Here is a 71,646-nt window from a genome sequence, read left to right as displayed (position 1 = left end):
TCATCCTCCACCCGATCCAACCTCTCATGGATAGATTCTAATTCTACCCTCATCATCCGCTGCATCTCCCCCATCAATGCTTGTAATTGCAGGTTCGGAAGTGGCTTAGCCCCCTCATTTGCTCCATCCTCCTGGTTGTTGGACATGACTGCAAAATGAAAGAAAACCTCACAAACACTCAACTTACGTTTGGGTGGTAGCTCTCAATTGATGATATCTCTCAGTTCTTGATCAAACTCTAGAACAAATCAGAATATCACGTAGCAATTCAAAAGATACCACCAAAACTTATGATGGCAGAATTTTAAGAGAAAATGAAAGAGTAGAAGTTTTAGAATAAGGAAACAAGAAAAGAATTGTTGAAGATAATTTACTTCGATCCACACAAGCAGCTTTTTTTTCCTGCGCTTTCTTCTTCTTCTTTTTTGTCTTTTCGTCACGCTCTTTTTTTCCCTATGATTTTTTTTTTTTACTTTTGGCTGAACAATAAGTAAAGATAGATTTGCACTTGCCTTTGAACCGAAGCTCTGATACCAGATGATACAAACCCCACCAACAAATGTGATGGAACCCGAGATAAAGGTGAATAGGACCCCAAGAACTAAATGACAAGAGTGTGAGTCTTGACCCGTAACCTAGAACTGGCACGAACCAAGCCTGCGAAAGAAAGAAACGCCACACCGGGGTGATAAGTTTCGATGGGATGAACGCCACGAGAATAAACTCGATAAGTTCAGAAAGTCCTTTCAAGAACTAAGAGAGCATACAATCTCACCAAAAACTAAGTTGCTTCATACTAAGATGCCCCTCCCTTATATAATGGGAGTGAACAAGGAAAAATACAAGATAAGTGCATTCACAATTAGAGTCCCAATGTTGCATGTCTCATGCAAGCAATCTAGGAACCCAAAACAAAATAAATGCATGCACAATTAGAGTCCCAAGTCGCATGCTTCATTAAACAATCTAAAATACTTAAGTCTTTGTTGGTTAGTCTTAGGAAAAACGTACGGGTTCCACTGTACAAAATTTTGTATAAGTGTTGAACCTTTCCTTAAATAACCTATTGTGTTCTTTAGAAGTTAAATCAGGAATCGCAGACGAAACTTAACATTATTGATTCCAAATTTAACTTATCTGTTCTTAATGGTTTAGATTTGAATCGCAAGCGAAACTTAACGCTATTGATTCAAATCCATCTATGTTATTAATTCCATTAAATATTAATTTCTAAAATTGGCTTCCAGGACTGTATGGCGAGGTACATGACCTTCTTGGATATGGGAGCAACCACCACCGCCTAGACAAAGCCTTTTAAGGAAAGCTAATATTTAATTTCCTTAAATAACTCTAGGTTAACCAAAAAAGAACAATCGAATCACAAATTCGAAAACAAAGAAAACACAAACTCGAAAACTAATTTGAAAAACTAGATCTAATGCCTCTTGTGTTTGGAATTCATACAAAGAAAAATAAACTAGCATGATGTGGAAAATAAATACTAGTAATACCTTTTTTTGTGAACTTTAATGATCTCTTGATCTTCTACCGTATTCCTCTTCTAACCTCGGACGTTGTGTGGACAACGATCTTCCGAGATGAGAACCACCATGCACCTTCTTCTTCCTTCTAGGTTCAGCCACCAAGAGTCCTTCTTGATGGATAGGTTCGACCACCACCAATGCTCCAAGGGATGCTAGAGACTAGGCTTCCTTTCTCTCCTTCTTCTCCTTGCTTGATCCGACCACCAAGAGAACTCCACCAATGAAGAAGTTTCGGCCACAATAAGGAGAGGAGAGAAAAAGAGGGGCCAGCCACACCACCAAGGAAGAGAGGGAGGAAGAAAAAGAATAGAGTTGTTCGCCATGAAGACACCTCTACCCCCTCTTTTATATTCCTTGGTCTTGGCAAATAAGGAAATTTTAATAAAAACTTCCTTAATTCCTTTGCCATGAAAAAGAAAATTTATTTTAATTAAAAATAATTTTCTTTTCTTAATTATAATGGCCGGCCACTTTTAATCCCCAATCAAGGAAAGTTTAATTCACACAAGAATTAAAACTTCCTAATTTGTTTCCGGAAATTTATAAAAAATTTCTCTAATAATTTTTCCCTTCATGGTGGTTTGTAAAAAGGAAATTTTATAAATTAAAATCTTTCTTTTAAACATGTGGATGATTTCCAAAAAGGGAAGTTATCTCTAAAAATTAAAATCTTCTTTCAATCTACAAATAAGGAAAGATATCAAATCTTTTCTTAATCTTTTGTAGAAACTAATAAAAGAAAATATTTAATTTTTAAACTCTCTTTTAAATCATGAACATGGTTAAAAAGGAAAGTTTTCTCAAAATTAAAATCTACCTTTCAATCTACAAATAAGGAAAGATTTCAAATCTTTTCTTAATCTTTTGTAGAAAGCTATAAAAGGAAAGATTTAAATTTTAAACTCTCTTTTAAAACCATAGAATCCACATAAGAAAAATTTTAAAAATAAAATTCCTTTTTATTTTAATAGGGTCGGCCACCTAAGCTTGGGTTCAAGCTAGGGCCGGCCACCTCATGAACCCATGAACCATGCCTTTGGCCGACCCTAGCTTGAACTCCAAGCTAGCTTGGCCGACCCCTATAGGATGGGTAAAAAGGTGGGTATAGGTGGGTATAGTACTCTATAATTAAGAGGCTACGATAGGGACCAAGAGGAGGAATTAGTTTTGGTCTCCCGATGAAATTAAGCATCCCGTGTTAGCCCCGAACACATAACTTAATTTCATCAATAATAATTCATTCCACTAAAGAACTATTATTGAACTACCGCACCAATCCCAAATTATATTTTGGGCTCCTTCTTATTATGAGTGTGTTAGTCTCTCTGTGTTTAAGATAATGAATGTCTACTAATTAAATGAGTTACTGACAACTCACTTAATTAATATCTTAGTCCAAGAGTAGTACCACTCAACCTTATCGTCATGTCGGACTAAGTCCACCTGCAGGGTTTAACATGACAATCCTCATGAGCTCCTCTTAGGGTCATTCTCAACCTAGATTACTAGGACATAGTTTCCTTTTATAATCAACAACACACACTATAAGTAATATCATTTTTCAACTTATCGGGCTTATTGATTTATCGAGCTAAATCTCACCCATTGATAAGTCAAAGAAATAAATAATAAATATATGTGTTTGTTATTATATTAGGATTAAGAGCACACACAGTAAAATACCGAAAAGGCAGATAATAATAAGGGAATTTTATGAAATTTTTAGAAATTTTTCAGGAATTTTTCAGAGCTCGTATGGACGAGTTAACGGAGATAAAAATGGGGTCCGGAAAAGCCTGTTTAGGCTACCCCATTTTAACGAGGAAAAGTTTTCTTTTCCTTTTTATTTTTTTCTTTTCTTTATTTGCTTTTCTCCTCCCCCGTGCGCGTGGTCGACGCCGTTCCCCGACGGTTTTCTTCTTCTCCACTTCTCATCTTCTCCACCCTCCCCTGCCGGCCGAGCCGCCCTCCTGATTCTTCCTCCTCAGCCGAGCAATCCTATGCCCTAGGTGCCGACGCCGCTCGACGCCGCACCCCTCTTCCTCTTCTCTCCCGAGCCGCACACTGCCGGCCACCTGCCCTCAGCAAAGGAGCGCCGACCGCCGCCTTGGTCCTTGCTTGAGTAGCCGACGATTGCCGGGATCCTCCTCACCCATGCTGTGCAGGCCATCTTGAGGTATCCCCTGCTTCAAGCTTCATCTTTCTCCCTTTCTTCCTCTGCCCTAACCCTAGTCCCGGATCACCGCCGAGCCCCCTATTGATTCGGCCAGCCGAACCTTAGGTCTGGTCCTTGGGCACTAGCCGAAGCTTCCCTTCCTCCTCGTGCCTCTGATCTGGTGCGATTGCTGCCTTGTTTCTGCCCTAGCGCCAGCAACCCAAGATCCCTCCAGTCGGAGTCGTCTGACCTGTGCCCTGATATCGAACCGTGAATCTCAGTTTTGCCGATCTCAACAACTGCTTGTTGTGGTTTTGGACTGGAAGGAAACTACCGACAAAAGGATTGGGTAAGGCATTTTGATTTTTATTCTAAGTTTGTAGAGGTTTGGATGCGATGTTGGAATAGGAGGATGCGTTAACTGTGTCTTTGCTTCTGGCAGTGATTTTTGTTAACTTCGGACAACAATTCCGGCAATTATTTTCTTTGTGGCCGCGAGTCACCAAAGAGGGAGCTATGAGTCAGATCTGAGGTAAGTTATATTTCCAAACTAGGGTGGAATGGACCTAATTACTTCATTAGGTGGAATGGGATCTGAATTTATCCTTATCCAGGACTCAGTGTAAGTTGCCATTAATATGATTTTTCCCTTTGATTAATATTGTAGATGATCTACGTTGAAAGAGGATCCTGTGAGTTGTTGATTCATGTCTTGGATTAAAAAGAAGAAAATGTCAAGGAATGATATAGTTCTGATTGAGGTTCGGTTGAGGATGTTGGGGATCTTTTGAGGTGAGTGATATTCCGCTTGTTAGGTTAAATCTGTATGCTAGAATGATTGGGATTTTTCCCTGATTAGGCATGAGTATTTTATTTAGTTGTTTAATTCATATGAGTTTGGATAAATAAAATATATGTATTGATTTATACAGGATTCAGATTCGGGACGAGCACTTCGACATAGAGGTTGATTAGCTCGATCTATTTGAGGCGGGTACCTCTTGACTTATCTTTTATGATATTGTCAATTGGATATGCATAGTATTTTATAGCTACAAGCAATGATCATGTTTGCTTTTGGTATGTCACTGTTTGTTACCCGTAGCATGTTCTGTTGGGCGTTTGTTATGTATCCATGTCTACGTTTCGTGATTATTGCCATGAGTATCTTAGTTCCTAGAGTAAGTGACATACCATGCTTTACTGAGTTTAGGACTAGATTCTGGATTTTTATTATCTGACATGTGTATCTATATTTTTATATCATACCTGATCTGTGTATCTAGACCTTTTACTTTGATCCATGTACATTGTTGGTACATATTTTATGGAGGTGGATATGTTCAGGACCTAGGTTGTTATACCATAGAGGACCTGTATACCATAGATCTGTGGATTTGACTTACTTGTACTAGGGTACACATTTTGATATATATATATATGTGAATTTGGTTCAGGATATTGTCATGCTTAGTTTCATGCAACATTCGCATGATTGCATGCTGCATGATAGGTTGCTCCATTATTGTAGAGCATATCGCCAGTTTCATCACTGTTCGGTACTCCGTTGGTCCGCTCATGGGTAGTGTGACGCAGCGTGGTAGCATGTCAGTTTTGCTCTGTTCGATGCTTCGTTGGTCCGCTCATGGGTAGTGTGACGCAGCGTGGTAGCACGTCAGGGATCCCTCCCCGTCATGGTGTACCGAGAGATGAGAGCATTGCGCTCCCCCTTTTATGATTTGGGGTAGGAGTATGTGTGTACTCCGACAGTATCCCGTCCATTCGGTCACTCATCAGGAGCAGTGACGTCAGAGTGCACGGTTGTCACAGTCCTACCCGCTCAGTCTCACCATTGTATGTGAGATGACTGACTGGCGTCAGGGGTGACCATGTCATTGGCATCATATGCATTTATTGCATTTATTTGCTTGTATTTGCTACACTTATATGCTGCATTTTGGTGGATGCATTTGTTTGATATGCATACAGGAGGCGTATTGTGTATCTGGTTTAACGACCCTTTTGTTCTGGATAGGAGTTCCTGGTGAGTACAGCTTCCTCAGTTACCTTTCAATTTTGCATATTTCCTATATATGATTAGGAAGTTGTATTTCATGTTTATTGCTGTTAGATATATCTTACTAGGCATGTCTATTGGTATTCGCTGAGTTGTTGAACTCACCCCGTGGACACTATCTTTTTCAGGTACCAGGTTATTTATGATGTCGCTTGGAGTATCCTGTCTGCTGGTCCCCACGTCACCTCAGAAGATCTATCGGTTTAATTTATGTTTTGTTTATTTTATGTGTCAGTGTGTTTAGTTTGTGCTCGGGTTTTGTTCTGGAGTGTTGAAGTTGTTATGTGATATTTTGTATTGGTTGTTGGTTGTGTAAGCCTAGCCGGCTAGCAGTTTTGTGTTTGGTTTGTATTTAGTTTCTGTCATTTTCCGTGTTGTTTTGGTTTTGGTACAGCCGAGTCGGCTGCTTTACATATAACTGCGTGGTTGTATTTTTTATTGTATCAGCCGAGTAGACTGTATCATATAACTGCGTGGTTGTGTGTATATTCCAGCCGCCTGTGGCTGATGTATATTGTGCATGTAGAAATGATTCAGATTGTCAGCCGTACAGGGGAGGTGCTGCCGAAATTTCTTCGAACAGGGACTTCCCCGGGGCATGACAATTTAGTGGTATCAGAGCCAAGTTTACGATACTTGCTATGTGTTCTGGATTTTCGAGATTTATCTGATACCAATTTATTTGGTATCAGAGCTCGGCTTACGAGTCTTATTTTCCCTGTGTTTCGGATTTCGTATTTTGGTCTTCTCGATGTGACTTTTCGAGTTTTGGGACCTGGCAGTAGCAGGACATCTCCAAGCTATAGGAGGTATGTTGGTATACTGTTATCCTACTATTTTGTTAGTGGATGCATTGTTGACTATGATAGTTATGACATGTAATAGCACTTTGTATCTGGTATCTATCTGATGTTGTAGCCATATTACATGTGATGGGTTAGCCACTGATGATGATCGACTGTAATGTAACGCCCGCCCTTCCAGGTACCCCTAAGGCTACCCTAGAGGGACGGACGTCACTTAACATAGACATCATTTACTAATGCATATGGATTCATGGCAGCGGAAGACTTATATATATATATATATATATATATATATATATATATATATATATATATATATATTTTTGACATCTACCATATGCATCTAATTCACTTAACATGGCATGTGAAATCAAACATACCAACATAACATGAGTAGGATATCATACTAGCTGAACATTATCATAAGCATATGTCCAACATTGTTCACATGCATAACTTAGATAACCCAAAAGCATAAATAGATCTATCCACCAGCACTTCCACACACATCTTCATCGCCTTTCCTGCTGCTCCCCTTAACTGATCCATTCCTTGCCTTTATCTGCAGTACAAGGAAAACGTGTAGCTATAAGCCAAAGGGCTTAGTGAGCTCCTTTCCTACTCATAAATCCGAATCACAATAATACATAAAGTGACACATGAAATCAAACATATCATATCATCAAATGGTATGGAAGAACATAACATAATCATCTCCTATCATATAAGGAACATAACATAGCATGGCATAAAATGTGTCATAGCTTGTAAGTACACATCATAACATATCATATCATATAAGCATGTCTCATGAAAATCTATCATGTCATGTGAATTCATATCATGAAACGTATCATAGAAACACCTATCAAAACATATATCATGTCAGGTGAGCATATCATACCTCCTTTTTATTTTCATGTAAGGATTTCATATCATGTGAACATGTAGATGCAAGATGTAGAATGATTTTCAAAACATGCATCATGGAATGAACGTTTGCATCATGCTTCTTGTAAAACATATCGTATACATATACTTGAACATAATATCATCAACATGAGAAGGGCCCCGGCTTGTACCACATGTAAACATAAATGCGCGCAATCCCTAGGACAGGGTAGCTAGCCCCGAACCTACTAGGGATCTAGGTCCGTTCATAGTCCGTCGACCTAGGGGCGTACTAAGGAGCCCATCCCTTAACGAGATCCGTTCATAGTCCGTCGACCCCGGGGCGCTTATGGAGCCCACCCTTGGTACAAGCCTTACAAAGTAAAATATCATGCATGTCATATCATATCATACTTGTTATAATTCTTGTCATATCATGAAGAGAGCTCTTGATCCCAACTTAAGGGAAGCATCTCTTTACCATAGCATGTAGAGTGCTCTTGATCCCAACTTAAGGGAAGCAGCTCTTTTTCATAACATGAAAAGTGCTCTTGGTCCCAACTTAAGGGAAGCAACTCTTTTTCATAACATGAAGAGTGCTCTTGGTCCCAACTTAAGGGAAGCAACTCTTTAGGCTTTTCCTCTTACATAAGCCATTCATACATGCATTATGAAACATAACATGGTCCTATCATAACATAAAGTATAATATGTTATTTTCAAATCATCAAACATGGCATATCATCTCATGAACTTGGCATATATATCATGAACATGGCATATCATATCATGAGTCTAGCATATCATATCATTAACATGGCACATCATGTCATAAGTCTATCATATCATAAGACATAGCAATGCAACATATCATAAGACATATTTTCATCATATCATGAAGCATGAAAGCTTAATCTACTCATATATCAAAGGCTACATATCATGAGAATACATAAGCATGTTTAGTTAGGTTTAAACTCTTTCCTAACCCAATTAATCCATCTTGTCCGAACCACATCAGTAGGTTTCCACATTATTTTATTCCATATGAAGCATAAAAACTCAAACACATAACATGCAAATTTGTTCCAAGCACATACAAGACATTATTTTTCATGAATACGTATGTTTGAGTTCAAAAACTCTAACCCTAACCCATTTATCTTAATTTGACCGAAACCTATCAGTAGGGTTCTCATATCATTTTGTTCCATATGAATCATAAAACTTAACCACATAACATGCAAACTTGATCTAAGCATATACAAGACATTATACTTTATGAATAGGCCTATTTGGGTTCAAAACTCTAACCCTAACCTATTTTTCTCAATTTGGCCGAAACATATCAGTAGAGTTTCATATCATTTTATTTCATATGAAGCATAAAACTTAAACATATAACATGCAAATTTAATCTAAGTACATACAAGGCATTGTACAAGCACATACAAGTCACCATACTTCATGAATAAGACTATTTGAATTAAAAATTCTAACCCTAACTTATTTATCTCAATTGGCCGAAACATATCAGTAGGGTTTCATATAATTTTATTCCATATGAAGCATAAAACTTAAACATATAACATGCAAACTTGATCTAAGCACATACAAGGCATTATACTTCATGAATAAGCATGATTGAGTTCAAAACTCTAACCCTAAACCATTTATTTTGTTTAGGCCGAAACATATCAGTAGGGTCTTCATGGTTTTCATTTCATATAAAACATAAAAGCTTAGGTTATCAACATGTAAAAATTTTATACATCATGAAGGAGTACAACTACCATGATTTCTATCCAAAATTCTTAACTTAAGGCCTAAAAATCATTTTGGCCGAATCATATGGTAAGTATGTCCCCTTTTTTTTTTCACAACATGAATTATGAAACTAAGCCATCAACATATAAAATCCACACCTCATGGAAGCCTAAAATCAAGTATGTTCTCATAAGAAAATTTAATCTCACCCTTCTTGTGTCCTAGGCCGAAACATGGTAAGTAGGGCTTTAGTTTTCTTTTTTTCTTTTTTTTTTCTATCATGCCCTAAGTGACTACCCATATTTACCTTGACTGAAATTTACAAAAGAGACATCTTTAAAATTTCAAAAGAAAACGTTTACGATTGAAACCGATCGAAGCTACTTGTACTGCAGTGAGGGGATACTCACATCCTTCACTAAATTCTCTAAGGAGGGAACCTTGCTTGTGAATCCTTCCTAGAGGAGAGCTTCCTTGCTCCTTGGTCTCGGCAAGAAGAGGAGAGGGAGGGAGAGTCACGGTGAAAGAGAGAGTAGGAGAGAATGAGAGCAAAATGCCAACTCATTTTTTCATTTCTCCCTTTTATTCATCATGAGAGGAGGAGGAAAAACTATATTTTTCTTCCTCCTTTCCTTTACTCTCTTCTTAATGAAAAAATTGTCTAGATGCATCCCTTCTTAGAGAGCAAGAAAAGAATATTCTAGAGCATCTCTTCATTAGAGAGGAAGAAGACAATTCTAACTTCTCTTCCCAAGAGAAGAGCTTTTACCTCTTTACCTTTAACTATAGTTTCCCTTTCTTTTCAACCACAATTACTCTTGGTCTAATGGTTATCTTATTCATGCATCTAGTGGGAGGTCTAGAGTTCAAATCCTAGACCTTATATATTTTTTTATTTCTATTTTGTTTGTTTAAGTGTTCGGCTAGGAGCAAAAATTTAACTAAGGCATATTTTTATTCATGATAAAAATTATTCTAAAATTTTTGCTAAGAACCCTATGGGTGTTACAGTCTCCCATACCTCATAAAAGTTCATCCTCGAACTTAAAATAGCTCGGGGTATTTCTGTCTCATATCGTCTTCACGTTCCCAAGTGGCTTCTTCAAACCGTTGATTTTGCCATAAAACCTTTACTAAAGGTATTTCCTTGTTCCTTAGCCTTTTAATATCTCGGTCTAATATCTGAATCGGTCGACTCGCATAGCTCAGGTCCTCTTGAACTTGAACTATCTGTGGCTCGATCACTTGATCCGTGCTACCCATGTACTTCTTGAGCATTGAGACATGGAACACGTTGTGAATAGCCGACATCTCTGGTGGTAGCTCTAGTTCATAAGCCACATTGCCAACTCTTTTCAAAATTTGATATGGTCCTACATATCGAGGCATTAGTTTTCCCTTCTTTCCGAATCTCATCACTCCTTTCATAGGAGTTACTTTGAGGAATACTGAATCCCTAACGCTGAATTCCAGCGGCCTATGTCGCTTATCTGCATAATTCTTCTGCCGACTCTGAGCAGTCTCTATTCTTTGGCGGATGTTCTGTATTGCACGGGTGGTGCTGTCGATAAGATCGGTTCGAAATCCCATCTCCTTCTTTTCACCGCCTTCATACCAGCATATAGGGGATCTACATTTTCTCCCGTACAATGCTTCGTACGGTGCCATACCAATGGTAGTTTGATAGCTATTGTTATAGGCGAATTCCGCTAAGCATAGATATCGGCACCAGCTCCCTTTGAAGTCCAGAGCGCAAGCTCGTAACATATCTTCCAATACTTGATTCACCCTTTCTGTTTGCCCGTCAGTCTGAGGGTGAAAGGCAGTGCTGAACAATAATTTCGTACCCAGGGCCTTCTGAACACATTCCCAAAAATGTGAAACAAAACGACCATCTCTATCAGAGATGATGGTCTTAGGGATCCCATGCAGTCTGATAATCTCCTTGACATATAATTGGGCTAGCTGTTCGATCGAGTAGGTCATCTTGATTGCCAGAAAATGGGCCGATTTTGTCAACCTGTCCACGATCACCCATATTGCATCGTAACCATTCGTCGTTTTGGGGAGTCCCGAAATGAAGTCCATGGAAATATCCTCCCATTTCCATTCTGGAATCTGAATTGGCTGCAGTACACCTCCAGGTCTCTGGTGTTCTGCTTTAACTCTTTGGCAGGTCAGGCAAGTACTGACGTGCTGAGCCACATCCCTCTTCATACCAAACCACCAGAATTTCTTCTTCAGGTCTTGGTACATTTTGGTGGTTCCAGGATGCATTGCGTATGGTGTCGCATGCGTCTCCTCTAATATCTTTTTCCGCATCTCTGAATCGTCGGGAATACATAGGCGATCCTTGAAGTACAGTATTCCACTGTCAGCGATACGAAATCCGTTATCCTTCCCTTCTAAGACTTCTTGCTTGATCCTTTGGATACTGGGGTCACGGGTTTGTTTCTCCAATATATTGTCGAATAATGTTGTTGCTAGGGTCAGGGTAGAGAGTTGCCCGGTCACATTCTCGATCCCCTGACCGGTAATGTTTCTCGGCTTCCCGATAAATTCATACTTCGGTTCGCATTTAGGATTTGATAACATATTTGCATAATGACCAATAATAGGTATCTGACCTGTAATGACCGTCGAAGCACTCGTCCCATCTTCTCTGGTGAGTGAGTGGATCCTGGCATTCGTCATAGCTGGTGGGGCTTCCAGTCTTCCTTGGCTTATCTGAGGGCCTTCTAATGCAGCTTGCATCAGGTGTATCTGTGGAGGAGTACCTCTGTTCGGGACATTCTGTGGTTGAGGTGTCTGAATCTGAGTAGGACAGTTTCTGGCCATATGTCCTTCTAATCCACAGCTATAGCATACATTTGTGCCTATACGACATTTTCCGGGATGCTTCTTTCCGCACGTGTTGCACTGAGGAAACATGATCTGCTTGCTCGCTGGACCTCCCTGAGAGTTGTCCCATTGCTTCCTCTTGCCACTGTGGTTCCCCTTCCAACCAGTTCTGGTATTCTACGATTTTTGTCCTCCGGGTTGGGCTTGATTCTTGCCACCGTTCATTGCCTTCAGATAGTGTTATGTAATCAGGGCACTGCTGATTAACTCTTCAGCGGTCTGCGGTCTATTGACTCCGCTGGCCACATTCAGAGCTATCTCGGGTCGGAGCATTTTCAGCATAAGTCTGACCCTTTCTCTTTCAGTGTTGACCAATTCTGGGCATAAGCGTGCTAGGCGGTTGAATTTCTTGACAGCTTCGTTAACCGATAGATCACCTTGTCGGAACTCGGTGAACTCGTCATAGTGCTTGTTGGTCACCCGCATATGGAAAAATTCTTCGAAGAATTCAGTCGCGAAGTCCATCCATCTCATCTGATTTATTTGTCTCCTTGCTTTCACTCTGTCCCACCACATCCTGGCATCTCCGTAACTCCACTATGCTCTCCACAGTTTTGAACCATGCTTGAGCGTCCCATGGCTCACAATATCCAGAGAAAGCTTCTGGCTTAAGTCTCTGCCACTGAATCAGATATGCCTCTGTCGAACCACTGGAACTGGAACTACCGGTGGTACCGGTGCCGGAGGTACTGGTACAGCTGTAGGTATAATGGGTATCGCATTCAGGTTCCCTGGTGGGGTAGCAGGATTCCCTTGCTGATTCATCAATGCAGCGATCGTTTGTTGCTGTTCCGTAACCTGACGCTGGAGCTCGGTAACCACATGCATCAGATCAGGTGGAGGTACCGTCTCATCTGCTCTGGTATTTCGTGTTCTAACCATGCTTTATGTTCATAAATCACAACAAGCTAGTATAAGTTATTGTTATTCAAAACCAGGCTACCTTAAGATTATTGTTGTTCCTAGTCTACCATCATGTATACCTAAACTAAAAATGGGATAACTAAATAAATAAAGATAACAAGCATGCATATTATCAAACATCATAAAAAAATGGATTAAGCATAAATATCATATCAAAATAAAATTTAAGCATAAAATTCTTACTTGGAGCGACATGATGAAGGCTTGATGTGTGTGTAGTGGAAAGGCAAACCTCGCTCTGATACCAAACTGTAACGCACGCCCTTCCAGGTACCCCTAAGGCAACCCTAGAGGGACGGACGTCACTTAACATAGACATCATTTACTAATGCATATGGATTCGTGGCAGCGGAAGACTTATATATATATATTTTTTTTGACATCTACCATATGCATCTAATTCACTTAACATGGCATGTGAAATCAAACGTACCAACATAACATGAGTAGGATATCATACTAGCTGAACATTATCATAAGCATAGGTCCAACATTGTTCACATGCATAACTTAGATAACCCAAAAGCATAAATAGATCTATCCACCAGCACTTCCACACACATCTTCATCGCCTTTCCTGCTGCTCCCCTTAACTGATCCATTCCTTGCCTTTATCTGCAGTACAAGGAAAACGTGTAGCTATAAGCCAAAGGGCTTAGTGAGCTCCTTTCCTACTCATAAATCTGAATCACAATAATACATAAAGTGACACATGAAATCAAACATATCATATCATCAAATGGTATGGAAGAACATAACATAATCGTCTCCGATCATATAAGGAACATAACATAGCATGGCATAAAATGTGTCATAGCTTGTAAGTACACATCATAACATATCATATCATATAAGCATGTCTCATGAAAATCTATCATGTCATGTGAATTCATATCATGAAACGTATCATAGAAACACCTATCAAAACATATATCATGTCAGGTGAGCATATCATACCTCCTTTTTATTTTCATGTAAGGATTTCATATCATGTGAACATGTAGATGCAAGATGTAGAATGATTTTCAAAACATGCATCATGGAATGAACGTTTGCATCATGCTTCTTGTAAAACATATCGTATACATATACTTGAACATAATATCATCAACATGAGAAGGGCCCCGGCTTGTACCACATGTAAACATAAATGCGCGCAATCCCTAGGACAGGGTAGCTAGCCCCGAACCTACTAGGGATCTAGGTCCGTTCATAGTCCGTCGACCTAGGGGCGTACTAAGGAGCCCATCCCTTAACGAGATCCGTTCATAGTCCGTCGACCCCGGGGCGCTTATGGAGCCCACCCTTGGTACAAGCCTTACAAAGTAAAATATCATGCATGTCATAGCATATCATACTTGTCATAATTCTTGTCATATCATGAAGAGAGCTCTTGATCCCAACTTAAGGGAAGCATCTCTTTACCATAGCATGTAGAGTGCTCTTGATCCCAACTTAAGGGAAGCAGCTCTTTTTCATAACATGAAGAGTGCTCTGGGTCCCAACTTAAGGGAAGCAACTCTTTTTCATAACATGAACAGTGCTCTTGGTCCCAACTTAATGGAAGCAACTCTTTTTCATAACATGAAGAGTGCTCTTGGTCCCAACTTAAGGGAAGCAACTCTTTAGGCTTTTCCTCTTACATAAGCCATTCATACATGCATTATGAAACATAACATGGTCCTATCATAACATAAAGTATAACATGTTATTTTCAAATCATCAAACATGGCATATCATCTCATGAACTTGACATACATATCATGAACATGGCATATCATATCATGAGTCTAGCATATCATATCATTAACATGGCACATCATGTCATAAGTCTATCATATCATAAGACATAGCAATGCAACATATCATAAGACATATTTTCATCATATCATGAAGCATGAAAGCTTAATCTACTCATATATCAAAGGCTACATATCATGAGAATACATAAGCATGTTTAGTTAGGTTTAAACTCTTTCCTAACCCAATTAATCCATCTTGGCCGAACCACATCAGTAGGTTTCCACATTATTTTATTCCATATGAAGCATAAAAACTCAAACACATAACATGCAAATTTGTTCCAAGCACATACAAGACATTATTTTTCATGAATACGCATGTTTGAGTTCCAAAACTCTAACCTTAACCCATTTATCTTAATTTGACCGAAACCTATCAGTAGGGTTCTCATATCATTTTGTTCCATATGAATCATAAAACTTAACCACATAACATGCAAACTTGATCTAAGCATATACAAGGCATTATACTTCATGAATAAGCCTATTTGGGTTCAAAACTCTAACCCTAACCTATTTTTCTCAATTTGGCCGAAACATATCAGTAGAGTTTCATATCATTTTATTCCATATGAAGCATAAAACTTAAACATATAACATGTAAATTTAATCTAAGTACATACAAGGCATTGTACAAGCACATACAAGTCACCATACTTCATGAATAAGACTATTTGAATTCAAAATTCTAACCCTAACTTATTTATCTCAATTTGGCCGAAACATATCAGTAGGGTTTCATATAATTTTATTCCATATGAAGCATAAAACTTAAACATATAACATGCAAACTTGATCTAAGCACATACAAGACATTATACTTCATGAATAAGCATGATTGAGTTCAAAACTCTAACCCTAAACCATTTATTTTGTTTAGGCCGAAACATATCAGTAGGGTCTTCATGGTTTTCATTTCATATAAAACATAAAAGCTTAGGTTATCAACATGTAAAAATTTTATACATCATGAAGGAGTACAACTACCATGATTTCTATCCAAAATTCTTAACTTAAGGCCTAAAAATTATTTTGGCCGAATCATAGGGTAAGTATGTCCCTTTTTTTTTTTTTACAACACGAATTATGAAACTAAGCCATCAACATATAAAATCCACACCTCATGGAAGCCTAAAATCAAGTATGTTCTCACAAGAAAATTTAATCTCACCCTTCTTGTGTCCTAGGCCGAAACATGGTAAGTAGGGCCTTAGTTTTTTTTTTTTCCTATCATGCCCTAAGTGACTACCCATATTTACCTTGACTGAAATTTACAAGAGAGACATCTTTAAAATTTCAAAAGAAAACGTTTACGATTGAAACCGATCGAAGCTACTTGTACTACAGTGAGGGGATACTCACATCCTTCACTAAATTCTCTAAGGAGGGAACCTTGCTTGTGAATCCTTCCTAGAGGAGAGCTTCCTTGCTCCTTGGTCTCGGCAAGAAGAGGAGAGGGAGGGAGAGTCACGGTGAAAGAGAGAGTAGGAGAGAATGAGAGCAAAATGCCAACTCATTTTTTCATTTCTCCCTTTTATTCATCATGAGAGGAGGAGGAAAAACTATATTTTTCTTCCTCCTTTCCTTTACTCTCTTCTTAATGAAAACATTGTCTAGATGCATCCCTTCTTAGAGAGCAAGAAAAGTATATTCTAGAGCATCTCTTCATTAGAGAGGAAGAAGACAATTCTAACTTCTCTTCCCAAGAGAAGAGCTTTTACCTCTTTACCTTTAACTATAGTTTCCCTTTCTTTTCAACCACAATTACTCTTGGTCTAATGGTTATCTTATTCATGCATCTAGTGGGAGGTCTAGAGTTCAAATCCTAGACCTTATATATATTTTTATTTTTATTTTGTTTGTTTAAGTGTTTGGCTAGGAGCAAAAATTTAACTAAGGCATATTTTTATTCATGATAAAAATTATTCTAAAATTTTTGCTAAGAACCCTATGGGTGTTACATGTAATAGAGATTAAGGGTTACAGTTTCTGGTGATTTTTCATATCATACACGAGTAGTTTTTAGCTTCTAGTACTACTAGTAGGAGATGGAGACACAGACCTACCTCTGCTATTATTAGCTGTGTATTGGATAGTATCTACCTATTTATGTTGACCTAGCCAAGTATACCATGTTATCTTAGTTAATTTTCATCAGTAAATATTGGTTTACTCTTGTTAGATCGGTCAGTAGGAGTCTGATTTACACTTGTTGATTTGGGTAGTCGTATATTGATATATCTTAATTGCTTGTGGATGATTAAGGTATTATTGATTATTTAGTAGATGACTGATTTAGTTTTGTTGGTTTGATCAGTAGAGGACAGTCATACTCTATTTTTAGAAGTTCGAATCTTTTGATTATTTGTGCTTAGTTAGGTATCTAGAGTACATTTGAGTACATGACTCGTACTGACGTGGAAAAGACTGAATTAGCCGTATACCATTGTCAGCTTGGTTAGTCTATTGAGGATCGATGTATTCTATTCCATGTGGACTTTAATTTTAGACTGTATGTTCCTAGTTGGATTGTCTATGATTACATTTTCCTGTATGATCTTTATGTTTGATTTTATTTAGTTATACCCCTAAACATGAGAGTAGATAGCATAGGGTTTGTGTGGTAGATTGGATTAAATATGTTGATTATACATACCTGTGTAGTTTATACACTTGATTATTATGTGTTGTAGGAGTTCTATGATAGACGGTCAAAATTGCATGTAGTGAGTGTATATTTGTCCAGATGATGATTATTGTGGGTTTCTAGTAGATTATACCCGAGTGGTCTGGTTGGTTTATTGGAGGTATTTTGTCGATTAAATCTATGTTGTGAAATGTACACATGTGTTTGAGTATTTTATTGGAGGTATCTTATCGACCTAATCTAAGTTGTGATATGGGCAGATGTATTTAGTGTAATATTTGAGGTATCTTGTTTATTATATGATTGTTCTGAGTGTATACTTGTGTCGATTATGATTTATTGGAAGTATTACGTTGATTATACTCTTGGCATATGTGTATATATGTCATGTGAGTGTTGTTTGAGGTGTATTGTTGATTATACCTATGTTGATATATGCACACGGGTTCGGTATGCATTGTTGGAGGTATTACGATGAATTATACCTATGTTGTGAGTATGTGTGGTGTGTACAAATTGGAGGATTATGTCGATCATACATATGTTGTGTGAGCATGTGTGCCAGGTGTATTGTTGGCAGCAGCATGATGGTTCTATTTATGTTGAATGCAGGATGTGGAGTGTCTGCATTATGTCGTTTGTTGGATTATCCTGTCAACCCATTTTCTTATCAGTGGGTGACTCACTATGATGTTGATAGATTGACGATGAGTTTGATTTGATTGCTGGATTGTTATACCTTTGGCTGCCACAGTGATATGTGGTTGAGTGATCTCGTGCAGGCTCTAGTTGGATAGTTAGGTGCCTTGGACACTTATGGATCGTTTGTGGTGGAGCGGAGCTCCCACATATTATTGTTGGTTTGTGGTAGAGCGTTGCTCTTACATATTTTGGATTGTTGTGGTAGAGCGTTGCTCCCACATATTACAGATTGTTTGTGGTGGAGCGTTGCTCCCACATATGTGGTATTTCTTGTGATGGAGCGTTGCTCTCACACTGGAGGTTTTATTCTTTGGTGATTTATGTTGTTGGTGATCAGATTTTCGACTTATTATCGGAGATCTTATGGTTAGGAATGTCTGTGATACGAACATTATGTATTTTGGTTTTACCATTAGGGCTTGCAGAGCCTTAGATGTTTTCAGGGACTCGATGAATTTGGTATTCCTATGGTGTTTGGATCGGTTTCCATTGTCTTTGTTGACGATGTTGTGATCTATTTCAGATCCAAGGTGGGTCACGTACACCATCTTCGCATAGTTCTAGAGATGTTTCGACAGAAACGTCTATATGTGAAGATCAGTAGTGCGTATTTTGGTTGTCTTCTGTGAGATGTTTGAGACACATGGTCACCAGTAGGGGTATACCGTTGATCCACAGGAGATAGAGGTTGTTACCAGTTGGGAGTTGTCATAGTCTATACATGAGACTCGTAACTCCCTTTGTCGAGCTAGTTATTTCCGGAGATACGTTGAGGGTTTCTCTTGGATTGCTATGCCACTTACACGCCTGACCAAAAAAGGCGTGAAGTTCACTTGGACTGAGGATTGCGAGACCAACTTCCAGGAGCTGAAGCGGAGATTAGTGTCGGCTCCGATTTTGGTTTTACCTTCTGGAGAGGACGGATTCGTGCTCTATACCGACGCATCTCTACAGGGTTTGGGCGCTGTTTTGATGCAGCATGGCAGGGTAGTCTTCTACTTCTCGGCAGTTGAAGGAGCTTGAGGAGAACTACCCAGTACATGACTTGTGGCCGACCGCCATTATTTTTACCTTGAAGATTTGGCAGCATTATCTGTACGGTGTTACATTTGAGATTCTCACTAACCATAAGAGTCTCAAATATCTATTCACTTAGGAAGAAACTTAATCTCCGACTGAGGAGATGGATGGAATTCCTGAAGGATTATGACTGTACCATTAGCTACTACCCGGGAAAAGCTAATGTGGTTGCCGATGCACTCAGCCGGAAGTCCAGAGGGACTTTAGCTTGCCATCGAGTAGTGGTTACAGATTTGATTCAGGGTTTCTCCGAGATAGGCCTTGAGGAGCAGGGACGGACAGAGCAGGGTATTCTGGTTACCATGGTTGCTCAATCCTCGATCAGGATGAGGATTCAGGAGGCCCAGATCGGAGATCAGCATTTACAGTCCATTGGCAGCCGGATAGCTTCCGAGCAGTAGGCCACGTTTAACCGAGATGAAGTAGGTATTATTTATTTCCGAGGCTGATTATGTGTACCTCCTCACCCGGTCAGGCAGGAGCTACTTCAAGAGGCTCATCGCTCTCGATTTGCGATCCACCCAGGCGTGTACGATGTATTCCACGTATCTATGCTGAGGAGATACATACCTGATCCGACACATGTGCTGACAGATATCTCTGTTTCCGTTCAGCCTGATGTCACTTATGAGGAGGTTCCGGTACAGATTCTGGACCAGAAGGAGCGTCAGTTGCGGAACAAGATTATCCGACTGGCTAAAGTCGGATGACAACATCATTCGCACGAGGAGGCTATCTGAGAGCTTGAGGATACTAACCGAGCTCGATACCCCCATCTTTTCACTTGAGATATGTAATTTTATTTACCGTTCAGCATTTATATTCTTTACCCATTGTTAGTATTTGCTGATGGTAGATAACGAAATTTGGGGACCAAATTTTTATTAGTAGGGGAGAATGTAAAATACCGAAAAATGGTAGATAATAATAAGGGAATTTTTCAGAATTTTTAGAAATTTTCCGGGAATTTTTCGGAGCTCATATGGACGAGTTAACGGGGATAAAAATGGGGCCCGGAAAAGTCTGTTTAGGTGATCCCATTTTAATGAGGAAAAGTTTTCTTTTCCTTTTTATTTTTTTCTTTTCTTTATTTGCTTTTCTCCTCCCCCGTGCGCGTGGCCGACGTCGTTCCCCGACGGTTTTCTTCTTCTCCACTTCTCATCTTCTCCACCCTCCCCTATCGGCCGAGCCGCCCTCTTGATTCTTCCTCCTCAGCCGAGCGATCCTATGCCCTAGGTGCAGACGCCGCTCGACGCCGCACCCCTCTTCCTCTTCTCTCCCGAGCCGTACACCGCCGGCCACCTGTCCTCAGCAAAGGAGCGCCGACCGCCGCCTTGGTCCTTGCTTGAGCAGCCAACGATTGCTGGGATCCTCCTCACCCATGCTGTGCAGGCCATCTTGAGGTATCCCCTGCTTCAAGCTTCATCTTTCTCCCTTTCTTCCTCTGCACTAGCCCTAGTCCCGGATCATCGCCGAGCCCCCTATTGATTCGGCCAGCCGAACCTTAGGTCTGGTCCTTGGGCACTGGCCGAAGCTTCCCTTCCTCCTTGTGCCTCTGATCTGGTGCGATTGCTGCCTTGTTTCTGCCCTAGTGCCAGCAACCCAAGATCCCTCCAGTCGAAGTCGTCTGACCTGTGCCCTGATATCGAACCGTGAATCTCAGTTTTGCCGATCTCAACAACTGCTTGCTATGGTTTTGGACTGGAAGGGAACTACCGGCACAAGGATTGGGTAAGGCATTGTTGGAACCCCAAGGTGTTTTGATGTGATCAAACAAGCTAAGTTAGGTCCTGCGTTTGTTTAACCCTTGTGTCTAAGTGTGCAGGAGCTTAGGAACACAGGAAGTCGAGCGGAAGACGCAGCTAGCAAGAAGGACGGCACGGGAGAGAGCCGACGGGCTCGGTGCGTCCGAGGGACGAGGTGACCGCGGAAGAGTACACCGGTGGACGAGAAGAACGTGCGCGGCGTTCGAGGGACGAGAAACCGAGAAGGAAGGCTGCTCGAGGAGAAGGCCGGAACATGGGTTCGGGTGAGCCCTATTCCGGATGGCCGAGATCACCCAAGCTAGTGGAGCTGGAACAGAAGACCCGGACCGAGACGAGCTGAACCGAAGCGGAGCGACCGGACGGAAAAAGTCAACCAGAGTTGACTTTTGGGGTCCGGGGCACCCGGAACCATCCGGGGCGCCCGGAACGAGGTTTTTAACCAGATCGAGTCAAACTCGATCTGAACGTTGAGGGATAAAGTTTTATCCCCCCAGGGCGCCCGGAACCCCTCCGGGGCGCCCCGACCAGTGATATAAATATAGCACTGGTTTGCACAGATCAGAATAACAAAACTTGTAATCAATTCCTTCTGTGCTTTCAATTCTGTTCTTTTCATTTGTGCTGTCAACGTTGTAAAGAGGCTACTCCGCCCAGAGGAGAATCAGATAGTGCGCTTACATTCCTTGGATTAGCAATCCCCTGATTGCAAACCAAGTAAAACTCTGGTGTCTGCTTTTCTTTACTTAGTCTCTTTTATTTATTTATTACAAGTGTTCATTATATAGTTGAAATCCGAGAAAGGTTCGAGTTTTATTTTGTAGGGCAATTCACCCCCTCCCCTCTTGCCGGCCTCCAAAGGGACCAACAAGTGGTATCAGAGCCAAGGCGCTTCAGGAGGACTAACCGCCGATCGAAGCAACAAAGATGGCCGGACCAAGTATCGTCCCACCAAAATTCGAGGGGAACTTCGCAGACTGGAAGCGTCGTATGGAGGTATTCCTAAAAACAGATTTTGAAATTCGGTTTATTATGAAATATGGTTTTATAGCTCCAATAGATAAAGATGGAAAAGAAAAAGAAGAGAGCGATTGGACAAAGAAGGAGCAGAATGAGTCGGTAGCAAACAGCCGTGCGGAACATCACCTGCTGAGCGTGTTACCGCCTCAAGAGGTCAACCGCATCGGAAACTACTTATCTGCTAAAGAACTTTGGGAGAAGTTCTTGGAACTCCACGAAGGCACGTCCGAAGCAAAGCTCGCTAGAAGGGACATCCTCTGCAACAAACTGATGAACATCCGTCTGGAGAAAGGTGAAAAAGTAGCCGGTTTACATGCAAAGGTAAAAGAACTAGTTACTGGTCTCGAAAATCTTGGTGAAACGGTAACAAACCGGGATACTATTCGCTACGCGCTCAATGCGTTTCCAAGAACTCCGGAATGGACATCAATCGTCGATGCTTACTACATCTCAAAAGACCTGGAGGTAAGTACTTTAGAAGAGTTGTTTTCTACCCTTGAATTACACGAAACTAGATATGCAAAGATATCAAAGGACACAACCCAAACTATGGCGCTGAACGCAACCAACAAGGATGAACCCGAGTCAGACTCCGAAGACGATCAAGAAGCGTACATGGTAAAAAACTTTAAAAAGTTTTTTAGATCTAATAAATTTAAAATGCAGAATAAAAAGAATTAAAAAGGTAGAAGAAAGGTACGGTGCTACCAGTGTCAGAAGGAGGGACACCTAAGGGAAGACTGCCCAGAACTCAAGAAGGCTAAAATGAAGACACCCAAGAAACACAACCTAAAAGCAACTTGGGATGACACTTCTTCATCTGAATTAGAAGCTCAAGAATATGCGGGGATTGCACTGATGGCAAGCCACGAAGGACAAAGTACATCAGCACCCAGCATCGATGAAGGGGGAGCGACCTCAGATGGAAGTAGCGAAGCAGAGGGAGATTCAGGCTTCAAGTCTGATATGGCAAGTGAGGTATGCCTCTTACCCCCTGATGAACTTTACTTTGGTATCAAAGCTATGACTAAATCCATGTATAAATTAGAAAATAAAAATGCTAAATTAGAAAATGAAATTTTAGAAACAAAGAGAATTTTGGCAAAATCATGTCTTATAGAGGATTTTAAAAAATTGAAAATTGAAAATGAAAAACTAAAAGAAGAAATAGAAAGATTGAAAAAATCTAATGGTTCAAATATTTCTACTTTTAGAAATTATGGAGGTTTAAATTGATATTATAGATTTCATCAAAATCAAATTAGAAATATATCAAAAATCTATATACCTAGGAAATACTTGGTTAATCCTGTAGGTAGGAACCTCTATTGGGTTCCAAAAACCTATTTAATTTAAAATTAAAAATTAGACTTAGCATTTTCAGCAAGGAAATTAAACAACTAATTTCTTTATGAGGCTTTGTCTAAGGAAGTGGTTGTTGCTCCAAAACCAAGAAGGCCTAGTGCCTCGCCACGACCTGGAAGCCAAGTATCGAAATGAAAAGTTTAATTGACTAACTGAAAAAGCATTAATTTAAATTACTTGATGCTTTAAAAGAGTTATTCAATTTGTGTTAGAAAATATTTTATTTTCTTAATTTTTTTTTATTATCTTAGAAATTTTTATGAAAATTGACTTAGAAATTTTTTTTAAGTTATCTTAGAATTTTTTTTATGATAATATTGTCTTATAATTTTTTTTTAAAAAAAAATTGACTTAGAATTGTTTCTTATGAATATTAACTTAGAATTTTTTCAATTAATTAGAAAAAATTTTTTTGGGGATGCTGAGATAAGTTTCAAACTTAAATTTTTTTTTATGACTGTTTTATCTGAAAAATATTTTACTTAAATGTTTTTTTTCGAAAGAAAAATTCTGAAGAGTGTCTTTAAATTGAATTTTACTTAGACATTATTAAATATTTTACACTTAAAGCTTTTGTTTGAATTTACCTTAGACTTATTTATAACCTCAATTTTTATGTGATCAAAGGGGGAGAAGTATGTTAAGTCTAGGGGGAGGTACTATAATTTTTCAATTGAAAAATATTTAGCCTTATTGAAATATAAATCATTTTTTATTGCATATGGTTACCCTAACTTAACTTGAGTTGCTCACATAAAAAAAGGGGAGATTGTTGGAACCCCAAGGTGTTTTGATGTGATCAAACAAGCTAAGTTAGGTCCTGCGTTTGTTTAACCCTTGTGTCTAAGTGTGCAGGAGCTTAGGAACACAGGAAGTCGAGCGGAAGACGCGGCTAGCGAGAAGGACAGCACGGGAGAGAGCCGACGGGCTCGGTGCATCCGAGGGACGAGGTGACCGCGGAAGAGTACACCGGTGGACGAGAAGAACGTGCGCGGCGTTCGAGAGACGAGAAACCGGGAAGGAAGGCTGCTCGAGGAGAAGGCCGGAACATGGGTTCGGGTGAGCCCTATTCCGGATGGCCGAGATCACCCAAGCTAGTGGAGATGGAACAGAAGACCCGGACCGAGACGAGCTGAACCGAAGCGGAGCGACCGGACGGAAAAAGTCAACCAGAGTTGACTTTTGGGGTCCGGGGCACCCGGAACCATCCGGGGCGCCCGGACCCCTCCGGGGTGCCCGGAACGAGGTTTTTGACCAGATCGAGTCAAACTCGATCTGAACGTTGGGGGATAAAGTTTTATCCCCCCAGGGCGCCCGGAACCCCTCCGGGGTGCCCCGACCAGTGCTATAAATATAGCACTGGTTTGCACAGATCAGAATAACAAAACTTGTAATCAATTCCTTCTGTGCTTTCAATTCTGTTCTTTTCATTTGTGCTGTCAACGTTGTAAAGAGGCTACTCCGCCCAGAGGAGAATCAGATAGTGCGCTTACATTCCTTGGATTAGCAATCCCCTGATTGCAAACCAAGTAAAACTCTGGTGTCTGCTTTTCTTTACTTAGTCTCTTTTATTTATTTATTACAAGTGTTCATTATATAGTTGAAATCTGAGAAAGGTTCAAGTTTTATTTTGTAGGGCAATTCACCCCTCCCCTCTTGCCGGCCTCCAAAGGGACCAACAGGCATTTTGATTTTTATTCTAAGTGTGTAGAGGTTTGGATGCGATGTTGGAATAGGAGGATGCGTTAACTGTGTCTTTGCTTCTGGCAGTGATTTTTGTTAACTTCGGACAGCAATTCCGACAACTATTTTCTTTGTGGCCGCGAGTCACCAAAGAGGGAGCTATGAGTCAGATCTGAGGTAAGTTATATTTCCAAACTAGGGTGGAATGAACCTAATTACTTCATTAGGTGGAATAGGATCTGAATTTATCCTTATCCAGGACTTAGTGTAAGTTGCCATTAATATGATTTTTCCCTTTGATTAATATTGTAGATGATCTACGTTGAAAGAGGATCCTGTGAGTTGTTGATTCATGTCTTGGATTAAAAAGAAGAAAATGTGAAGGAATGATATAGTTCTAATTGAGGTTCGGTTGAGGATGTTGGGGATCTTTTGAGGTGAGTGATATTCCGTTTGTTAGGTTAAATCTGTATGCTAGAATGATTGGGATTTTTCCCTAATTAGGCATGAGTATTTTATTTAGCTGTTTAATTCATATGAGTTTGGATAAATAAAATATATGTATTGATTTATACAGGATTCGGATTCGGGATGAGCACTTCGGCATAGAGGTTGATTAGCTCGATCTATTTGAGGCGGGTACCTCTTGACTTATCTTTTATGATATTGTCAATTGGATATGCATAGTATTTTATAGATACAAGCAATGATCATGTTTGCTTTTGGTATGTCACTGTTTGTTACCCGTAGCATGTTCTGTTGGGCGTTTGTTATGTATCCATGTTTACGTTTTGTGATTATTACCATGAGTACCTTAGTTCCTAGAGTAAGTGGCATACCATGCTTTACTGAGTTTAGGACTAGATTCTGGATTTTTATTATCTGACATGTGTATCTATATTTTTATATCATACCTGATCTGTGTATCTAGACCTTTTGCTTTGATCTATGTACATTGTTGGTACATATTTTATGGAGGTGGATATGTTCAGGACCTAGGTTGTTATACCATAGAGGATCTGTATACCCTAGATCTGTGGATTTGATTTACTTGTACTAGGGTACATATTTATATATATATATATATGTGGATTTGGTTCAGGATATTGTCATGCTTAGTTTCATGCATCATTCGCATGATTGCATGCTGCATGATAGGTTGCTCCATTATTGTAGAGCATATTGCCAGTTTCATCACTGTTCGGTGCTCCGTTGGTCCACTCATGGGTAGCGTGACGCAGCGTGGTAGCACGTCAGTTTTGCTCTATTCGGTGCTTCGTTGGTCCGCTCATGGGTAGTGTGACGTAGCATGGTAGCACGTCAGGGATCCCTCCCCGTCATGGTGTACCGGGAGATGAGAGCATTGCGCTCCCCCATTATGATTTGGGGTAGGAGTATGTGTGTACTCCGACAGCATCCCGTCCATTCGGTCACTTATCAGGAGCAGTGACGTCAGAGTGCACGGTTGTCACAGTCCTATCCACTCAGTCTCACCATTGTGTGTGAGATGACTGACTGGCGTCAGGGGTGACCATGTCATTGGCATCATATGCATTTATTGCATTTATTTGCTTGTATTTGCTGCACTTATATGCTGCATTTTGGTGGATGCATTTGTTTGACATGCATACAGGAGATATATTGTGTATTTGGTTTGACGACCCTTTTGTTCTGGATAGGAGTCCTGGTGAGTACAGCTTTCTCAGTTACCTTCCAGTTTTGCATATTTCCTGTATATGATTAGAAAGCTGTATTCCATGTTTATTGCTGTTAGATATATCTTACTAGGCATGTCTATTGGTATTCACTGAGTTGTTGAACACACTCCCGTGAACACTATCTTTTTCAAGTACCAGGTTGTTTATGATGTCGCTTGGAGTATCTTGTCTGCTGGTCCCCACGTCACCTCAGAAGATCTATCGGTTTCATTTATGTTTTGTTTGTTTTATGTGTCAGTGTGTTTAGTTTGTGCTCGGGTTTTGTTCTGGAGTGTTGAAGTTGTTATGTGATATTTTGTATTGGTTGTTGGTTGTGTAAGCCTTGCCGGCTAGCAGTTTTGTGTTTGGTTTGTATTTGGTTTCTGTCATTTTTCGTTGTGTTTTGGTTTTGGTACAGCCAAGTGGGCTGCTTTACATATAACTGCGTGGTTGTGTTTTTTATTGTATCAGCCGAGTAGGTTGTATCATATAATTGCGTGGTTGTGTGTATATTCCAGCCACCTGTGGCTGATGTATATTGTACATGTAGAAATGATTCAGATTGTCAGCCGTACAGGGGAGGTGCTGCCGAAATTTCTTCCGACAGGGACTTTCCCGGGGCGTGACACACACTTCCATAATAATTAAGGTTTAGTTCTTTTATAAAGTCAGTAAAAAAAGAACTTACCTAAAATGGTCCTATTCAATACACTTGGAGTGTATCAGTATAATTTATTAGTTAAGATAAACTAATACTTAATTACACTACGACTACTTCAACGGTTTGTTCCTTTCCATTTTAGTCGCGAGCAACTATTTATAATTTATAAAGAACCGACAACATGATCTTCTGTGTGTGACACCACATACCATGTTGTCTACTATATAAATTAATTGAACAAATTACATTTAACAAATATATGTAGATATTTGACCATTGTGATTCTTTATAAATGTTTATACAAAATCTAGGCTTTTAGTATACACTATAACAATCTCCCACTTATACTGAAAGACTATGCTGCCATAAATGCTACCATACATCTGATTCCCAACCCTTCAACATGCCCATCAAAAGCTCTTGCCTTAAGGACCTTAGTGAAAGGATCTATAGGCCATCACCTGATGCAATCTAGGCGACAACAACTTCTCCTCGTTTATACGATTTCTCGTATTGGGTGGTACTTGCGCTCTATTGTGTTTACTTGCCTTATGGACTCATAGTTTCTTCGAGTTTGTTACTGCACCACTATTATTACAATAAATTATAATAATCTTTGGACAAACCATAAATCATATCTAAGTCCATCTTGAGGTTACTGAGTTATTTAGCTTCTATGACTGCCTCTGAGGCTGTCACATACTCAACTTCCATAGTGGAGTCTGAAAAGCACCTATGCTTAACACTCTTCCATTGTTATGGTTTTACCTCCTAAAGTAAACACAAAACCCCGAGGTCGACTTATTATTGTTCCTATCTGATTGGAGGTCAAAAATCCGTGTAACCCACAGGGATCAAATCATCTGCTTAGTAATCTAGCATATAATCTCAGGTACTTCAATATATGTTTTACGGCAGTCTAGTGTCCCGGTCCTGAGTTACTTCAATATCTGCTAACTATGCACTGGGCAAAACAGATATCCGATCTCGTGCATAACATACATTAGGCTTTCCAACAACCGAAACATAAGGAACTTGCTTTCATGTCCTTTATCTGCTTTGATGTCTTTGGAGACATCTCTTTTAAATAAATTTACTCCATGCTGAAAAGGTAAGAAACCTTTCTTGGAGTTTTGCATGCTTAAAACGAGCAAGGATTGTTTCGATATATGAAGCTTGGGATAAGTAAAATATATTCTTTTCTTGCGATCCCTTTGATCCCAAGAATATATACATTCTCCCAAGTCCTTCATATCGAGTTGTTTGGACAACCATACCCTTACTTCTGACAACATTTTGATATTGTTTCCAACCACCAAAAATGTTATCTACGTATAGTAAAAGAAATACCATCACGTTTCCATCACACTTCTTGTATACACAAAACTCATTCGGTTATAAAATAAATCCATAGGTCTGGATTACTTTATTAAACCGGATGTATCAAGACCTTGAAGCTTTTCTTCAGTCCATAGACTGATTGAGCTTACACACAAGATGCTCTTTGCTCTTTGCAATGAACCCTTCTAGTTGCTTTATATGGATGTTTTCTTCAAGACTTCCATTAAGGAAAGCTGTTTTGACATCCACTTGCTAAATCTCATAGATAAAAGAATCCGGATAGACTTAAGCATGACTATCGGTAAAAAAAATTTCCTTTTTCAACAAGCCTTGCTTTGGAAGTTTCTACCTTCCTGTCTATCCCTCTTTTCCTATTGTAGACTTATTTTCACCCAATTACTTTTACACCATTTGGTGATTTTATAAGCTCCCAGACTCTATTAGAATACATATATTCTAATTCTGTATTTTTCCAAAGATGCTGCATCTTTATCTTGAAGTGTTTCGTCATATGTCCGGAGATCAGGTTCATGTCTACCAGGGATCGAGTTCAAAGACTCTCCCAAAATATGAATCTTTTAGGTTGCCTAACAACCCTCCCACTACGACGAGGCACTTTCTGCAATTGTGTATCATTTGTGATACGTGTTGCAGTTTCTTGTGATATTTCATCTTGTACAGTTGGTACTAGGTTAGACGTGCCCTTTAATTTCCTTAAGAACAATTTTTTACTCATAGGCTTGTGGTTCATAGTATAGTCCTTTTCTAAAATCGGGCATTGGTGCTAACAATGACCTTCCGATTTTAAGGACTATAAACCTCTTTTCGTTTTTCTAGGATAACTCACGAACAAGTGAACTCGTGTCCAACTTATCAGTGTCTCTCACGTGCTAGACCACCCAAATTCGAATATGCTTCAGACTAGGCTTATGCCCATTCTGCAATTCTGTGGGAGTAGAGAGTTCTGACTTAGAAGGTACTATGTTCACTTCTGTTTCCAGTGTATATCCTTAAAACAATTTTGGTAATTTTCTGAATAACTCATCATCGATTTAATTATTCCATAAGAGCCTTATACCTTCTTTCTACTACACCATTCTGTTGGGGTGTACCAGGTGCAGTTAGTTGGGATTGAATCCCGACTTCTGATAAGTGACTCCTAAACTCTCCTAAGAGGTATTTGTTACTACGATTTCACCGTAGTGTCTTGATACTTTTACTTTGATGTTACTCCACATCAGCCTAATACTCTCTGAACTAATCAAAGCACTTAGACTTATGGTGCGTCAAGTAAATGTATCCTTATCTCGAATATTCATCTATAAAAGAGACGAAATATTCGAAACAACCTCTTGCCTGGATAGTCAAAGATCTACACAAATCAGAATGAACCAATTCTATCATATTTTTAGTTCTATACCCCTTAGACTTAAAAGCTTCTTGGTTATTTTTTCTTCCAAGTAAGACTCGCAGGTTGGAAAGATTTCCACTACCAATGAACCCAAGGGTTCATTGTTTATTATCCTTTGAATCCTACTCAAGTTAATATAACCTAGCCTTTGATGTCAAAAATATGATTGGTTCATCTCCGAAGGTTACTTTCTCTTATTTAGAAGATATGTTATTAATTTCCATTTATTGCATCGTGGGAGTTATTATAAATTGTCAACCAACGTACCAGAACAAATAACTTCCCTATTTTTCTTGATAACAAGTTTGTTATCAAAATAGAAAGAATATCTATTCTTTAATAGTTTAGAAACCGTAATCAGGTTCATTCTAAACTTAGTACGTAAAGACAATTTCTGAAAATCCATATTATATTACTATCAGAGAATAAACATCTCCCACTGCAACAACTGCTACTTTTGTAGTAGTGCCCATGTAGACGGTATTTTTCTTTTCATATAGTTGTCGGGTTTTCTGGAACCCTGCAATAAATTGCAGACATAATTAATGACATATGTATCTACACTCCAGGTTCTGGTAGATAACACCACTAAACATGTTTCAACTAATGAATTAAATACACCTATATTGTTCTTAGTTCTAAGAAGACAGTCTACCTTGTCCAAGTCCTATTTCCAATCATTATAATTGGGGCTACTAAGTCTTTTCTATAGTATAATAACTGGGGATTAACTAACATTTGAAAACCTAAGAATCACAAAAATATTTGGTCAAGACCAACACCTTAAAATTCCCGTGAATTTTGTATGTCACGATAGTGTGGACGTATACAAATTCAAAAAGGAGATTTTGTCCATTAATTTTAATATCTCGTCATCCTAACTTCATGACAAATAAAATTAATAGTTGATCTATCTTTGATCAAATATTTTGGTCAAAACTTTGAATTTAAAATAACATTGATTTCTCAAACAATATTATTTAAATTCAGCAACACCTCAAACACCATGAATTTTGCATGCCACGATAGTGCGGATGTATACAAATTCGAATATTTGTAAGAGGAGGGTTTTACCCATTAATTATCTTGTCAATAAATCTTTATGACAAATAAAATTACTTCAAACACCGTGAATTTTATATGCCACGATAGTGTGGACGTATACAAAACCAAACATTTGTAAGAGGAGTTTTTCCCATTAATTTTATTTTCTTGTCATCCTGACAAATAAAATTACCTCATACACCGTGAATTTTGTACGCCACGATATTATGGACGTATACAAAAATTCGACATTTGTAAGAGGGGGTTTTAATTTTATTATCTTGTTAACTTATCTTTTTGACAAATTAATAGTTGGTTTTCCTTTAGTCACACAAATAATAGCAGTGACTCCGATGAGAGGATACTATTAGACGTACCTAAGTGTATACCATTACTTGACACTAAGGCTATGTTTACTCAAGAGTGTGGATGAGGAAAGGAAAGGAATCAACTATGGAAAGTTATCTTTGGAGGAAGAGAAAAGAAATGGTGAAGAAATCTTTTCCTTTGCACACTTGTTTACCTTGATAGAGGAAGGTGAATACTTATGATGTAATTTTGTAAATCAAAAAGGGTGCATGCGTCATTTTTTTGGGTACATAGTGTAATTTTATGAGTTAAAAAGACTACATGCGTCATTTTTTTTGGTATATGGTGTAATTTTGTGAATGCAAAAGGGGTACATGCGCCATTTTTTTTTCCATCCGCTGCTTTCCGTCCGATTTTGAGGTGATCGATTTTTGCTCAAAAATTATCCGCGGATGGATTGCGTTACTTTTCCTTCGGAAAATTGTAATGAAGTAAACGACGGAAACTTTTCCACTGTGGAAACTTTTCCTTAATTTTGCTTTCCACTCTCCCAAGTAAACATAGCCTAAGTCCATTAATAAGATTGTGCCCCTTCCGATGGGGAAGATCACACGCTCTTAATTAATTTCCTATAGTCATCCTAAATGGAAGTTTGATCTAGTGATCCGCAAACAAATTCATCCGATATGGAGGAAGACACTCAGAGCCAACGCGAAAGTTTGTTTGCATCACTTACAAACCAGTAATGGAGACCGTGAAATTTATTAAAAGAAATCTCTCTCCCACTTAGTTATTTAAAGTGAGGAATTTTAACTATCCTAACATACATCACATGCATACATATACATCACAGTAAATAATATAGAAATTAATTTTCCAATTATTATGACCTTTTCCATCACTATCTTCAGTATGCTCCAACCCTAGCTGCTGCCATCTTTAGCCACCGCCATCAGGTCAAGACGTCGCATCCATCTTGCTTCTTATTCCGCTGTGCCTCTGGTGCTTCAAAAGTACCATGCCTCGCAAGCATCCAATCCGCGACAAAAATAGAATTTTCCATGTGTCAATCCTATATTCCACGAGGGAATGTACATGAAATCTAGATCGAAAATAAAATTCTAAAATCCTAGGGCTAATACAGCTCCTGCTGTATTAGTACATACAATCATGCATACACACAATAATACCCTTGACATGTCCAAGGGTCCAATCATACAACATCTATAAACCATAATAGTTAGAGTCTGCAACTAAAAAGTTAACACATCCTACTAAAACTCCGTTTGTTGTTAATGGGAATCTAACGGGAGGATGAATTAGGGAAATATTTTGAAACACGAGGGACCATTATGACAGGCAGCCCCAAAAGAGGAGGGACTACGCTGGGGTAAGTGAAAAATAAGAGGGACCAAAACTGGACTTTACCAGCAAATTTTAGATACGAATTCGGTAATTTGCCCTTTTTATAAAGGGCATATGGCTTCAACGATCGAAGTGTTTCCGGGAGGGCTAGGTTTCTTCCCGGCCGGTTAGGTTTCTTCCCTCTTCGTTCGGGCTTCGTCAGCGCATCCTCCCTCTCTTTCTTCTGCTTCAGGCACCGCCATTATGGTGAGGAAAACCGCCGCCGACGTCTCCTCTTCCAAGGGCGGAAAATCCAGGGAATCCGCCTCCATCGCCTCTGCTGTACCCAAAAAGGAGAAGATTTCCGTGTCGGCTATGCTTGCCTCCATGGACAAGCCCAAAGCCTCGTCTTTCGGCGCCTCGAAAAAGCCTAGGCCCAAAGCCAAATCCTCGTCCTATACGGATGACATCGATCTACCGCCTTCCGACGATGAGGAAGAGGAGGTCGCGGAGGAAGAGACCGCAAGACCTAAAGCTCGAAATGCTGTTACTGAACTGTCAGCCGCCACCATCTCGGACAAGGAGCTCAAGAAGAGGGAGAAGAAGGATATCTTCAATGCGAACGCTGCTGAGCAGGCACGGCAGCAGGCCCTGAGGGATGACCACGATGTCTTCACGGTGGTTATTGGATCCCGCGCAGCCGCCCTTGATCCTGACGCTCAAGAGGGCGCCGCCGATGCTAACGTGAAGGATATCACCATCGAGAATTTCTCTGTTTCTGCTCGGGGGAAGGAGCTCCTGAAGAACACCACTGTCAAGATCGCCCATGGGAAGAGGTACGGTCTTATTGGTCCAAACGGGAAGGGGAAATCTACTCTGTTAAAGCTCCTTGCTTGGAGGAAGATTCCTGTCCCACGCAACATTGATGTGCTCCTGGTCGAGCAGGAAGTAGTCGGGGATGCAAGAACTGCTCTTGAGGCTGTTGTGTCAGCTAACGAGGAGCTGGTGAGCCTCCGCAAGGAGGCTGCTGCTCTCTCCGAGAAACCTGAAGGAGGAGGAGGAGACGATGAAGACGATGATAGTGGAGTGAAGCTTGCAGAAATATATGAAAGGTTGCAGCTTTTGGGTTCCGATGCTGCAGAGGCCCAGGCATCAAAGATCTTAGCTGGGTTAGGGTTCACCAAGGAGATGCAGCGCCGTCCAACCAAGTCATTCAGCGGAGGATGGAGGATGAGGATATCTTTGGCCAGAGCTCTCTTTGTGCAGCCAACTTTGTTACTTCTGGATGAGCCTACAAACCATCTTGATCTCCGAGCAGTATTATGGTTAGAGGAGTATCTTTGCCGCTGGAAGAAGACGCTGGTGGTGGTGTCCCATGACAGAGACTTCCTTAACACTGTTTGCAATGAGATTATACATCTTCACGAGCTGAAACTCCATGTTTACCGTGGGAACTTTGATGATTTTGAAAGTGGTTATGAGCAAAAGCGAAAAGAAACAAATAAGAAGTTTGAAATTTATGAGAAGCAGATGAAAGCTGCAAAGAAGACTAGCAACAAGGCTAAGCAAGACAAGGTTGATGATCGGGCCAAGTATGTCGCTGCCAAGGCAGCTAAGAGTAAGTCAAAGGGGAAGGTGGAAGATGATGATGTGCCACCACCTGAGGCGCCCCAACGGTGGAGGGATTACAGTGTTGTATTCCACTTCCCAGAGCCCACTGAGCTGACACCGCCACTTCTGCAGCTCATCGAGGTCAGCTTCAGCTATCCAAACAGGGAGGATTTTAGGCTTTCCAATGTTGATGTGGGAATTGATATGGGGACAAGGGTTGCCATTGTAGGACCAAATGGTGCCGGCAAATCCACACTGCTGAATTTACTTGCAGGGGATTTGGTGCCCACTGAAGGAGAAGTTCGTCGGAGTCAAAAGCTGCGGATTGGGAGATATTCCCAGCATTTTGTTGATCTCCTGATCATGGAAGAGAACCCAGTTCAGTACCTTCTCCGCCTTCATCCAGATCAAGAAGGATTTAGCAAGCAAGAGGCTGTGCGAGCTAAACTTGGGAAATTTGGCCTGCCTAGCCACAACCACCTTACACCCATTGCCAAATTATCTGGAGGCCAGAAGGCTCGCGTTGTGTTTACTTCTATATCCATGTCTAGGCCTCATATTCTTTTGTTGGATGAGCCAACAAATCACCTTGACATGCAAAGTATCGATGCACTGGCAGATGCACTTCAGGAGTTTACTGGTGGTGTTATTTTGGTGAGTCACGACTCACGTTTAATATCACGAGTATGTGAGGATGAAGAGAAAAGTGAGATATGGGTTGTGGAAGATGGTACTGTTAGAAAATTCCCTGGTTCTTTTGAAGAGTACAAGGAAGATCTTCTGAAAGAGATTAAGGCGGATGTTGATGAATAAAGACAAATGTAACTTATTATTTCTGCTCTGCTGTGAGTGAAATGTAGTTTTCTTCATAAGTACATTTGGGATCCATGATGAAATATTGCTATTTCAGCTGCAACTGTTATTTTGCTCTTACAGTTTTTTTAATCCTTAAAGATGGATTTGATTGGCCATTATGCTGTCCTGCCCAACTAAACTCGTGGTATCGAGTTATTATTTGTTCTCTCTTTTTGAAGTTACCACAAAATAATTTCCTCTAATGTGTTTCATCTCGCTCTGTTCATTTATAACTTCCTGCACTTCCAGGCAATGGATTACTGCCATTCTGAGGGAATTATGCATCAAGATGTCAAGCCTCATAATGTTATTATTGTTGGTTAGTCCTAGGAAAACGTACCGGTTTTACTGTACAAAAATTTTTGTACAAGTGTCGAATCTTTCCTTAAATAACCTATTGTGTTATTTAGAAATTAAATTAGGAATCGCAGACGGAACTTAACATCATTGATTCTAAATTTAACTTATCTGTTCTTAATGGTTTAGATTTGAATCGCAAGCGGAACTTAACACTATTGATTCAAATCCACCTATGTTATTAATTTCATTAAATATTAATTTTCAAAATTGGCTTCCAGGACTGCATGGCGAGGCACATGACCTTCTTGGATATGGGAGCAATCACCATCGTCTAGACAAAACCTTTTAAGGAAAGTTAATATTTAATTTCCTTAAATAACTCTAGGTTAACCAAAAAGAACAATCGAATCACAAATTCGAAAAAGAAGAAAACACAAACTCGAAAAACTAATTCGAAAAACTAGATCTAATGCCTCTTGTATTTGGAATTCTTACAAAAAGAAATAACTAGCATGATGCGGAAAACAATTGCTAATTATACCTTCTTTTTGTATGTTAATGACCTCGAGATCTTCTGCCGTATTCCTCGTCTCGTCTTGGACGTCGTGTGGGCGACGATCCTCCAAGATGAACACCACCCAAAAGCTTTCTTCCTCTTCCTCTAAAATCCGGCCACCACCTCCACCAAGGAGAAGAGAGCAAAGGGAAAGGGAGAAGAGAGAGGGTCGACCACCACCAAGAGAGACTCCTCCAAGAGAATAAGAATTGTGTCTCATGAAGCCTCCTCACCCTTTTTTTTATAATACTTGTCCAAGGCAAATAAGGGAAGAATTTTTACAAAAATTAAAATCTTCCAAGAGTTTTTCTTTTTCCCTTTTATTTTTTCCTTTTCTTTCCTCTTGATTGAATCAATCACCAAATTAGTTGGATGATGGTTTTATTTAAATTTTATTTTGGCCAGCCACCTTGCTTGGGCACCAAGCAAGGGTGGCCGACCCCCTTAAAGAGGAAGGAAATATTTTTTTTTATAAAATTTTACAAGAAGAAAAATTTTTATAAAATTTTACAAGTTCTCTTTCCTAAAGTAGGAGTTAACTCACTTAATTAATATCTAACTCCAAGAGTAAGTTACTGACAACTCACTTAATTAATATCTAACTCCAAGAGTAGTACCACTCAACTTCATTGTCATGTCGGACTAAGTCCACCTGCAGGGTTTAACATGACAATCCTTATGAGCTCCTCTTGGGGACATTCTCAACCTAGATAACTAGGACACAGATTCCTTCTATAATCAACAACACACACTATAAGTAATATCATTTCCCAACTTATCGGGCATATTGATTTATCGAGCTAAACCTCACCTTTTGATAAGTCAAAGAATTAAATATTAAACATATGTGCTTGTTATTATATTAGGATTAAGAGCACACACTTCCATAATAACTAAGGTCTAGTTCTTTTATTAAGTCAGTACAAAAAGAACTTACCTAAATGGTCCTACTCAATACACTTAGAGTGTATCAGTGTAATTTATTAATCAAGATAAACTAATACTTAATTACACTACGACTATTCCGATGGTTTGTTCCTTTCCATCTTAGTCGTGAGTAACTATTTATAATTTATAAAGAACCGACAACATAATCTTCTGAGTGTGACACCACACTTCATGTTATCTACTATATAAATTAATTGAACAATTACATTTAACAAATAAATGCAGATATTGACCAATGTGATTCTTTTATTTCAAAAATAAATATTTACAAAAGCTAGACTTTTAGTATATACTTCAACCGTTATGATAGATCACGAGCTCCAGAAGCTCTGGTTGATAGACTGGGGACTTGCTGAATTCTACCATCCTGGTAAGGAGTACAATGTTCGTGTAGCTTCAAGGTATGTCATGCTATGAACTTCATTTGTTTTTCAATTGTCTATTGTTAGTTATCCTGAAATAAACCCTTTAATATTCAATCTATTAGAATGGATGATGAAGTTACATTCAGTAATAGATTAATGTTGGCCTTTTTAAAGTTTGGATGTCAGTACAGTGGCATATGTGCCTGACTGGATTAGACATGATTTTGTGAATGACCACTTAGCAGCTATGCAGTTGCCTTGGCAGATTTGGAAGAGGATTGCATGGTGTATATGCCTTCATATGTTGTGGAAAAGAAAGAAAAAAAAACCTATTTTGTATAATTTGCACCTTTGTGGATTGAACTTAATAGATTTAAGAACCTAAATTACACTATTGGGTAGCTTGTAAGTTAACTTAAACAAACGCTTTTGCAAGTGACAAGCTATATATATACTTTTTAAACTTGTATTGCATATGTCCCTCACTTACTACATGTGCATTATTCATTTGGGTGATTGCCTATCAATGCTTGGATTAGAAAACATCAGCTGTAGATGTGCATGCACAACCAAGCAAGGTGGTCAGTGTAATCCAGTGGGATTACAACAACATTATATAGATGTTAATCATTATCATTGTCAAACTATGTCGCCAACAAAACTATTTGAGGTAGGTTATATAGATCTTATCCCCCGTTGCACTCTATCATTAGCATGTATTTTGCTTTATTGCTATTCAATCACAGTACTGATAACTTTTTGTCAAATATTATAGGCACCACTTTAAGTAATGCAGTATATTTGCAGAGAGATTCATCAATATTCTTGATGTTGATCATTTTTCCTTAATTTTCTTTTGAGCTTTTCCACCTCTTTCACATGGTGCACAAACATTGTGTACCAACATTTAAGAACCATCATGAGGATATAGTTTGGTTTTTTCCTTTTGTACTTGCTGCAAAATGTGTTCACCCACTTGGGTAAACTTTTTGCCAATGTTGGAGAAATACTTTTTGTGCCATGGAATGCTTAGTTGAGATGATTTCATATTTTTTGTGCCATGGAATGTTTTTTTTCTAACATTTCTTTATAGATAAAGTGCTTATTGATGTTTACATGAGAGTATTTTTTTCTAAGATTTCATAGATACAAATGATGATCACAAAGTTTTTGTTCTTTATTGGTTAAAAGTTTTTTTTTTCTTTGGAAAATAGGATCTTATTGAACTCCATAATGGGGGCATTGGAATGTGATTACATGGAAATAGAACAATGTCTCTCATTTCTCTTTCCCCTTCAGTTTTCAGGATATCAAACTGACCTGACCTAAAATTTTACCATTTTATAGCCAATTACTAATAAATTTACAATGTTTTGGTGCATTGCGAGATTTAGTTGATATTACAGCCTGCATTTTGCCATACAAACTCAAACTGTTCCCATTTAATTAAACGGTAGCCTTAGCTGCTTAATACTTGCATAGGTGCTAATAACTAATGTCTATGCCTATCTGTTTAGCCAAACTGATACAATGACCTGCTACAATTGCATTGGGTAGTTCATGGGTATCCAAATAAATGGGTAATTGAATTCTTTCCAAGTATAAAATTATTGTTAATTAAGATTAACAAATATAATAACAACATATTAGTCAACTGCTAATAAAATCATTAAATTATCATAAACATAAGTTTGCGTAACGGTAAAGTTGTTGTTTTGTGCATGGGAGCTTCGTGCACCAGACTGTCTTTTTTTTTAATCATAAATGTAGCTACACAACAAGAAATTACCAATACTATCATTATAGACCCATCAAAAGAAAATAACTACTTAAATATGCACCTATGCACACACAGGTTCATTGTTAGGGTACCCTTTACCATCCCTATGCTTTTGCGGGAGACTTTTAATGATTAGATATTCATTCATCTTCTTTTCCAGGTTCTTGGTACTGATGAACTAAATGTGTACCTAAACAGGTATCGGCTAGAGCTCGATCCACAGCTTGATGCTCTCGTTGGAAGGTATGAGATACATGTGATGGAATGTTCATAAGCTCTAATATTTCCCAAATTCATATTTTTTGCTTTGCTTTCTTCAGGCACAGCAGAAAACCATGGTCTAAATTCATTAATGCTGACAATCAACACCTTGTTTCTCCAGAGGTTTCTATTTGTGCTCACTTCATATTTGCTGAAAGAATAAAAATTACTGTTTTCAAATTTAATTTTGCTAACGATGTGTATATTCAACATTATTAATTGTCCTCTGTCATGGCTGGCAAAAACCTGTGCAGGCAATAGATTTTCTTGATAAACTCCTGCGATACGTTTATCAGGATAGGCTCACTGCACGAGAAGCAATGGTATCATCTGAATTTATGTTCATTTACTACAGTTCGTTCCTTGTATCATCAAAATAGCTGTGGCTAAGATGATTTTAAGCCATCACCCCCTGAAATATGATAAAGAATGAAGCTTTAGTTATAGAAGGGTAGTTAAGGATGGATTGACATGTTTAAGGGATATTCAGAATTTCTTGGTCATCTGTGTCCTCAATTTGAAGTACACTTCAGAGATCTGAAAGAACTGGCCAAATGCTTTATCATTATTCATTGTTATAGATGCCCTGAACTCTGGCAAGCAAACAACCACAATATACATATACATATTTTAGAGAAAAGTCATGTGAGATTTGCAGTAACATGCTCAATATATCCATATTTTCTTCAAGTAAGAGCAGCAGAGAATAGTTGGTTGCGGATCCAGTAAAAGTGTCATGCGGACTAGTTGAAAGGGAATTTGGGTTGTAGATTATTCAGATTATGACATTGCGTTGGAGCATCTTTTATCATGACCCCCAAGCACTCGGATGGCGTGTGGTTCTCTCTTTCATACCACTGATTTAATTGTGATGGTGTCTGAGTTTTGTTTAGAGGTGACAAAAAATTCTATCTTTCGTAGCATCACGAACAACTTTGGCTATATGCAATAGTTTAGTTTGGTATGCCAAAAATGAAGAGAAGTAAATACCTAATATCTAGTTAATCAACAAAATAATCTCTTTGTTAAGTAGCCCAATAGCAAAGAGGAAAAATATAATGGCTGTGCCGTTAAGTTGATACACGATATGGTTGGTGAAAACAAAACTTCAGAATGGAGAACCTAGAACTCTATTATTTTCTATTCTAAGGCCATGATAACTTTTTGATTAGTTCTGCGTGCTTATTGTTTTAACTTTTACAGTTTTGTCTAATCGGTGCCTTGATAGCATCATTCCTGTCTGGGGCTGTTTGACTCCAACACCAAGTATTTTTTTTCCTAATTTTAATATTTTCAAATGGTAAATTTTAAGTGTAATTTAACATGTTCTTTTTGTAGGGTTGTTGCGGTTGAGAGAGGGGTCCAACACTTCCTGAAGAAACAATCGCACTAATTTTCTTTAGGGGGAAAAAAAATACTAACTCCCTCTATTTTCTATCAAGTAGAATTTTATCCCTATGTGTTTAAAAAATAACACTTAATCTTGACCAATGTCAAATATGAAAAAATTTATAAAAAATAATTATGTCATTATATTTTTGATATATTTTTTAATAATATTAAAAGAAAAATTATATTGAATTGATGTGGAAAATAAGTATATATATATATATAGGTTTGATATTATGCGCGATGTGCACAGTGCGCGATTGTGCGCGTCGCGCACAATATCAACGTTTTTTTGTTTTTTTAATTTTTTTTTAATTTGTAAATTAAAAAATAATTAAAAAATTTCTTTACGATTTTATTTATAGGGTTCAGGCTTTGGATATAGTGTTAAAGTTATTTTTTTTTTAGATTTTACCTATAGGGTTTAGGCTTTCCAATTAGGTTATAGTGTTTGGTTTAAAAAAAAAATTAAAATAAAATTAATTTAAGTATTTATTGAGTATTGTAATGTGTTTAGGGGATATATTTATATATTAAATTTTAAATAAGGAAATGTTGAATTTTTTAAATTAAAAAAATTTAAAAAAAATTAAAAAAAAAACAAAAACGCTGATATTGTGCGCGACGCGCACAGTCGCGCACTGTGCGCGTCGCGCACAATATCAAACCTCTATATATATATATATATATATATTTATATTTGGGTCGATTTTTTAATTATTGATTAGTTGAATCGATAGTGTAGACAGAAAGAAAAATATACATAAAATGATAAAAAAAATATAGAAGTATCTAGTGATGGTGTCCTTCGTTATTTGCTCGGATCTATGGTTGATGTTTGTGCATTCTGCAAAGCAAAACTTATTAGTTGAGGGTTGACATTGTTGGTGCTATCCTCTTTGATGGTTAAGTCATTGATGAATTGAGATGTGAGACTCACGTATATACATGAGAAAGCAAAAGAGTTTGAAGAGATGAAGAAAATTTGTTTTTGTGATAGAAAAAAAAATTATATCTCCTCTTATTTTCATGGAATCTTATATAATCGTGGACAGTGATGAATCTAAAATTTAAATTTAAGAAGAAATGAAAAAAATAATTATTATAGATTGTTTTCGAAGATGGCATAGTCGAGGCGATGAAAATATATATTTTAAACTATTTAATTTTATTTTATTGGTATAATTAAATATTAATCTTTTTAGAAGTTATATATAATTTATTGATTTTAATTAATTAGGTTTTTGAATTATCTAGAATTAATTTAGATATCAACAAAGATAGAAAGAAAGAAAGAAATAAATATAAATTATTAATTAATTTAATTAATTTTTTCCTTAGAAGATTATTAAAAAATATTAAAAAGATAAGGATATAATTATTTTTATAATTTTTTTTACATTTGACCAAAGGTCAAAGGAAGTTAAATATTATTTTTAAAATATAGGAGAGTAAAATGCTATTTAATAGAAAAATAGAGAGGATTTAAGATATTTTTTCGTTTCTTTATTGTCAAAAGCCTGCTCTACAGGCCACTATTACCAAACTAAATTTGCCAAGGTATATTGGCTCAAATGCTCATGCAGTCCTGTCCAGATGGCTTTGCTCTCTTACTGATCCCTTGGCACGTAAGTAATAAATGTCTGTCTTTAAGCATCCAATGAGCAATGCCCTCTGTTGATTTGCAATCCTTGAAATTATTAGAGAAGCAATCCTATGACGTTAACGGATAGCTCATAAACTCTTCCGTCAGCCAGCCAATTCCGGCCAAAAGGCAGATATTTTTGGCATCACCAAATTGGCGTCAGATACATTCCTTGAACAATATGACAGTCATCTCCACAACTGTGAAAATACAGTACTGGATCTAAATACTATCTGCTGGATTTATAGTCTTTAATACTTTCAAACTCTTGATATTTGGTCAATAATCTTCTGGATTTAAATATAAATTTATAATCCAAGCATGCATTTATCCACAACTACACTCATAGTTATACAGTGTCACGGGTAGCGTCTAAAACCTTTCCCGAAGCCCCTTCACCAAACTATGGACGATATTGTTATTGTCTCACCAACAATATTCGCCAGAAGGATGATAAATATTTGTAGGTTGAACCGCAATCCAGCGTGATTAAAGCAATCGCTGGAGCAATTCTCTTTTTTCCGGTAACAAAGCATCCATAACAATGTGAAATTATAACATGTTAAAGCGTTTACAACTATTAAAAAACAGCAAAGCGATTTTAAAATATAGTGGAACATGATATGAAAAGGTTCTTATGCTTTAACCATACAATCACGGAGTCACCCCAAATAACACGTTATCGTCCAGAGACAAGTCTGATAAGCTGACCCAGTTAGGTCCTGTAAGGCCAGAGGAGAATAGATAGAGATGCAGATTAATTACTTGGGCCCGATATCCTTGAGTGCACAAATCTGCTCTTCGCCCATTGCAGACATGACAGTGACCACCAGGTCTTTCCCCTCTGCAAAACCATCTTTGATCTGTGCCAACAAAAAAAAACAAAGGCTCGGAAATCAAATTTTCTATTAAGATAACTTTTTTATTGTGGGTTGTACAAGTTATCAAGGCATCCAAATGAATAAGAAATAAGAATGATAAAGGCCGATGTAGCAAAGAGAACAAATAATGAATCATAGAACGTGGAACCATTTCATTATCTTCATCTAAAGATAAACTATGCTAGAATGACTGATCTTTACATCAGTTGATGAAAGTGCCCAATGCCACAAAATGCATGTTGGGTTTTTGAAACAATTCAAATCATTTGGATTGAAAAGGTCCATGGTTCGAGTCCAAATCCTGATATAAGAAACCGAACGACATATTAGCATATCTAATCCTATTAACAAATATATTTCTCCTTCCAAAGCCTACTCCAAATAATTTTAAACTAACATGTCTTAATGATGATGTAACATTCCAATAACGAGTTGAAGTTTTTCACTATCAATAAATGTGAAACCAAAGTTTAATTCTAAACACTTATGAATAGAACATCAAAACCTTCATGAATTAGATGTTAATGGATAGGGAAAAAACAAAAGTTAATCAGTGGGGGAAAGTAAAATGGGAGCTCAAGCAATTCATAAAGAAAACAGTAGACATATATCTGGCACTAACCTGTGCAAGCAGAGTTTCATCAGTTGGGAGTCTTAGGTCATCCTTTGTGCTACCATTTTCAGTCAATAGACTCACCTATATGAGTATTAAGGTGAGAGAGAGACTAAGAAGGATCAAACAAAAATATATAGTTTAATAAAATCAGATCATACAAATCCATCCTCCGATATATCAATAAGCTGATAGTCAGTACGAGTTACATGGGGAACCTGGACATCTCTGAAAAATTAGCATGATTGAAGCAAACAAATGTTCTGCCATGGAAACTGAAGCATCACTTACATCACAGTTATGAGATGATGGCACAATATCTTCAAGCTTCTTAGCATTGAAAATATCAATGGCAACGAAGTGGCATTTTGCATGACCATGTTTTCCAGTTTTGGAGGTTGAAACCTCTACAACCTATTACAAAAATTCCAAAGCCTCTTGGTTAATAACCAATTAAGAAAGAAAAAAAAAAAGATGAGTAACACCTGATGACCATAACCATGAACTTTTACTGCATTTGCTAAGACAAACATACAACTAAAGCTGTGATTAATGTAACAGAATCCTTAGTCTAATTCTCAATTTCATAGCATAGTTATAAAACCAGATCAGACCAGTCAACTGGAAAACACAGGAATAAGTCACTCACAAAATCAGTTTCCATCACAGATCAGAGATGTAAAGAAACCGAAAAAAAAAATTGGTTCAACCATCCGTTTTTTGAAAATGAAAAACTGGCCAAGTCTTTTTAAACCACTCTGGTTTATCATACATGTAAAAATGAGAGAAATACCTTTTTATAATACTACAACACGAAAAAGGAATCTATGGCCTTCCATAAATTATAACTCAAACAAATTCATATGTGCTAAGATTGCTGCAAAAACTCAAACAGATACTATTTTCTTAAACTAGTAGTTGTTGCAGTTTGTCATGCTAAACATGTGCCAGAATACTCATGAGTATAACAATACTTCATCATTTCTTCTTCTCTTTTTGTAGGCGTCATCAATCTTAGTATGCTTGCTAATATGGTCTAAGAAGGTCATTAGATGGATACCAACTATATGTCTTCGTCCCATGAAAGAAAAGAAAGGATCAATACCACCTTATCATGAGGTAACAGAAATGCTTGCACTTGTCATTTCCACTAGCACCAACTGTCACCACTATGCCCCACTTGTTGCTTATACTCATATTCAGATCGGGAAGTATGAAAAATGACTAAACTTCTGAGCCATTTGGTATACCATCACTATAACCTTCAAATTCATAGTAGACAGTTTCACCAAGAGCTCATCTATGCTGCTGTTTGAAGTTGATACTTGTTTAGCATTAGATTCCTCTTTTATTGCATAACGAATTTCTTAAGGGACTTTAGAGACACGAAAATATCTAAATATCCACCAATAAGATGTTGCCTGAGATGTGTGCTGCCATTGTCACATGACTCACGTCCAATCATATCAGAATGTCAATACTGCCAATGAAATCAATTCTCTAGTCAAGCTACATGTCTCCATGATGGATAATAAGATAGTTTTTGTGTCATTTGTCTAGCTATGTATTATTAAAAGAGAGAGAGAGATTTTAACCCAGTAAAACCTCAAGTAAACATTCTCCCTTTTTTAAAATTGATAAACTGTCATGACAAATAAAAAATAGAATAAAGTATAAGCATTGCATAAAGCTCCCCTATTTAAATGCATCGTAAAGCTCTACTTACTAATTCAAAATTCTCTCCATTTTTGACATTATAAAAAGAAGAAAGACAAATTATCAAGTATAAACAAAATATCATGATACAAATTAAGTATTATCATCTCTTATTAACAATATAACACATATGCAAGACAAATATAACAAGACATCAATTATAAGAAGCATAGAGTACCACAAACACCTAATTGTATTTATAAACTACAAAAATATTGTATATTTATTCACTAAGTAAAAATATTAATTAGTTGGTTTAAACGAAATATAAGGAGATCTGATTTTTAACAACTTATAAATTCCAATCTTAAGGAGCAATCAATGTTCACAAGTTGTAGGCAAATTCAAGATGGCATATAGTGGCAAAATAGGTAATAGGAAAAAAAATAAAAGCAATAGATGCAACTGACATGAACAAAAAAACCTACAGGAAAACAATATTATGAGGGGATATTAAGTATCAAGCATACTGTACAAAAACACCAGTGAAAATACATTGGAAGATAATTAAATTCATTATTATATTGATATTGGAAAAAATACTATCTACAACTAGAATTCTTTCTGTGTTGAGGAGCTATGAGATGCTGTGAAAAAGCAAAATATATTTTTTACTATCTGGATTTTAATACCATTTTGACAACTACAATATGTAGACAACAGGAGCGGCTGAAACCTTTGCGAGTTGATAAACCAATGAAAAAACATTTAGAAATTTGAGAGAGAGAGAGAGAGAGAGAGAGAGAGAGTACCATTTATTACAAGAGAATCCATTCTAGGTTGAAGAGATATAACCAGTTATGAAGAAAACAAAATAGCTTATCTGCTTGGTGAACAAAGCAATTTGTTGATGATCTTCAGTATGTGAAATTTTTAAAGAGTTAAAATTGAAATATGGGTGTCGATATTAACAGTATAAACAAAAAGGGTGTGTTAGTTAAGGTACAATGCTAGGTATTGATATTTTCTTAAGTTTTGGAAGAAACAAAATGGCACTAAGAGGGCCATCAGATCATAATTATTTAAGGCGTGAGATGACCAAAAACGCATAGGTGCTATGGGGCCTAAGGCGCATGACGCAAGGTGAGGTGCATGCCTTACGAAAGTAAGGCGCTCTGGGTATAATTTTTGCAATTTAAACATATATAAGGAATTTCTGCCAAAACATTTCACTAACAAACTATAACCCATAAAATATTAAATAATAATATAAATATAAAATTCACTAGCAGATAAATACGTTATGCACATAATTCAAATTGAAAAAAAATTTCAAATATCTAAATCATCAAAATCTTCATCATCTTTCTCAATCATATCATCATCATCATGATCGGATGTTTCAGATTGGTATATAGCTGAATCTTCATTGGTTTCCTCAAGATCAATTTCTTCCTTCTGTCACAAGGCACACACTTAAGGCACATAGGCGCAAGAGATTCGCCTAGCTGCGCCTAGGCACAGCCAAGCGAATGCCTTTAATAACTATGCATCAGATTATATTGAAAAATTAATTATCATGCAAATCGGTGTATGACAAGATGCCAGCTCTTCTCATCCTGGAGAGGAACAGATTTTCTAGGTTGCCACGGATGTCTGATTATTATGACTATGCTTTTATATTCCATTTTGCTGACCCCACCTAGTGGGGGCCTGGTTGTTGTTGTTTTATATTCCATTTTAATTCTTGTTTAGTAAGGAAACATAACCTCTTGTTAAGGTTGATTGGTTGCACTTTGCTAAAGTTGATTGGCAAACTACTTATCCTAAAATTTCAAGCCACTAGAAGGGACTAATTTATATGTTTACATTTAAAATGCTCCTCCCTTTTTGTGTGTGCGCAAAAATAATTCATTTGATTGGCCCAAACTAAATGAACTGATGATAAATTTTATTTTTATACAAGTATAATCTGAACCATATATCATGGTAATGTTAATTGGCTAACCACTTATCTCAAAGGCTCAAGCTATTAGAAAACGGACCAATGCATATATTTAGATTCTTAATGTTCACCATCATGTGTGAGTGGGTATAGTTCACTTAATTGTTCCAAGCTCAAACACCTGAATTGATGAGATTTTTTTATTTGATTTGAACCTGGACCTCTTTGTCTGATACCATTGTAAAGGTGATAGCTAGTAGTTACCTAAAAAAAGTTAAGTTGTTAATAAAAGAACCCTTTAGCATATTTATATTCTTAATATTCGCCTTAATGTGTAGGTGGGTATATATGAATTGATGAGATAATTTTCTTTTCTAACACAAGTTTTGAACCTTGCATCTTCAACATTGATGTCATGGTAAGGTGGATTATGCTGAAAGGAGTAAAATGTAAGATAGAGAAGAACAAACTTCTCTTCTAGTCTCACAACTCCAAAAAAGGTTCTTAAAATGCACTTGGATAGTAATAAGCCCACCATCTAAGGGTCTTGGATTTTCAGGTTTAATTGCGCTTTAATATGATAGAAGATACTGAGTTTAATCCTGCCTGTGCAAAAAAAAAAAAAAAGAAACAAAAACATCAATTGTGCTGCTTTAGGGCCAAAGTGATATGTACTGCTTTGGGGCCATACTGAAGAATACTCACCCACACATGAAGGAGTATTAAGAATATAAATATATAAATTGATCCATAGTTTATGATCCCAAGAGAGCTTTTGGGAAGAGTGGTAAACCATTCAACTCTAACACTCTAATGTGATAGTTAATAAATATCTTAAACGTTTTACATGCTAAAAAAAAAAATTCAACATTTAATCTTTTTCTAAATTTTTTTATACAACAAGTTAGCAACCTCTTTTTTGCATTCATTACTACAACTATTGGCTCTTTGAGATAAGTAAAAGGAGCATTTTCACAATTAATAAAGCACTCTAATTATTTCTTCTGTATCAAATGAAGATGTATGTAAATGATTTTGCCTTTTTTTTTCTTATCAGTTTCCTATCCCAACATATAGAGCTTTCAGTCTTTCATATGCCACTGACTCTCACCAAGTTTCGACAAGTCTCATTGCTAGAGGATATTTGTCATGGATAATACTTTATATATTTGTTGTCATTGGTGGCTTGATCTTTCAAACATTACCTCCTCAATAAATTTGAGTGCAACTTCCCTAACCAACAGCATTCCTACATCCAATTGCCATAAGCAGCGTAACTTACAAAGTGGTATAGAAATCTTTGACAGCATGGCACACAATCTTCGCATGGAATTTGGACTTCATGATAACCTAGTTTCAACAAGTCTTAGATTGCATGCAGACATTCATTCTATGAGAGATGTGGCTTTGTGGATGGTAGCTGCATGCTCATGGCAACCCAAGCTTCAACAATCTTGAGTAAGCCTTGAGTCAAGATTTACTGCCATCTATCTCGTCTAGACTACCACCCCATGGAGTCATGATTCTTGCATAAATTAGCAGGAGCATGCGTGACTCTTCAGAAATTTTGTTGTGTTTGTCTCATTTTTCTAGCCTCTAGCCCCACATCAAACCGAACAAATAGCAAACAATAAAAGTTGCAGCAACAGCTCTCTAATCCAATATCCCAACCGTCACAAAATAGTAATTTTTCATTAAAAAAATTGATCGAAGGAAGAAAAAAAATATAAGATTGACTCGAGCCTAACCTTGCACGCACGCCCCTTAATGACGATATACCCATTCTTACGGATAGTTCCAGCCTGCTGAGGGTAAGTCTTGGAAGCCCCTGCGTCTGCCTTCGACTCAAAGTGGTGCTCCTCGTCCGACATGCTGCCCGATACCAATATCTGATCTCCACCGCACGAAAACAAACGAACCCAACAGATCGAGTGACAGATACCAGATACAAAACCTTAGATCCAGCAATTAACAAATCGAAAAAACAGGAAGAAAATCAAAATCGCAGCGATCGTGCTTTCTTTTCTACCTGTTGCAGTAACGGAGAGGCGTAGAGGCGGAAGCGGTGGTGGCGGAGGACGGCGATGCAGCGGAAATCAGTTAAATAGTCTCACGTCCGCACGGATTTCAGCTGCAGCATAGGGTTTCCCTAATCCTTGCATCGCGTCCGGGACGGATCCAGACGTCCGATGCCCGTCCTTATTAAATGGACGGACGATTGGAGACGCGACCGGACTCACTCTGCTCATCATTCCGCGTACGTCTTGAAACAGCACACAGGGTTTTCGTCCAATACGTAGCTTTTAGTGGAAGGGGATTTGACCTACGGGATACGTGGCAGCGGTGCCAATGTAGTTGAAGGAAAGCCACAAATTCTGTCGCCGTCGAAAATATCTCGTCCCTGGTTCAACATTCGTTTCCCCACGAGAGGGCTGGATTGAGCATAGTACGGCACAACTATTTTCTTCCTGTTTTTCAGAAGGAAAAAAATTTAATCGATCAAAAAGGGAGGAAAAAAAAGACGGTTAATAGAAGATCTAGTGTTTACTAGAGCACTGGGGGGAAGTCATCGTTGATCAGGCTCCCGCTGCGCCGGACAAAATACGGCGCCTCCATTCCCCACCGGCGACACCGAGCCGTTGCATAACAAGGCAAGAATGATGCCCATTTCTGGAGACGTCAGTATGTTTTTTGGGGCCTTGCCTTCGCATCCCAACCACAGGCCCGTCATGCCTACCTTCCTTTGTTCCAAGGTTGGATGGACTATTTTCCCCTTTTCTCCGCTTCCGTTGTTTTAGTTTTACTTGTTGAAATGCTAGTGAAATAGGTAAATTTCACCCTTTTGAGTATGCAGGATTTATTTCTTCTGGTTATGGTGGCACTGTCAGTCAGATTGAGTTGGTTGGATCTGAGCTCGCAATTGTTTTGCCCTTTTAGATCCTTTTGTTGAGGATATGTCGATTATTTAGGTTCTTTCCTGGAGTATAGTGGTCGAATCCCGAGTGGTGAGAGCTAGATTTACGGAAAGGAGCTATTGCAAACTTTTTAAGACTAAACCTTTATTTTTCTTCCTAATTTCTTAGGTGCGGATTTTGTGATTTTTCATCCATACAAGTGTAATCTCCTCAAGACATTTCTTATGCAGAGTTCAATGGCTAGAAAATTTCAATGTATAATGCTTCTTTATTATTGTCAAGTAGCATTTTATCTTCTCATGTACGTTATATGAGGGTTTGCCGTTGGCAAATAATTAGAAAACTTATTAGAAGTCAGTAGTGCTCTTTTGCAATCCCATTTTGATTCCTAATTTGGACTAAAGGAGCCACTGCTATTGTACTACTCGAGTTGGTTGAGTTGGTGTGTTGGTCGAATTGAGAAATCAAGAAGTTCTTAAGTTGTGACTATCGAGTCAGTGAAACTTTTCCTTCCACCTGCCGACCTACAAATGAGATCCTCAATATGGGTGACTGGTTGCTACTTCCTTTCTCAACGTCTTCCACAGGACTCCACACACCTAACTTGATGGCTCGACTTCCTTTCCTGACTTCCTCCTCCATGCTGAAACCAAAACCTACCTTACTCCTCAGCGTTGAAATTAACACCTTAGCTTCCTCCTCTTCTAGTGTCAGTTCACATGTCATGACTCTTTCTCCAACACTAGTCTATTTACACTTTCTCATCTCCTACTCTTCTTCATTGTTCTAGGACACTGGCATTTTCTTTCCTCTCCTTTCTTTCTCACTGACATTGACACCCCTTTCTTCTCCATTGATACACTTTAGGTACCGCTATTGGCTCCCACTTCTCTAATTCTGCTTCCTCCTATATTGACTTCCGCTTCTCCTCCTTTGACACACCTCCAACACTCCTACTCTTCTTCCTCCCTGTTCCTTCAACACACCTCTGACACTCTCTCGAGCCGACCTGGGACTAAAACATTGGCTCTCAACGTATCAAGTATCCTACTTTAATCTCACTTGATTGTCTTAACTGGAGTTGAATAGTGGCTAAATTTGAAGTGATTAATGAGCTTATACAAGGGAAAACATATATCTACTAAATCTTGATTTCTTTGCAAATCATGTTCTTGATTTATCTAGAGAACTGCTTCACAATTGACAATTTCTTAGTGGGACAAGATCCATCTAGCTAATCCCAAAAATTGCCAAGAACAGAAAAATAGGAAATTGGTTTGCTTGGGCTAGTGATTAGTGAATTCTAAGACTGATCTTTATGTACCTTTATTATTGGAACAGAACTTCTTTCCAGTTCCATTCCCATTTTTTCTAAACGAAGTATTCTCTGTCATCACAGATGCAGTTTCATTCTTGGTAACTACGCGTATTTCACGTTGTATATGCCAAAACTATGTAAAATTAGAATCTAGGAAGTTAATTAAGATTAGTGTGGCAATTTGTTTGCATTTGCTATTTTTTGACATGGCTTGAAATATCATTCCTGTTAATTAGTGGTTTTTCAATCATGGTGAATAGAAAGACAAAGGGAAGGGAGGGAAGAGAAAGGGAGTCAGAGGAGAGGGTAGTGGAGAATAATCCATCCCATGTTACGTCCTGATGATTTAAATTGGAGCACTGTGATTACACATGGCCATCATCTCTTTTGTGTCTAGTAGCTTCTGGATTATGAATATTAGTAGTGACATGAAGCTCTCTACTTGCAGGTTAATTCATTTGATCTTTTACTATTTTGAAACTCTATGGTAATCAGTAGGATTTATGATCTTTATGAGTGCAATCTTGGGGAGAGGGATTGAAATTTGGCAAAGAAAATGGATAATCTGCATACAAAGAATGAAATTTTCTGCCCATTCTCCTCTATAATTGAGAATCACTCTCTGATGTAGGCACGGCTTGATCATTTCCGGAGTGGAGCTAGTGATCTCAAGGTTGCACCCAATTTGCTGCAGATGAAACTGCCAGATATGAATTCCACGAACTGGAGCCATGTGTGCTTTGGGACGGGAGAAAACAAGCTTACACCAACAGTAAACCAAGATGCTGAAGTATTTCTTCTTAATGTTGTTAACATGAGCTTCTTTGACCGACTTAGTCTAACCTGGAGGATGCTATTTCCAACCAAAGTACGAAATAATTCCAATGCAAAAACTGCAAAGCAGAGGCTTAAGATGATGCTATTCTCTGATAGGTGTGATATCAGCGATGAGGCAAAGCAAAAGATAATTAACAATATTATTGAGGCACTTTCCGAATTTGTTGAGATTGATTCCCTGGATAAGGTTCAACTCAATGTTTCCACAGATACAGATCTTGGTACGCTCTATTCAGTAACCATTCCGGTCCGACGTGTGCGGCCAGAGTACCAAGATTCTGAGGAGGATTACATTGGAAACATATCAAACATCGAGTATAAAGACACTGGCGAAAGATCAGGCAATATAGATGTAAAATTTGATTTCTTCCTGCCAAGTGACCAGTCGAAGAGGGTGAAGTGGGTATCTGACAAATAAGTTTGTTGGGCAAGCAAGAATAATATCCTTTTTTTCTGCTGTCACTTGGATCCTCAAAATTCTGTAAATATTAGGATTTAGAATGTTGCTTGCAGGATCTTGTTGAAATTGTGTGCAGTTAGCAGATACAATTTGAATGTCGGTTTGTTTAAACGTTGAGTTGCATAGTGTTCTTGCTTTGGCAAAAGAACCTTAATTTTGCGCTGATTCGATCAATCTTAGGCCGTGTGCTTAAACCTAGACCAAAGAGTTCCAGATACAACCAGAAACAAAAATGACTTTATTAGTTCAAAGGAGGATCTAATATATATCCACTCACTAAGGAATTTAATCCATCATAAAGTGAAAGAGAATGAGGTTTGGTTCAATCACTTACAATGGCAGCCTAACTAATTAGATGTGCTAAAGGTGAAATTGCAAACACTTAAATTGTTTTGAGGTACATCTCAGACTCCATTATTAGTGATTAGAAGCGCAATCAAATCTCTTAATGAGTTCATGGTCATTACGACATAATGTTAGAAGTATACTTAAAGAAATCACCTTATTGTGTAACTATGGGGTCCAAAAATGATCATTACGACATAATGTTAGAAGTATATTTAAAGAAATCACCTTATCGTGTAATTATGAAGTCCATTTTGGAGTTGTAAAAACATCCGTATCAAATACTCTATTCAAATATTTTATCTTACATTTTAGATAAGATAGCTAAAAATTTTTTACATCAATTATCCTATCCATTTCTTAAATTATACATTTATAAACATTACTTCTTTAAATTTAGAGAATAGATTATATTCCAAAAAAATTTTATAGAAGAGAGGAAAGAAATAAGGAAACCGATGTATGATATATTAAAAAATGAATATCAAAATTTAATAAAATAATTTTTTATTTTAAATTATGTATTTTAAATAGGAAAGCTGATATAGATGCTCCAAGCACTCTCCTGAGAAACACTTGTGAAATAAGATTCAGTTGTATAATCCTAATGCGTCAACAATTAAGGACTTCATGATCACATGTGACATGTTGTTTCCAATGGACTCTTACACAAAGTGTATACATGGAAATGGTAGGCCTAAGTAACTATTGGATTTCCCGATCAGAGTTGAAATCCCATTTGCTGTAACTCAATAAAAAGTTGAGCCATTTTAATTTGGCATGGAGCAGCCTCTATCTACCCAACATCATCTATCATCCAATGTAATCCTGTTGGTAAATATTGCATCTGTAATATACATCTGTGATTAAGCATTTAGTCATCGAGTAAACATGAAACATCAAAGTGGATCTGTGATATACATGCTCTTTTCTGAGTAGAGCCGAAACTAAAATTTAAAGGCCTGATTAGCATTTTGTGGTGGGAGAATAATCTAGCTCAGAAGTGATGGCATCCTAAAATCCAATAATTTATTGGACTGTTTTGGTTATGTAATTGGATGTCAGCCCTGACCCGGTGACTCACTATTGGCTCTGACTCTCTGCAGAAAAGAATTCTTCAGCTCTGTCCAAGAAAGAGATTGGAAATCTCCAATGTAACATAAAAGTGGATGCAACTTCTACTTTTGATAGATTGTGTTTTGAGATCCACTCATCGAAAGTCCTTGTTCCTCTATAATCCCTTTGAACTTTTGATTTATTGATTTTGGAGTTGCTGTTTGGAAGACTTCTTCCTGGCAAAGTTTGTGAGATTTTACGGGTAGATCTGTGCTGAGTCTCACCCTGAGACCTCTTAGAATCAGAACCCATCTGATTACTATCGATTACGCCATTTGTCATTGAAACATTTGGCTGCAATGAGTCGTGTTGGACAGAAAGTAATCTCTGCTTGCAAGATTTCAGCAAAGAAAGCAACATGTCGATACTCAGCTCTTGTAGCACAATATCTCTATTCTGATCACAACCATAACAAGCAGCCACAAGAGTACCAGCCAATATGGGAGTCAGGTCCGGGTCACTGAAGAAGACGAAGGGTAGATCACAGATCTGTTTTGATTTGGCTAGTGAAGTTAGAGTTGCTTTGAAGAAACATATAGAACCTTCAAGGGCAACGGTCTAGAAGAGTGCCTACCTTATGCAATATAGTTGGACTTTTTCCCCACCGAAGAACTGCTTGATTCTCGCAATGAAACAAAGAAAAGTAACCAAGAAGCAACAAGGATTCCAAGAGAAGTAGACCGACCTAAAAGAGAACAAAATCCAAAATTAGAACACCAAAAAATACTTACATATGAAGCGTTTAGAGCATTCATGTCACAGAACATTCTTCTCACGCATTAGGCACTAATGCAGATAAGTGAAAAAGCGGTTCACTATTTGATATACCACTAATCTCAAGTCCTAGTGCATTGGCTATCACATCCATCCATGGATCAACACCAAAGACATCAGGACACTTTGGTCAAGGAAGAGAGTAATATGCCAAAGAAAATTTAATTCAGAAATGAACCTACACAAGAATATTGGTAAGCTCAACAAAATTGAATTCAAACAACAGTTTGTAAAAGAGTTTGTAGAAGTGTGACTTGACACAAAAATATATTATGTGGTATTAGAGAAAATGAGGAGCAATTTAGGTTGAATCTGTAAACTTCCTTTTTCATGTGTTGTTGTCACAGCTTCATTAGGCGGAGAAGATACCATGCTTAGTCGGGTGAGAAAAAGCTATGACACACACCTGATCATTTGCTGCTTTCCACTTGTTTGTGCAATGGGTCAAAAGAAAACTCATCAAGTGGAAGAATTCTACTTTTAGATCCGATCTAGCCTGTACAAATTTCAACACAAAGGGCCAGTTGACATCAAAAGTACGCAACTAATCATGCCATTTAGGGGACATGAAAACAAAGTTGGTATAGAACAACTTACCAGCATGCTCTGCAGAGTAGAAATATTTAAGTTCGCCATATTGTTCAAAACTTTCAATACACCAGTGGCTGCTTCTTCAAAGTTTGATGGAAGGATGTATGAACCCTACAAACAAATAAATAGTATCACAGTATGAAGTCTGTACTTTTTTAATGGATCTTTTCCTAATCACCCCAGGGAGTTGGATGATCAGTTATTCTGGAAGCTAACTATTTTATTTGTGAATGTATTTTTTTTCGATTGAAAATCAAATTCATTCAAACCTAGGATCCACATATCAGCAATCGCAAGGCTTTACCAGCTAGGTTATTCAACAAATGCAGAAACATAATGGATGTTTCTTAAATAGCAACAAGAAAAAAGAAGGATATTAGCATCACCTAGCAGACATATGTTTGCTTATATGCCATTTTTTGCTTCAAAGGTAAAAATGTGATCTGCAGAAACAGTGGTATTTCACATTTAAGGAAAAAAACAAAGAGTTTTCTTCCTAATCACCATGCAATTGACGTGCAATTGCATGGTGAACATACTATTAGTTTTGTAATATCACCTGATCCGAAGATATTTTGTTGTTTGCCTGCAGTAGCACTGCTGTTAAAAGTGATGGAAGACAAACGAGGCCAGTCTCAGAAATAGCAGAAAGAAGAAACATTAGAGGCTGTTTCAGAGTGAGCTTCTTAGTGCTAGCATGCCCATCAGTTCCTTTTCTCAATGCAGAACCATCAACAAAGTTCTCATCTTTATTCATGGATGACAATTTTTCATCTTTGACTAAAAGATTTTGGAATTCATCTGATAAAACATTATCTCGTCTTTGCAATACAAATTCAACATTTTGTGTATAACATGAAGAGGAACCCTTTCCAGGTTCCACACCCAACTGCCTGGCTTCTGGTGTATAGGATAATAATTTTCCAGTTGGAACTAAATTCAGTACCTCAGATACCTGAGCGGATCCATCTCTATGTAGTTCAATAGATTGATTGGAAGATGGAAAATTTTTGCTATCTCCAGTATTGTTAATAGTAACAGAGGACTCTCCTGCAACCATAGTTTCAGAGTCTTTTAACCTGTGGAGCTCACGGATTTCTGATGTCTTGGGTGCACATGATTGCCAGTCAATGACTGAGGATGTTCCAGGACTTGATGTTAATACAGATAGAAGGGCCAAACTTAAGAGAAGTGAAGATGGAAATGGAGATCCTTCCACCTGCGGTCTATCATAGAGGGCAAACAGATCACGAAGACGATGAATAACTTGGTAAGCTACTAAAAGCTCCATTAGACCATCCTGCATTTGGAGTAGGTGATCATCAAAATGTATGTGGCCTATAATCATGGTAAAGATCCATAAAAACCCATCCATGATTTCAGTGAGCAATTCCAAATTTTCATTGGATGCTTTGCTTGGCGGAAGGTTTGTGCTTCCGGAACTAGAAGATGCAGCAGCTTTGATATAATTCTCAAGTGATGCAGACAACATCGGAATTATGGGAGGCATGAGATTTTGTGCAAGGGAATAACTCCTATTTGCTGGAAGTGACAGCAACACTCGCAGTAGTCGTACAAGGTGCAATGTCACATGACATGCTTCTGGCTTTGAAGTGTGGGAAGCTGGTAATGCAGAAGATATGAAGTCAAGCAAACCAGCTAGACGGGCTGCATGCAGTTCAGTTTCCTTTCCCTCAACAAACTGTTTGACATAGGAAAACAAGGACAACGACAACATGAGCCTCCTAATAGTAATGCATAAGGAAAATGTTATCTTAAATTATCAATAGTTTGAGACAGAATACACTTTTTTATAATAAGAAAACATGACCCACTTGAGAAATCAAACAAACATGAAACAAACCTTTATCACATCACTAACAGTCAGTCCTATGCTAGCAGCCCCTTCCTTTCTAGCCTGGCGAAGTTTTTGAAGGTCCTGAATCCACCTTCCAATTTTCGCTCTTACAGCAGCCATTGATGTTCTATTACTAATTCCAGTATTTTCATAGCTAACAGGATGCTCAACAAAATCATGCTTAAGTGCCATAAGTCTCTGGCGCACTTTTTTAATTCTTCGCTTCAAAGAGTGCTGCTGTGTGGCATTTACTAGCTTGTCAACAGAATCTGAACTGAGTGTTCCTGCATTATCATCACTACTGGTCACCATCAATCTACTTAGACCCTCTTTATTCAAACGACGCTGTAAAGGAGAAGATTGCTCTCTAAAGTCCATTGAAGCTTTCTCACGTATTTGCTCAAGGTAATACTTCCGACGTTGTTCACTTTCGCGAAGTCTTTCAGCCAACTTTTGGGCTAAGAGTTCTGCCTCTTCTTGTCTAGCTCTGACTCTAATTTCCTTTCTTCGAAGTTGCTCAACAGCCTTGGCCTCTCTAGCTGCGCTTGATGCCTTGCGTTCCTCCTCCCTCCTAACTTGAGCTTCTTCCTTTTTCCGCTGTGTCTCAGCAAGACGCTGCAACTTTTCAGCTTCAAGCAGTTTCCGGCGTTCCAATACAGCTTCTTCTCTTGCTATGTCTTCCTTTTGTTTTATTTTTATTACCTGCAGTTTTTCAGCTCGCCTCATTTCTGAGTCATGAAGCTTCTGACGCAGAATCAGCTTTTTATTTTGTTCATTGAGTGAAGTAATAAAGCGAACCTCATTAACCTTGCTGCTCTCATCACCAGCTTTCCTTACAACTTTTGCCAGATGGACCCCATGGAGAAATTCACTACGCTGATGACGTGCAGACATAACTTCACGCAATTTTGAGTTCCGAACTGCTTGCCACTCAGTGACACGGTTTAATTTCTCTGATGTTCGCTGCAGCTTCTGCACACGTTCACTTTCTAGCTGATTCCTTATTCTCATTGCTCTCACGTGCCTTTCTTCAGCTTCCCTTCTCAAATCCATGGCACTCTTTTTCTTTTTCTCAGGAGACATAAGTTTGGCATGTAACACTCGGGCACGGTCCATAACTTTTCTTCCCATGCCAGGTGAGTATGAGATTTTGGGATAACTATGCACTGGAGTTTTGAGGATATCTTCCCAATTTCGCTTTTCTTTCCAAGCATCCATGGACTTCCATTGAGCTCCATTGTGCTTCAGCTTGTCCTTATCTTTGCCAAGGTCAGAAGTATGCTTTTGGACAATACACACAGCCCTAGAAGACTTTTCTATCATATTTTCAGCAAATTCCTTATCCTTCTTAGGTGTCTGCTTTTGTACTTCTGAATTTTGTCCTGAAGGTTCTCTTTTGGATTTTCCAGATACAGAAAAAGGCAGGCTACTTAGTGGCAAATGTCCACTTTGTTCAGGTCGTCCTTTTCCTAGTTTATTTATGTCTTCATTCTGCTTAGTTAGATCATTGTTCGTCCTGCTATCTTTTAAGAAAACATTCTGCCTTTTGCTGTTTACACTCTGATCTCTAGCATCAGATACTTCATCTACTACTGAGGAACAGCAAGCAAACTCCTGATTTGAGTTGATAACACCAAAGTTTTTTGCATCTTTAGTTGTATCTTTAGCAGCTCTTTCAAGTTGAATTTTCCTAAAGGCTTCCAAAGAAGAAGATAAAATTTCTGCCCTCTGAGAGGAAGTTGTCATCCTCCGAACCTGCATATTTCCATGAACTATCAAGTTATATTGTTAATTCATAAGTAACTCATACTAGACAGGAACAGAGTAATTCATCATTCATGAAATGAAAACCAATAATAACATTCAAATTTGGCCATTCATATTCCATCTTTCAACATGATAAACAATGTAGCATATTTTTTTGTGTGATAGTCAATAAGGGTGGTGTCAAAAAAGTCTACATGTAACAACGAATATACCAAAGGTACGCTTCAAGTTAGCTTAAGTAACTATATGATGATTTTTTAAATATAAGAACAGATATCCATTAGTTGTAATATAGCTCTTAAGAACCTTTCTCAAGCAAAAGCATAGTTTGCACATGATAGAGTTAGTGCTGCCAAATTTTAATGAGAAAAAAAAGGAGAAATTCTAACTTGGTTAAAACTCTCAAAATTTTCCAAGAGCTACTTCCTATAAAATGATCTAAGAGACTTCAATAAAACTCAATTTAAAACCCAATTCTTAAGTTGCATGTTGTGCAATAAACTAGACAATCATTTGTTATTTGATATGGAATATCTAATAATACGAAGTATGAATGAGAAGAATATTTGGATGATCTCTGATCAGTCACAGGAAGAGTAATTGTGCCTACCTCCCACGATAGTGCATGAGGTCGGCGATTATCGGCCTTTATTATAATTGGATATCCATCTTTTGATGATTGGGAAGGGATCTTGGTGCTCTCAAAATGTTTCACTCTACATTTCAATGCTTTGAAATCAGATGTAGCTTCTTCTAGAACAAGAGCAGCCTCATCCATCTGTTCCATATCACACTCCAATTCACAGAGTAGGTAAAGTTCATCGACTGCTCTATTGAGATTTTCAAAAAGAAAGCACCAAAGCCTTTGCCTGAATCTTTCTTTACTCTCCCCTGCTTGACCATCAGTAAGATCAGCCCCAACTGTCAAGCCATCATGGAGCTCACACTGAATTTCAGTAGCAGCTGTAGTTGGAACACGTATAACAGCAGTTTCAGTGTCACTCATCAAGTGTGTAATTCCATCTCCTAGATCAAAGATTGTGGCACTATCAAAATTGGCATTTGGATTTTTGGAGGTGTCCAAGACCATATTTGTGGACTGAAGATGAGGTTTTCTGGTTATCATTTGAACAACTCCATGAACAGGTGATGCAGGAGAATCTCCTATTTTCATATCACTAGAAACCAAGTCAGATGCTGTGTTTGCAGCATTATCAATGATTACACTCAGACTAGGAAGAGCTTCATTCTTATTGACAATCCCTACTTCCCTCTCTTCAGGAGAAATTTCCTTAACCTCTTTCCAAGTAAATTCAACATGTTCACCACTGATGCCCATTGCTAAATTTTGTGAAGAAAGTTGTTCGTGTGAAGATGGCAAAGTAACACTTTTCTGATTATTAGTATTGCAGGAGGACACATGTAATGTTGATTCATTCACCTTTTCTAAATTTGCATCTTCCTGCATGTTACAAGGAAAAGCACTACCACCAGCCTTGGTACTAGAAACACTTGTACTCTCACAATCAACTTGAAATGCCAAAGTAATGTCCTCAAGGTCACCCCACTTAATTTTCTGAAAATTTGCAGCTGTTTCCTTTGTGGGCACTTCTTCAGTTGCTTTGGTGATCACTTCTGAATCTGTAACTTTAACCTTCAAACGTTCAGTCTCTTGAATAACAGAAAGTTCACTAAAAAATTCATTATCATTATGATTTTTTGCTATGCGTGTAACATCACCAGTAACCTCATCCTTTGACACAACATAATCAAGTCCATATATAGAATGTGAGAACTGTTGTTTGATGTCACGGTTTCCAGTCTTATCATGGATGGATAAATGATCAGGAGGTGTGAATGTGTGGACTAAAGAACTTCCAACAGCTTTCTGGCCAGCAAGCTTTCTGCTTGTTCTATGTTTCTGTAAGAGGAAAAAAAAATCAACTCTATAATGTTGTCACCGATAATAAAGAACTAATGCACTCATCTGAAAGTTCACAAGCCTGCAAACAAGCGAAGGATGTTCATCCCTGACATATCTTAAACTTAAACCATGTGAGGATTTCTCTTGCATTTATGTCCAAACATTGCAGTGAGATACACAGATAAAATTGATTCCACGAACTATTATTTCTCCAAATTATTCTTCAGACCCTTTTTTGGAGAAGCCAAAAACAAGCTTCGGCGGAAGAAGAGAGCAATTACAAAATGCTGAATAAAAGGATCTACAACATACCTTCTTCACTTCTAACCATCCAGAATCCTTGTCATCAACTGCTTTGTTGGTCTCCATCATCCAACAACCGTTCATCCGTCACGCTGTACTGGTTTCAGTAAAAAGCAAGTAAATTACACGAAGCGCTCATCTCGATCATTGACACCCAAGAACACGACAACAAACGAAACCAAAATCCCTCAAAGATCCTCGAATTCACGCCCGTAGAACTTAAAATCTCCATAAACCCTAATTTTATCAACCGCGAGTCCAACAGAAAAACACATTCGCATCCAAAGCCATTCGCCGATCAAATTTCGAAACCGTGAACGGCAAAAGACGGACAATCAAAAAAGAAGCCAAAAGCAGGGATTTTGCTATTTCACACGAAAGCATACCACCTCCGCCACCCATCATCTATTCAGTTGCGTCCACCCACTCCGAGTGGGCAGCGCTACTCTCCTACTCCACGGAGACGGTCAAAGATTGAACTTTTTTGTCGATGTCAGATTGGTAGGGTTTGAGGATGACAGCACGCTTGGCAGGCAGCAGCAGCAGACCCGACGATCGCGTCTCCGAATTCAGCGACGGCGGATAGCTGCGTTTATTAAGCAGCAATCTGGCAGCGAGAGAGCACGGATCGGATGATAAAGTCTTTCGGAGCTTTTTCTGAAAACTGCTGCAAGTTAGATCCACGCCGTTCAAAATGCAGAATCGAGTCACCAAATGATCGCCGATGCATCTCAAACGTGAGCGCCACTGCGCCTCTACGACTGCATTAGTTTATTATAAAACAATATATTAAACAATAAATATTTAAAACAAAAAAAAATTAATCAGAACGCTGAGAGTGGTTAGTTCGTGACTTCCAGCGATGACTCAACCTCTTGGACGGTTAAGTGGGGGAGCTTTGAAGTAGGTTTTGGAATTTTTAATTTAAGGTACCTAATTTTTATAATATCAAAATCAGGCAGTATACCCCCGTTTACAACTCTCAACAAAAAAAATCTCAAAGTCGAACATAGATATATTAAAAAGATTTTATAAATATTACGCCAGAGATATTATGCACCCACCATCTGTGCTACACCTTGGGGACTATTAATTTTGATTGAAAATTTTCTATGTCTATAACCCAGTTTTAGACAATGAATCTACGCTCTTAGATATGAATTTGAATGATGAAAGTAGTAACTTTCTAAAATTTATCATAATAATGTTTAGAATAATAATATTCACTAATCAATACCACCAATAAATTTTTAAGATTGACTGGCTCAAAAAACTATCAAAGTTTTTGAAATGTGTAAACCCATCAATTAATTTTGAAATTCTGGACCACTTTAAATCAAGATTAATATACTCTTAGAAGCCAATGTATTTATGCCCTCAAATAATTCAATAAGTAAATTAAAAATAATTAATTTTTAAACTGACAAAGACTTGATAAAATTTGTCATTAGTTAATTAAAGGCCGATAATGATATTTACTAAATAATACCATCAATAGATTCTTAGAATTTAGTTTGAAGAATATTAAACTTTTTAATTTTCAATTAATTTTGTCTTTGGAGGTGCCTCCTTCAATTAATTTTCAATAGAGAACTTGTGATTTTCCACAGTGAAGGTGCGGAGGCACCTCGGAGGCGCTTTCAACTCCCTTTGAAGGCGCCTCCAGTAGCATTTCCAGCTTCCTCTTTGCTCTTTTGTTACTCTGATCGCCTGGGTGATCGCGACCATCCGGAATAGGACTCACCCGAACTCATTTTCCGGTCTTCTCCTCAAGCAGACTTCCGCTCAGGCTTCTCATCCCTCGGAACATCGCGCACGTCCTTCTAGTCCACCGGTGTACTCTTCCGCAACATCTCATCCCTTGGATGCACCAAGCCTGTCGGCTCCCTTCCTATGTCATCCTTCTCGCTAGCTGCGTCTTTTGCTCAACTACTTGTGTTCCTAAGCTCCTACACACTTAGACACAAGGATCAAACATAACAAGACCTAACTTAACCTGGTTGATTACATCAAAACTACCACAGGATTCCAACAATCTCTCCCTTTTTGATGTGCATCAACCCAGGTTCAGGTTAAGGTAAAAACAATGCAATAAAAGTATCGTAAAGAAATTAACATTTTAGGAACATTAAGTATATTAAGGTTAGGGTAAAAACACTGCAATAAAAGTATTGTAAAGAAATTAACATTTTAGGAACATTAAGTATAATGTTGCAAAATTTAAAATTTTATAATGTTTCAAAATTTAAAATTTACAAAATTTAAAAATTTAACATCTCTCCCTAAACTTATACATATTCCTCCCCCTTTGATTACATAAAAAATAAGAAAATAATATAAAAAGTTAAAAAGTTTGAAATAAATTTTGGGGGACTTAAAAAAAATCAATAAAGTCATAGTTTGCATTTGACAAGAAAGAGTTTTAAAGAAAATATTTTGTCAATTATAAAAACTCGACTAATCCTTTTAGGAAAAACTTGTTAAATGATTATTATAGTAGATCGTTTAATAGTTAGTCAATTAAACATTAAATTCAATAAATGGCTTCCAAGCTGTGGCGAGGCGCTAGGCCTTCTTGGATATTAGAACAATAATCAATTCCTTAGACAAAGCCTTTTAAAGAAATTAATATTTAATTTTTTCTGATATTTTAACCCTATTTTAAAAATTGTAGTCTAAGTATGACTTTGGAACCCAATATAGGTTGTTATCTACTTAGATTAATTAAAAAATTTGGAGGTATATAACTTCTGGGGATCTTTCTAATTTGACCTTTGTGAAATCGTAAATATCAATTTATCCTATTAAGATTTTTTGATTTTTTAACAATTATTCAAATTCAAGCATGCATGGTCATTTTTCAATTTTTCGATTTCTATCTTTAATTTTTCATTTTCTAATTTTAGAGTATCATACATTTCTAAAGGGCATGCATTAGCTAATTGTCTTTTTAAATCAATACTTTCTTTTTCTAATTTGTACAAATTTTTAGAAAGCATCTTGATAAAATTAAAAGACTGCTCGGGAGATAGTGCACGTACCTAACTTACCTCGTGATCTGATGCTCCTCCTTTATCGCAGTTTTCTTTTGATGATTCTCCCCCTTCATCGATGCTCATTTCTGAGCTGCTCTCATCTTCATCTTGGTGGTCGGCCAGTAGGGCTAGTCCAAAGAAGGCCTCGATCTCGGACTCAGAGGATGATGATTCATACCATGTGGCCTTTAAGTTCTTGTGCTTTGGTCTGTTGCCCTTGACTTTCTCCTTCTTCTTTAGTTTAGGACATTCATCCCTGATATGCCCTTCTTCGTTGCAGTTGTAGCATTGGACCTTCATTATGTTTTGATAATCCTTTTTCGTTTGTGATTTAAACTTATTAGATCGAATAAACTTATTAAATTTCCTTACCATTAAAGTCATTTCATCTTCATCAATTGATGCTTCAGAGTCTTGATATTTCGTTCTTGTCTTTAAGGCAATGTCCTGACTCGACCCCTTTCTTTGTCCTACACACTGAGATTTGTGTAATTCAAAAATAGAAAAGGAATTTTCTAAAGTCCTCACCTCGAGATCTTTGGATATATAGTAGGAGTCTACTATGGATGTCCATTCCGGTGTTCTTGGGAATACATTTAATGCATATCTTTGTGCGTCCTAATTAGTTACCAATTCTTTGAGGTTTGTTAATCCGGTGATAAGCTCCTTGATTTTTCCGTGTAGATGTGCTACTGACTCTCCTTCATCCATCCGGAGGTTCGTTAGTTGGTTCCGGAGCAGGTCTTATCTCGTAAGCTTTATTTTGGAAGTTTCTTCATGCAGCTCCAAGAACTTCTCTCAAAGTTCCTTTATTTATTCGTACTCACCGATCCTATTCACTTCTTGGGGGTGGAAGTACACTAAGTAGGTGGAACTCGGCTCGTCCATTTACTATGAAGTCTGCTTGCTCCTTCTTGGTCCATTGATGATCTTCCTTTTCATTTCCTTGGGAGCTACAAAACCATATTTAGTTATTAATAGTATTTCAAAATCAATTTTGAAAAATACCTCCATGCGTTTCTTCCAAGATGCAAATTCTCCCTCGAACTTCGGTGGGAAGATTATCGGTCTAACCATTATTTTGGTGCTTCAGTTGGCGGTTAGTCCTTCTGAGGAAGTTGGGCTTTGATACCACTTGTTAGGTCCCTTGACGGCCGACTTGAGGGAGATGAATTGCCTAAAAAAACAACACTTTTCCCATTCTTTCAACTTAAATTAAAAGCAACAATACTAATAACTCAGATTAACTACTAAAAAGACGAGGCTTATAATTTACTTGATTACAACCTAGGTAGTTGTTAATTCAAGGACAATGAAAGCACAAAAAAACTCCTTCATGTAGGCGGAGAAGCCTCTTACAATCGTTGAACGCTCTGATAGTTGCTAAGAAAAGATTACAAGAGTTGTTCTAGATTTCCTAGGTCCAGGGGTCTTTTTATAGCCCATGGAAAATCTTATTCGTGGATTGAGGGCTCTATGGAAGGCGCCTCCAGCGAGGTGCTAGTGGATAAAAGTTTATCCACAGCTAACGATAAGATCTACCTGGTTGAAGGCGTCTTCCATAGGGCTGGAAGGCACCTTCGTACTATTCATCGAAGGCGCCTTCCAGCCATGGAAGGCGCCTTCCACAGTTAAGATACGGAGGCGCCTCGGAGGCGCTTTCAACTCCCTTTAAAGGTGTCTCCAGCAGCATTTCCAGCCTCCTCTTTGCTCTTCTGCTGCTCCGATGGCCTGGGTGATCATGGCCATCCGGGATAGGACTCACCCAAACTCATTTCCCGGTCTTCTTCTCGAGCAAGCTTCCGCTCCAACTTCTCATCCCTCATAAAGTCGCGCACGTCCTTCTCATCCACCGGTTTACTCTGTTGGTTGCTACTGGGAATATCGTACCGGTTCCCCTGTACAAAAATTTTGTACAAGTCTTGAACCATTCCCAATAATCTATTGTGTTCTTTAGAAATTAAATTTGAAATTGCAAATGGAACTTAACATTATTGATTCCAAATTCAACTTATCTGTTCTTAGTGGTTTAGACTTGAATCACAAACGATGCTTAACATTATTGATCCAAATCCACCCATGTTACAAATTCAATTAAATATTAATTTCAGAGATTGGCTTCCAGGTTAAACATGGTGAGGCACTAGGCCTTCTTGGGTATGAGAGCATCCACCACTTCCTAGACAAAGCCTTTCAACGAAATTTAATATTTAATTTCCTTATAGTAACCCTAGGTTTAACCAAAAAGAACAATCGAATCACAAATTTGAAAAACAAAAGAAACAAAAAATCGAAAATATAAATTCGATAACCTAGATTCATTAGCCTCTTGTGTTTGGTATTTCAAGATCTAAATAAAAGGATGAACTAGTTATGATGCAGAAACTAATAACTGTTGATACAGTCTGACCTGGATGTTGTTTTGCTGTTGACACTGATTTAAGTTTGTATCAGATAATTAACTCAGATTAATTACTAATCCAGGTTGACTAGGTTGACCTGATTGAAGCAGTTGGAAAGTCCTGGTGAGTGAAGCCAGGTGAAAACCCTAGTGAGTGAAGCTAGGTGCAAGTCCTGGTGAGTGAAGCCGGGCAAGGGAAAATCCAGATGGATCAAGGGTGATCGGACATCTGGTGTTAAAAAGTCCAAGAAGGAAACTTGGCATGCGGAGTCAGAGAGGGTTCGGTAGCTCGTTCTCTAGGACCAGATGAAGTCGGAGAGGGCTAGGGAGCTCATTTCTCCGGACTAGGTCAACCCGGACTGAGTCAGAATCGGTCTGCCCGATCCGGTTATACGATCGGTGCCGACCGATCGAATTGATCGATGGCTGCGAACGCTATCGATCGGTCCGCACCGATCGTAAATCGATCGATAGCTCATCAGGATAGATCGATCGAGACCGATCGAAGCTAAGCATTTGGGAAGAACGCTATCCGATCGGTCTCGGACCGATCAGATTAGTGCTGATCGGTCCGCATCGATCGAGCCGCGTATTTTCAACAGCGCTATCGATCGGTCCGGGACCGATCAGATTAGTTCTGATCGGTCCGCAGACCGATCAGATGCATCAGTCGGTCTGCGGACCGATCCACGGTATTGTTTATTTTGCATGTACTTTTTCCGATTGCCGTATTTGTCTTCACCATCTGTTTTAACCATCTGCCGTGAGTCTTTTGAGCTTGCAGGTTGCAGTCACATTCTCATGGTTGAATTCAAATTGAGCTTCATTAAGAGAAGAAGACAAGTGCTCTTTACACTGTGATTTGCTGCAATAGATGCATTTGAGGCATCAACGTTCACTGTTCTGATTGCGATTGGGCTGCTCAGCTTGACCTCGAGGGATTGGTTCGTATCCAGAGACGCCAGTGATATCCATTGGTGTGGGTTCAGAGAACCAGAAGAGGAGGAGGAGTGATTGGCTACGCCTGGCTGGCAGCAGCGATTCTGCAGACGGCGGTGATTTGAGAAGTGAAGCAGAGAGACAATAAGAAGGAAGAAAAGAAAATGCTGTTGTGCGAAGTTCTTGAGCTCTCGGGTGAACTGCGATCTCTGTTTTCTGCTACTGATACTCGCGTGGTTGTAAGCATTTCTATTCTCCTTTGCCACCGAGTCTCTGTAAGTCTCGTGCTTTAATTTAGATCTTTCTTGAGACTCTGTTGAGAGGTTGCTCCACCGAGAAGGAGACATCTTTAGCGGAGTTATCCGGGTGCGATCTACCAAGATCAAGGAGTCGTCCACCTTACGGACACGCCGAGGAGTAGGGCAAGTTATCCCGAATCTCGTATATCTTGTGTTAGTGGTGCTTGGTTTTTTTCTCGTTTAGTTTCTTTTTGTGTACTTATTTTTGACCTAGTCTGGAAAAATGGGCTCCCTAGCCCTCTCCAACATCTGGTCCTAGAGAACGAGCTGCTCTTCATCCGGACTAACATTCCAAGGAGCAACAAGATGGACATGAAGGAAGGATTCAGACCAACAGACCACCGTTCTTCGATGGAGCAGATTTCCAATATTGGAAGAGCCGCATGGAGTATTACCTCAAGACCGATATCTCCATGTGGTTCTCGGTCAAGGAAGGCTTCACACCACCGAAGGACGAAGAAGGTAAGGAACTCGATTCATCAAGGTGGTCTACTGAACAAACTCGTAAAGGGCAAGCCGATGCCAAGGCGATTGTCACCTTACAATGTGGGATTGCCAAGGACCAACTCGTCAAGGTAGGTCCATTCTCGAGTGCAAAAGATTTATGGAACAAGCTTATCGAGCTCCAAGAAGGAACTCGAGATTCTCGGATAGCCAAGAGGGACCTATTCTTGAATCAACTACAAAATCTCACCATGAAGGAAAATGAAACGGTAAGTGAACTACATGGGAGGTTCAAGGAAATCATCAATGGTTTACATTCCGTGGATGAACGCGTGGAGAATCGCGACCTAGTAAGGTACGCTCTTAAATCCTTTCCAAGGAATGCCTTGTGGTCATCTATGGTAGATGCCTACAAGGTTTCCAAGGATCTTTCCATTGTTAAATTAGACGAATTCTTTTGTGAAATGGAACTTCATGAACTTGCTAACAAAGGTCAAAAGGAGAAAGGTATAGCTTTGGTTGCAGGAGAAAAGAGCAAGGATGGGAGAAGAAGGAGAGAAAAGAAGAAGGAGAAAGAGATTCCTTCATCTTCATCCTCCTCCGAGTCCGATGATGAAGGTGGATCATCATCAAGCGAGATGGCAAATTTTGTGAGGAGGATCATGAGAAGAAGCAGGAGATATAAAGGAAAAGGTAAATCTAATGATCAAAATATCGATAAGACTAATGTTACATGTTATGAGTGTAGCAAGAAAGGCCACTACCGGAGTGAGTGTCCAAAACTCAAGAAGGAGGAATGGGCCAAAAAGAAGGAGGAAAGAGCCAAGAAGAAGAAAGCTCTCAAGGCCACTTGGGATGAATCCTCCTCAAGCTCATCGGAGGAGGAAGAGAAGAAGGAGAAGAGTACTCGGCAATTGGCACTCATGGCAAGGGAGGAGTCCGAATCCGAGAGTGATGACTCAAGCACATCAGCCGCGGCTTCATCATCTTCGGATGATGAAGAGGTAACCTCTTCTTACTTAGAAAAATGCTATAAGACTATTACACATTTGTCTACCTTGCTTAAAAAATCAAAAACAGAAAATAAATCATTAAAAGAAGAAGTAGAGAACTTGAGAGCTCTTAGGGAAGATGAGGTTGATGACCTACATCTAGAGCTCCTTGAAGATGAAAACAAAGCCTTGAAGGGTGAGGTTGAGAAACTCAAGAAAATGCTTGAGAAATTCTCAACTAGCTCCAAGACATTAGACATGATTCTAAATGCCCAAAGGGCGGTCTACAACAAGGCTGGATTAGGATACCAACCTAAGGAGTCTAGCTTTATTTCTTTAGTGTCAAGAACCCAATTTCATAGATCGCATGTTTCTAGGGTTCATGAGACTAGGAAGAAGGTAACAAAGGCATGGGTGCCTAAGTCTTTCATTGTAGATGCATTAGGTCCCAAGACTTGGGTACCTAAAACATCTATGCTTCGTGTATTGTCGGCATTGGTAAAGGGGGAGCGTCTATCAACTTGGTTTGTTGATAGTGGATGCTCCAAGCACATGACCGGGGACAAGTCACTATTTTCTACCATTCAAAACAAAAATAGAGGTAATGTGTCATTTGGTAACAATGGTAGTCTGAAGGTTGTAGGAGTTGGAGACATTCATATATCCGAATGTCTCCATATCAAGAATGTCCTTCTAGTCAAGGGGATGACTTTTAATCTCCTAAGTGTCAGTCAATTGTGTGATACGGGTTACACAATTGAATTTCATTCAAGTCAATGTTTGGTTAAACACATTGACACACTTGACACGGTACTAGTAGGCACAAGGGTTGATAATATTTATCAAGTATCGTTTAAAAGTGCTACTAATGCTTTGATTAAGTGTTTTATGTCAAAAGAAGAAGAGTCTTGGCTATGGCATAGAAGGTTGGCACATGTAAACATGAAGAACATCCGGAAGTTGGCCAACCAAGGATTAGTGCGAGACTTACCCAGCATCAAGTACCACAAGACCAAACTATGTGATGCATGTCAAAAGGGTAAGCAAACAAAAGGTGTTCATAAAGGTAAAAGCATTGTAAGTACATCTACTGCTTTAGATTTATTGCACATGGACCTATTTGATTGCAGTAGTGTAATATCATTGAATGGAAGTAGATATTGCTTGGTAATCGTTGATGATTTTACTAGATACACATGGACTTTCTTTTTGAAACATAAGGACCAAACTATAGATATTTTTATTTCCTTTTGTAGAAGAACTGAAAATGAAAAATCGACAACAATTAAAACCATTAGAAGTGATCATGGTGGGGAATTTCAAAATCATAGGTTTTTAGAGTTTTGTCAAGAGAAGGGATATAGGCATGAGTTCTCTACTCCAAGGACCCCACAGCAAAATGGGGTTGTGGAGAGAAAGAACCGAGTCTTACAAGAGGCTGCACGAAGCATGCTCAATGAGTACTCACTACCGAGCTACTTATGGGCTGAAGCTGTGAATACAGCTTGCTATGTGCAAAATCGAGTTTTAATACATAGGTTTTTAGGAAAGACTCCCCATGAACTTTGGTTTGGGAAACCACCTACAAT

At 38.3% G+C, this 71,646-nt stretch overlaps 5 protein-coding genes across 13 annotated transcripts; 3 read left to right on the top strand and 2 right to left on the bottom strand.

Annotated features, from left to right (window-relative positions):
* The first annotated feature begins 33,069 nt into the window (after nt 1-33,069).
* Nucleotides 33,070-35,514, top strand: LOC122052753 (ABC transporter F family member 4-like). The gene has a single exon (XM_042614445.1). The coding sequence runs from the start codon at nt 33,199-33,201 to the stop codon at nt 35,356-35,358; it is 2,160 nt and encodes a 719-aa protein (XP_042470379.1). The 5' UTR covers nt 33,070-33,198; the 3' UTR covers nt 35,359-35,514.
* A 1,993-nt stretch (nt 35,515-37,507) lies between these two features.
* On the top strand, nt 37,508-40,339 carry LOC122050762 (casein kinase II subunit alpha-2-like). The gene is made up of 6 exons (XM_042611642.1): nt 37,508-37,605; nt 37,654-37,714; nt 39,486-39,592; nt 39,670-39,733; nt 39,865-39,934; nt 40,281-40,339. Exons 1-6 carry the CDS (start codon nt 37,508-37,510, stop codon nt 40,337-40,339), a joined length of 459 nt encoding a protein of 152 aa, XP_042467576.1.
* Nucleotides 40,340-43,183: 2,844 nt separating this feature from the next.
* LOC122052752 (eukaryotic translation initiation factor 5A-2-like) lies at nt 43,184-49,921 on the bottom strand. Of its 2 annotated transcripts, none has more exons than XM_042614444.1 (6): nt 49,769-49,921; nt 49,488-49,633; nt 44,430-44,552; nt 44,300-44,356; nt 44,148-44,222; nt 43,184-43,507 (listed from the first exon to the last, which is right to left on the bottom strand). In XM_042614444.1, the coding sequence occupies exons 2-6, from the start codon at nt 49,608-49,610 to the stop codon at nt 43,406-43,408; spliced, it is 480 nt and encodes a 159-aa protein (XP_042470378.1). In that variant the 5' UTR covers nt 49,611-49,633; nt 49,769-49,921; the 3' UTR covers nt 43,184-43,405. The 2 variants fall into 2 exon arrangements, with proteins under 2 accessions (XP_042470378.1, XP_042470377.1); XM_042614443.1 differs by having other exon boundaries at nt 49,488-49,628.
* A 234-nt stretch (nt 49,922-50,155) lies between these two features.
* LOC122052751 (cell division topological specificity factor homolog, chloroplastic-like) lies at nt 50,156-53,423 on the top strand. Its single transcript, XM_042614442.1, has 2 exons — nt 50,156-50,492; nt 52,604-53,423. The coding sequence occupies exons 1-2, from the start codon at nt 50,397-50,399 to the stop codon at nt 53,225-53,227; spliced, it is 720 nt and encodes a 239-aa protein (XP_042470376.1). The 5' UTR covers nt 50,156-50,396; the 3' UTR covers nt 53,228-53,423.
* A 1,022-nt stretch (nt 53,424-54,445) lies between these two features.
* Nucleotides 54,446-62,579, bottom strand: LOC122052750. Of its 8 annotated transcripts, none has more exons than XM_042614440.1 (10): nt 62,334-62,579; nt 61,957-62,044; nt 61,461-61,641; nt 60,331-61,361; nt 57,960-59,708; nt 56,655-57,797; nt 56,102-56,206; nt 55,911-56,000; nt 55,305-55,415; nt 54,446-55,219 (listed from the first exon to the last, which is right to left on the bottom strand). In XM_042614440.1, exons 2-10 carry the CDS (start codon nt 62,029-62,031, stop codon nt 54,698-54,700), a joined length of 5,007 nt encoding a protein of 1,668 aa, XP_042470374.1. In that variant the 5' UTR covers nt 62,032-62,044; nt 62,334-62,579; the 3' UTR covers nt 54,446-54,697. The 8 variants fall into 8 exon arrangements, 7 of the variants coding, with proteins under 7 accessions (XP_042470374.1, XP_042470375.1, XP_042470368.1 ...); XM_042614441.1 differs by having other exon boundaries at nt 61,468-61,641; nt 62,334-62,578; XM_042614434.1 differs by having other exon boundaries at nt 60,331-61,641.
* Nucleotides 62,580-71,646: the final 9,067 nt, after the last annotated feature.

This window comes from Zingiber officinale, chromosome 3A, assembly GCF_018446385.1.
Source record: "Zingiber officinale cultivar Zhangliang chromosome 3A, Zo_v1.1, whole genome shotgun sequence".
Lineage (NCBI taxonomy): Eukaryota > Viridiplantae > Streptophyta > Magnoliopsida > Zingiberales > Zingiberaceae > Zingiber > Zingiber officinale.
Note: the sequence above shows the minus strand (reverse complement) of the source record. Positions and strands in the feature narration are given on the sequence as shown.

Excerpts from the sequence above, each read along its gene's own strand:
- LOC122052753 (XM_042614445.1), top strand. The coding sequence starts at position 33,199 with ATGGTGAGGAAAACCGCCGCCGACGTCTCCTCTTCCAAGGGCGGAAAA.
- LOC122050762 (XM_042611642.1), top strand. The coding sequence starts at position 37,508 with ATGATAGATCACGAGCTCCAGAAGCTCTGGTTGATAGACTGGGGACTT. Across the intron at positions 37,606-37,653 it reads AATGTTCGTGTAGCTTCAAG|TTATCCTGAAATAAACCCTT; the intron begins GTATGTCATGCT and ends GTCTATTGTTAG. Across the intron at positions 39,593-39,669 it reads CTTGATGCTCTCGTTGGAAG|GCACAGCAGAAAACCATGGT; the intron begins GTATGAGATACA and ends TGCTTTCTTCAG.
- LOC122052752 (XM_042614444.1), bottom strand. The coding sequence starts at position 49,610 with ATGTCGGACGAGGAGCACCACTTTGAGTCGAAGGCAGACGCAGGGGCT. Across the intron at positions 44,357-44,429 it reads CATCATCTCATAACTGTGAT|GTTCCCCATGTAACTCGTAC; the intron begins GTAAGTGATGCT and ends AGAGATGTCCAG. Across the intron at positions 44,223-44,299 it reads ATATATCGGAGGATGGATTT|GTGAGTCTATTGACTGAAAA; the intron begins GTATGATCTGAT and ends ATACTCATATAG.
- LOC122052751 (XM_042614442.1), top strand. The coding sequence starts at position 50,397 with ATGATGCCCATTTCTGGAGACGTCAGTATGTTTTTTGGGGCCTTGCCT. Across the intron at positions 50,493-52,603 it reads CTACCTTCCTTTGTTCCAAG|GCACGGCTTGATCATTTCCG; the intron begins GTTGGATGGACT and ends TCTCTGATGTAG.
- LOC122052750 (XM_042614434.1), bottom strand. The coding sequence starts at position 62,031 with ATGAACGGTTGTTGGATGATGGAGACCAACAAAGCAGTTGATGACAAG. Across the intron at positions 56,001-56,101 it reads CTACTCTGCAGAGCATGCTG|GCTAGATCGGATCTAAAAGT; the intron begins GTAAGTTGTTCT and ends AAATTTGTACAG. Across the intron at positions 55,416-55,910 it reads GGAAAGCAGCAAATGATCAG|GTCGGTCTACTTCTCTTGGA; the intron begins GTGTGTGTCATA and ends GTTCTCTTTTAG.